A 72,089-nucleotide genomic window follows, 5' to 3' on the forward strand; every position below is an offset into this window, starting at 1 on the left:
TGTTGCTCAGCAGGGGCTCTATAACATTACAGCAACGTGTCATGATTTTATTTAGTTCTGCCTCGCCTGAAATTGAAGTAATCGGCGACGGAAATGTGGCCGGGAACCAGTAAACGTTTTATAGCTCGATCAAACGCTCTCCTTGTTCAGGAAATTCAGTTTCTTAAAAATTCGGCAGATCCCACGTACCGTGGGAGTCGATGTTATGCGAAGCATGCGGCGGGTAGGTGACTGTGGCGTAACTTTTTTTACTGAGCGACACGTTACAAAATGACGCTGAAGATTTGTATAAATTTTATACGCACACTTATATATGTTGAAGAGCCGCATATGTGTTATATAACCAGTTGTTTACGGTTGGCTAACGCTGCCAATGGCAACGTGGGTATTACCAACACCAGAAGCGGTAAGCTGATATGTAGTGCTTATACGTGTCCCGAGAACGCACGCACGTTTCACGAACACGTGTGCATGTGTGCAAGAAGTTCTTGACAGTTCTTGAACGAGGACATCATCACCGTGATCAGTGAGCACCAGCAGCTGGTCATGACTTGTTATAGGATCCGGTCGTGGTCGTGGTGACGAGGGGTCCATATGTAGTGAACGTTGTGGTATAGTAGAGCTGTTGGAATTCGTGGATGCCTCGGTCATTTCGTCGACAAATTGTCTGTCGACAGAGCCGGCGACACGCCGGAACCTGAAGCCACCCCTCGCGTTGGTGAGGTATAGGCCGTCGAGGCTGGTAGACCTGGATAGTGCTACGCAGACCAACATTAGTGGATGGTTTTTGTCGTATTCGTAGACTACCTGGGCGTATGTGGCATACGTAGCCTAGTCTACAAAGCGGCTGTCAATCAATCTGGCATCATCCTCGGTCAGCATGAGGCCATCGCCCAGCCTCGTAAGAAATGAAGAGGACACTGCGTCGTTCTGGCGGACTAAGCGCCCTTTACGATGTGGTGATGTAGATATCATATGTAACTTTCGTTAATGTATTCCTCCGGGGTCGAGCAATGCTTCAATATAGCTTGCTGAATCATAGGAATACAAACTTAATGTTTATTAGACTGCTATGAAAGCGGAGCCAACACTGGAACTACAGACGTTAATCTGATATGACGCCTGTATCGTAGGAGTAGACATCGTAGGAGTATCATGTAGTGTTCATTGCTTTCTTGTAAAATTAGATAGCCAGCACCACAACCACAATTGACGTTGCACCGCTATTACGCCTGCGTAGGCTGTTTTTCCAAACCAATTTATAGACCTGGCGTAGCTCAGTGGTAGAATACCTGATTGCCACGCAGAATGCTTGGGTTCGATTCCTGCTGGGATCCTAATTTTCATTCTTTCCATTCGTTGAGTCAACGCTGCCGACGTTAGTTTTCCTTAAGCGCGAATATACTAGCAAAGCGATACATTCCCCGCCAGTAGAAACGTTGCCTTAGCCGAGTATATGTTTTCAGAACGCCGGCGTGACCATGGTGAGGAGCAGCATGGAAGTAAGCGCAAAGGTCAGATCGCATGTGCCGTGGTATCACGAGCAGCCATTTGCGACCATCAGGCATGTAATTTCTGCGGTGAAGGATGTTGTCGCGCACAGTAAAGTGAGCGGCTTGGCGACGAAGCGTTCTAGAAGCTGTGGCCGATGGATCCTGCAGGAAGTTTAGGATAGTTGAAAGCAGGGGATCCTTTCGCTGTTCAACCAGCATATCCGTGACGTCGATGGTTGACATAGTTTCGAAGAGCGTTGATGGGGAAGCTACATCCGAAGGTTCCTGTCCGATCTGTAGACAACGCGAATGTTATACTCTTGTAAGCGAAGCGCCCATCAGCCGAGGCGACCTGACGGATCTTTCAGCGAAGAAAGCCAGCAAATGGCGTGGTGGTCGGTAACAACGTCGAAAGCACGACCATATATGTATGGACGGAAATTGCGGAGAGCCCAAATGATGGTCAAACACTGTTTTTCTGTCACAGAATAGTTCGCTTCGGCCTTTTTTCAAAGTGCGACTGGCATAGGCGACGACGTACTCGCCGTAGCCGTCTTTCCGCTGTTCTAAGACTGCACCAAGTCCGATGCCGCTAGCGTCGGCATGGATCTCCGTAGGTGCTGTGGGGTCGTAATGTCGAAGGATAGGCGGTGAGGTGAGTATACGACGTAGTTGCTTGAAGGCTTCGTCGCACGAGGTTGACCAAGCGGACATACCGTTACTAGCCGTAAGCAAATTCGTCAGTGGTGCTATGATGGTTGCAAAATTACGTACAAAGCGCCGGAAATACGAGCAGAGGCCTACAAAGCTGCGGAGTGCCTTAAGGGTTGTGGGCTTGGGAAACTCAGCGACGGCGCGAAGCTTGCCTGGGTCAGGAAGCACACCATTCTTCGATACAACGTGTCCCAATATTGTTAGCTTGCAGGCGGCGAACCGGCACTGTTTGATGTTGAGCTGGAAGCCGGCAGTGGTGAGGCAGGTCAGTATCTCACGCAAGCGAACAAGGTGCGTCGGAAAATCTGATGAAAACACGACGATGTCGTCAAGGTAGCACAGTGTTATGATCGCGCTAAGACCCACCACTGTAAAGGCTCCCACAGGCTGGACCCCGAGCACGACTACCTGGGCAGGTGCCTCAGAACGGAGCTGCATTAACGTGCAGAACACGCGACCCCTGTGCAGTGCTCTCTTCCTTGCTGGCGTCCCTCTCGGAGACACTGGATGAGTTCCTCGGAGACGCCGGACGCGTCCGAACAGCGGAGCTACGCCCTCCTCCTCTTAGCGTCTGAGGGCTCATAAAAGGCCGGCGCATCGAGCGTCGGGAGCTTCGGCTTCCTCATGCTTTGTGTGTGTTTTGTCCTCGTCACGTATTCAACGTCTTTTTTCGTTGGCTACCTTTTGCCTTGCCACTGCCTGGACATTCCCAGCCGCCCAGTCCTTTGGCCCTCGTGTCATGCTACCCACGAGACCCTGGTGCATCTCGTAACAACTGGTGGCAGCGGTGGGATTGCAGTGGACCTTGCAACTTGTGCCAACTGAACCGTGGACATCGCATCGAAGCCCGTGACTGCAGTCACATGAGTGTCGGACTTTTCCCCCTTGAAGATGTGCCAGGCTTTTAAGAATAGCTTTGAAGTTGAAGCTGGCAGGCTGTCTTTATCAGTACTGAGTCCCTTTGCGTTATCGCACTTGGCGGTAGCTGATAAGGAAAAGATGGGGAGAGAGGTTCAGTGTCTTAGCTGGTCATGGATCTCAATTCTCTACGCAAGCCAGAATTGTTATTTCTATGCGCAGAATTGGGAGTGGAAGCGGGAAACGCCATGCGGAAGCCGCAAATCATTCAGGCTTTGCTTGCCTTGGAAGCAGATGATAGCGAGCTTCTAGAATGTTGGGAAATTGTCAAAGAGCGCCAGGCAAACGAAGAGAAGAGCCGCCGGGCTGATGCGAAAGAGCGTCAGGCAAACGATGAAAAGAAGCGTGCTGATTAGAAAGAGAGACTATTGCTTGAGCTCGAATTAAAGCGCTTAGAGCTGGAACTGCAGAACGCGAAGGCGGCTAGCGTCGAAGCGCACCTGCCAGTCGCAGAAGCGCGAGAAAATTTTAGTATGAAGGATTTAATGCAGCCTTTGCAAGTAGGAGAGGACATCGGAATGTTTCTCGTGAACTTTGAACGGACTTGCCAAAGAATGAAGTTCTCTAAGGCGTCATGGGCACAGCGCCTGCTAACCGTTTTGCCCTGTCAGGTAGCGGACGCTATGGGGAGACTTAGCGCAGAGCAGTATGAGGACTACGATATTGTAAAATCCAGTCTTCTTAAGAGGCACCGCCTGTCTCCAGAAGCGTTTCGGCAGCGCTTTCGAAAAGCCCCTAAGTTGAAAAGCGAGTCGTACGTTGAGTTCGGATACAACTTAAAGCTCAACTTCGTTGAATGGCTAAGAAGTGCGGAAGTTTACGGAGACATGGCGAAGGTTGTCGAGTGCCTGTGCCTAGAGCAGTTTTACGACACAATTCCTGACCGAATGCGTTTATGGATCCTCGACAGGCCCGACGTGACCACAGTTGAAAAAGCGGCCGAGCTCGCGGAGGAATACGCGTCGCGTCATGCATCGCAGCAAAGTGAAGGGCGGACGCTCGACGCGTTTCCGAAGCAAGGCGCGGAGAATGGATCCCCAAAGCTTTTCAGACGCAACGGTAACGCGAAATGCCCAGATCCAGAGAAGGAAATTGAGCAGACGTTACCTAAACCTACTTTTAAAGACGAGAAGAACAGGCAGTTTGAAGCGCAGAAGCCGATAACATGCTATAAGTGCCATCAACCGGGGCACCTTGCCTCAGGTTGCCGAAATCAGAGTCTTGTATTCTCGTATGTCAGTGCCGACGATGAGAACTTAGAGCTACTTAAGCCGTTCATGAAAGAGTGTACGGTGAACGGAAAGCGCTGCAGGGTACTTAGAGATTCCGCAGCCACCATGGATGTCGTTCATCCATTATGTCAGCGCCAAGGACTTCACTGGCGAGTGTGCATGGATACGACAGGTGGTGCAGGAGCATAGCGTTTGTCTTCCACTCGCGCGCGTCCGTATCGAGGGGCTCTTTGGAACGTTTACTACTGAAGCTGCGGTTTCGGCTAGACTCCCGCCACAGTATTCCTACTTATTTTCGAATAAATCAGAAATGTTTCTGAGGAAAATGGGAACTTGTTTTGAACAGGGGGAGGTTTGCCCGCTTAACCGCTCAAAAGCACGAGAACTGTCTAGGCAGCCGGACTATGATCCGCCTGCCTTGATAGACGCATGCGAGGCGCCACAGCCGAACGCGGATGGCCCAACTCCAGAAAGCGTTGCCGATCTAGACGCTAGAACCGTTGCTAGAACAGATACCGCTTTTCCGCATGTGCAAGGGCAAGCTGTCATAAAAAATGGGGCTCTCCAGAAGAGCAATGACATTTTGTTCCACCCATTGAGGCGTCGTCTTCGGCAAAAAAAAGATGTGTCAGGCAAACAAGCTCTTCGCTTGAGTCTCGCATTTCAGGAATTCAATTTCAAAATGCGATGAAAAAAAAAGTAATGCATATGGCTTAAGTGGCTGCTTCGAATAACAAGTGTGCCTGAATGTATTGCAAACTCACGTCTGCAGTTTTTTGCAAAATGTAATTATTTGTTTTAAAAAAATTTATTCCTTTCTCTTTGAGAATTGAGGTACTGGCTAATGCGTTGGGCATTGGATTTTTGTTCCTGTCGCCAGCCAACATTATTGATTGTTTTAAACTGAGCCTGGTAGGTCTTTGGGTGAATTGTCTGGCGCTTGCGGGCTGCTTTCACCGAGGTACTTCTAGTGAAGCCACCATCAAGATCGCACTTCCGAAAACGTACAACAAGGCCAGAACTGTTTTGAGTTTTCACAGCCGACGCACCAAAGGGAAGCCATCAATACAGCGGTGTGTGTAATGGGTGTTGCTGTGTCGCCTTATCGTGGTGCACTTTCCAGGACGACAATTGTGCCGCGACCGACAGCGAGTCCAAGCGTCGCCAGCAAGGCGCACTTCAGATTTCCGCAAAGTATCCCTCTGGACAGTGGTTGCTGACCCTTGTCCATCGGGACAACGATACCCCGGCGGAGAAGCTGTTATGATCGCGCTACGACCCACCACTGGAAAGGCTCCCACAGGCTGGACCCCGAGCACGACTACCCGGGCAGGTGCCTCAGAACGGAGCTGCATTAACGTGCATAACGCGCGACCCCTGTGCAGTGCTCTCCTCCTTGCTGGCGTCCCTCTCAGAGACACTGGACGCGTTCCTCGGAGACGCCGGACGCGTCCGAACAGCGGAGCTACGCCCTCCTCCTCTTAGCGTCTGAGGGCTCATAAAAGGCCGGCGCATCGAGCGTCGGGAGCTTCGGCTTCCTCATGCTTTGTGTGTGTTTTGTCCTCGTCACGTATTAAACGTCTTTTTTCGTTGGCTACCTTTTGCCTTGCCACTGCCTGGACATTCCCAGCCCAGTCCTTTGGCCCTCGTGTCATGCTACCCACGAGACCCTGGTGCATCTCGTAACAACAGACATGTTTTCCACTTGTAGTTAGGAAGGATGGTGTCCATCATGCACTCGAAAGTAGCGGGCGCATTTCAGAGCCCAAAAGGCATTACGGTTATTTCGTATAAGCCATCGGGCGTCACAAAAGCTGTCTTCTCGCAGTCACCTTCAGCCATCGGCACTTGCCAATAGCCAGAGCGAAGATCTAAAGAAGAGTAGTACTCCGCTCCTTGCAAGGAGTCGAGTGCGTCATCTATACGAGGCAGCAGGCAGACGTCTTTACGAGTGATCTTATTTAGCCGACGGAAATCCACACAGAAGCGTATTGACCCGTCCTTCTTGCGTACTAGCACCACAGGTGACGCCCAAGGACTGTGGGAAGGGCGAATGACGCCACGCTGCAGCATTTCATCGACTTCCTCGTTAATCACCTTACGCTCGGCTGCCGACACACGGTATGGTCGCTGGCGTAATGGAGGATGAGAACCTGTGTGGACGCTGTGACTGACGTTCTCCGTACGGCCCAAGCGCGGTTGATCGCAATCAAACGATGAGCGAAAATTCTGCAAAAGCTCCAGTACTTGCATGCGGTACGGAGGTGGCAGGTCGGCATCCCAGACAGATTCAAAGACATCTGATGAAGGCGAAGTTGATGATGATGCAGAAGACGTGCGCTTAACGGGAGAAGTAAGGGCTCATAACAAGGCGTGTCATCCGAAGTTTCGATGATGTGAAACGGATCAACAGGAAGAACACGACCAAGAGACTCTACTCGAAGCAAGGTGACGGGGTGCTGAAACGGATTGCACACAACCATAACCGATGATCCAGATGCAGTAGTCAGGACGGCAAACGGGAGAGAGAGAGCCCTGCGACGCAGAAAAATAGGCGATGGCGTAAAAAAGACGGCAGCATCTGGCGCGGTGGAGCAAGCGACGGGCACAAGCACTGACAGTGCGGGTCGAGTACATTGCGTGGTGACTGTGCAGGCCTTGTAGAAGTCGCGAAGCTGGCAGTTCGTGCCTGCGGAACTGCAGCAACTGGTTTCCCTCGCTAGGTGACTGCCGAATACGTAAGGGTGAAGGCGAGGGACGACGGGGAGCGATGGTTGCTGAAAGGTCGTCGTGGAGGCGGCGAAAAGTCGGAGCTGAGACGCGTGGCATGGTCGCCAGTAGTGTGTGGGTAGCCGTATCCGGGCGTTGCGGCAGCTCGATGAGCAGGTGACATGCGACGGTTGCAGAAGCGCGCCACATGGCCGCCGAAACCGCAAGCGAAGCATATGGGCCGATTGTCGCGTGTGCGCCAGGGATTCTGAGCATATCGACTCCGAGGTGGCATTGGAGGAGGCGCAGGAGGCTGGGCTGTTCGCGGGTGCATTGCTTCAGAGAAGGCGAATGTCGGCGGCGGAGGTCGCGGCGCGGCATAGGTCAGAGGTGCAGCTACAGGCATGCATGGCTGGGTCAAAGGTACCGATTCGGCAAGCTGCTCGCGGATAGCCCTCCTGATGGGAGTAGCCAGTGATTCGTCAGCTGGTAGGGATCGATCGCCCAGAGGTAGCATAGAGAGCTGGCGCGCCACCTCCTCCCAAATAGTCTTTGATTTGGCTCGAAAGTGATGAAGAGGGTGACGGGTGGGAGGCTAGCGTGAGGCTCGAGAGTGGTTCGGCAGCTGCGACAGCACTGCGTGCAAGGACCCTTTGTCGAAGCAGCTCATCGAAACTCTGGCAAAGAGTAACGACGTCCGCTTCAGAAGCATCTGAAATGCGTCGTCCTCGATACCTTTGAGGATGTTTCACTTTCTCCTCTTCGCTCATGGAGGCATTGACGCGGGAGCAAATATTTACTACATCCTCGATGTAGCTCGTATACGTCTCATCGGGCTGTTGAGCACGCTGGTGTAGGCGTTGTTCAGCACGCAGCTTTCGTAAAGTTGGGCTGCCGAAGACTTCTGCGATCGCTGTCTTGAAATCAGACCAGGTATGGAGCTCACGCTCGTGATTGTGAAACCAGAGGTTGGCGACGTCAGAAAGACAGAAGATGACGACACGGAGTTTGACCGGGTCATCCCAGTTGTTGGTCTCACTGACGCGCTCATATGTGGAAAGCCAATATTCCACGTCAGCCTCACCTGTTCCGCTAAAGATAGGAGGGTCACGGTACCGCTGAATGGCGCCGCTGGAGCTGGAAGCCGCGGCGGTGTCGGGCTGACCGGTGGCAATGCCGGTCATTGCAGCGGTTGAAGCAGCGGGCAACGTTCGGTTACGAAGTTCCAGGTTGAGGTCAGGGATTGCAGCAACCTCCACCAGATGTCGTATGACGGCTTATTAACAAAGTACTGACGACTTGTGCAATCGAAGTAGCGCCGGTCCAACAGGAACGAAGATAACGCGTACAGCAACGCACGATCGAGTGTGGCTTCTTCCTCCTCTTCACTACACTGCGATCATGTCGGACACCATCGGCCCACTGCCACGGACAGGCTTACGTGCTGCCCTGCGTGGACAGATTCACCCGCTGGGCGGAGGCCATCCCTATCGCGGACATCACCGCCGAGACGGTTGCGAGTTCTTTCTGTACCACTGGGTAGCCCGCTTCGGGGTGCCCTCCACGATAACAATGGACCGTGGCCGACAGTTCGAATCCGCCCTTTTCGCTCTTATCAGTCAGCTCATGGGAACTTCGCGCATACGTACGACGGCGTCCCACCCCATGAGCAATCGCATGGTGGATCGCTTTCACCGTCAGCTGAAGGTCGCCCTCATGGCAACCGAGGAACACGACTGGGTGGAGGCCCTCCTGCTCGTCCTGTTGAGCAGGTCCACCTTTAAAAGAGGACAGCCCCGCCACGGTGGTCTAGTGGTTATGGCGCTCGACTGCTGAGCCGAAGGCCGCGGGATCGAATCCCGGCCGCGGCGGCTGCATTTTCGATGGAGGCGAAAATGTTTTGAGGCCCGTGTACTTCAGGTGCACGTTAGAAAACCCCAGGTGGTTGAAATTTCCGGAGCCCTCCACTACGGCGTCTCTCATAATCATATCGTGGTTTTGGGGCGTTAAACCCCAGATATTATTATTATTATTACTAAAAGAGGACATTGGCTGCAGCGCCGCTGAGTTGGTCTGCGCCAGGCTGCCGGAAGAGTTCTTCACGCACGGCTCAGAGGAGGCATCCATAGCTTGCAGCGACTACGCAACGTCATGAGGAAGCTGCGCGCGGTACCTCCACGGCCTCCAGGGTCGCGTGTCGTGCACGTTGACCCGCAGCTCACATGGTGCCCATATGTGTTCGTACGACACGACGCGGTTCGGCAACCTCTTCAGCCACCCTACGATGGGCCGTTTAAAGTCTGCCACGGGAACAAATATTTCACCATCAGTAGATGCGGTCGTGAGGATGTTGTGTCGATGGACAGCATGAAGCCAGCACACATGGACAGCGAAGACACAGTGGTGCCTCCGCCAACGGAATCCTCGCCAGGATCCCCAGCTTCAATACCAGCCCAAGCTAACGAGGTACCCACTCGGCTGTCTCCACCAAGGGCATCCTCGCCAGGACCCCCAGCTTCAACGCCAGCCCAAGCTAACGAGGTCCCCACTAGACTGTCTCCACCAAGAGAATCCTCGCCAGGACCAAGCGAAGGAGATGCCCACTCGGCTGACGCACAGCGGATGGCTATCAAGAGCGCCCACTCGTCTGGACCTTTAGCTCCGTTCAGCAACGCACTAAAGGCCTGAACACGTACGCGTTGCAGCGTGTCAACGCGTGACCTTTTGACGCGGCGCCGCGCCCTCTCCCTATGGGGAGAGAGGGCGCGCGGCTACGGAAAGCTGCGCGCCCTCTCTCCATAGGGAGAGGGCGCGGCGCCGCGTCAAAAAGTCACGCGCCGACGCGCTGCAACGCGTACGTGTGTTCCGGCTTTTAGGGGGGAGTGCTGTGGTGGCAACCGACAAAGCAAGCAGTGAAGATGCGGCAGTCCTCCTCTCCATAACCGGTTCTTCCCTCGCCTACTCAACTCCCTCACCACACGGGGAAGGGAAAGGCGAAGGGAGCGGAGAGACAAGAATAAAGTCAGTTGAGTTGGAATTCACACCGTTCGGTTTGTCTTTCTCAACATCGCGTACACGCTTTCCAAGCGTACCAAGGGGATCTCAGCATCTGTGAGGGACTGCTTCTGAAGGGGTCCCACATCGTCGTGCCGTGCGCCTTTCATCGCAGCACGCTCGAGCTCCTCTATGATGGCCATCAACCGGTGCAAAGCTTTAGCTCGGGAGTCAACCTGGTAGCCGGGCATCAACAACCAGATAGACAATGGTGTCTAACTGCGCCACGTGCGCCGAAACCGGGGTGCAGCGCTCGGAGCCCATGCTGCCGTCAATCACTCCAACTCGGCCCTGGGAAGAGCTGGGCATTGCTTTTTTTCACCTGAACGGCCAAGACTACGTACTTCTGGTGGATTACCGGTCACGCTTTCCGAAAGCCATCAGCCTACGCTCGACTACAGCACCTGTTGTCATTAACACCATCAAGAGCGTTTTCGCGCGCCATGGGATTCCGAGACTGGTGAGCAGCGATGACGGTCGTCAGTTTGCTGCAAGCAGGTTCTCCGCCTTCGCTGAGCCCTACGGCTTCCGCCACGTCACCAGCAGCCCCCATATTCCACAGTCGAACGAAGAGGTGGAACAGATGGTGAGGACTGTCAGAGACCTGCTTCGGAAGGCGGATGATCCCTACCTAAGGCTTCTGGCACACGGGGACACCCCTGGGGTATATGGAGCGAGACCTGCTCAGCTGCTCATGGGTAGGCGCCTGCAGACCTGGGTGACGAAGACTTCCGGAGGCGCCAAGCATCCGACTTCAACAGAAGACATGCCGCTCGCACACTGCGGCCCCTTAAGGCCGGCCAGCAGGTCTGGGTGCAGGATGTCAACTCCCCCGCGACATTCTCGTGGCCAGCTCAACGCCCGCGCTCCTACGTGGTGGAGACTCCGACGAGTGTACGCCAGCGCAACCAGATGCACCTGGTACCAACGACGGGACGTCCTGCGCAATGCACTAACAGGCCGCCTAGAACTCCCGTGGCGGCCCGGAACAGTACCGCGTCGCCTCACGAAAGCACCTCCACTGCAGAGGCACCTCCTGGTTTTACTTCTACGCCACTCGTCTCAAGGTTTGGCACAAAGATCCGCAGGCCGAAAAGGCTCGACCTATGAACGTTGTTTCCTTTCGGAATAAGAGTTTCTTTGTTTGGTTTGGTTTTACCCGCAGTGTACGGCAGTACCACTAGATGGCAGCAAAACATCCATGAAGTGTACAACAGTACCGCTGGATGGCAGTACAACATGCACTGATATATACATAGCTTGTACGTGACGTCACAGGCAGGTTCTCTGCGCTGGGGCCCAAACATGGCGGCCACCCAGCCGTTTTTATCTCATTAGAGTGCCAGTGGTGAGGAGGACACCCAGACGTTGGGTCCCCGCTTTCTTTTGTTCGCCAGCCGCGCAAAGGGGGAACACAAAGGAACGTGAGGGTTGGGTATGAAAAATGCCTGGGGGCGCCGGCACTAATCTGATGGTGAGCCCCTACGTTTCTTGCTCGCGTTCGAGCAAAAGTTCACGCAGCGTCTCAACCCGCTGGTACCCAAAGATGTCGGCCACGGTGACGTCAGTGCAAGCTTGAATAAGCATGCGGGCGCGCTGGTGCGCCCGGAGACTCGGCTGTCGTGTCACACACTCGCTCGACACTAAAGTAAACAGTGCTCAAATGAGAAGAAATTTTTGTGTTTGAAAAGAATGTTCCCAGGTGTTTCAACTAGGTGTTCAGTGGCATTTATAGAAAATAAACTAAACAATACACAACAAAACGCAGGACCAAAACCAAACGGCGTCGTCAATAATAACTTTAATTGCATATCAAAGCAACATATTTATTACATAGGAAACATCACGACCTTACTTTGGGCCATCAGATACTGGACCACACGCGTTACACATGAAAACTTTGTCCCATTTTTCAGTTTTTTGACACTCCGGTTTATATCAAGGCAAATTCCATATACTTGTTCCACTTTAATTAAATGAAGATTAATTACACAGACAAATTAATACTAACTGTTAGGTTTGTACGTCCCAAATCAACGATATGATTATGAGGGATGCCGTAGTGGAGTGCTTTGGAAATTTTGAGCACCCGGGGTTCGTTAACGTGCACATAAGTAAAAGTACACGGGCCTCTCGAATTTTTGCCTTCATCGAAAATAGGCTCACCACAGGCGGGATTCGATCTCGCGACCTTCGGAATTACAAAAAGAAATTGTGCACGCAAAAGGAGACACACAATGTACCGATGAAGCAATACCATACAAAACAGGTGAAGCCAATATTTCCCAAAATGTGTCTTCTCGGCTACAGCAGGCAGATGCAGACACATTTAGCCAAAGATTGATGTAACCCACCTGTTGTAGGAACTATTTCCAATGCAATGTTTTGCCAACATTTAGGTTCCGTAAGAATATGACATTGTGAAGGTAAATCCACCAAGTAAACACAAGTAAATAGAAAGCTGCACAGTAAGGAACACCTGCAACAAAATCGTCATATGCAAGGTACTGAGCTGGAATTGATGATGATGTCCCTCTAGTACAGCCCATACCAACTCCGGGTGATTGGCCAAGAATGTGGCATCTCAACATTTCGATACTATTTTTTAAGTGTACATGATAAAGGAATGGAGCTGGAACGTTTATATTTGTCACTCCAGGCTTACGTTCAGTTCAGCTTGCCACCTTCTCTTAAAGGTGTTGCCAGCTTCTGTTCGTGGGGACGAAGAAGACGTTACAGTTCTTTCTCTAATTGATAAAGCGTGTTTGTTTGTCGTTCTCCGTGTCCTCGTCGATCCCACGTCGTTACTATATGCAGTAACACCTATACAGTTGTGGCTTGGCCATGCTGCTGCATAGTTTTTAACCGTTTCAGTGATCTTTACTTGGGTAATGCATTTGTGAGCTGTGGTAAAGATGCCTTCTAAAATAAAGCAAACTGAATGCTGGTGCTTTGGTCCTGGCCGCAACCATGGATATAGTCGTCCACTGAAAAAATATGGCTCTTCCAAACACCAGCACGCAGAGATCAGTTTCAGAACATGGCTCATGCAATGGCGAGAGCCGACAGAATTCAGCAGTATGTGAGAATGCACGTCGATTCGAGATACACAGTACTGAAATGTCTGATAGGCTGTGTACATTTGCAAATTCTGTGTAAGGGACATTATAGTGCAAATACTACTCAGAAACTGTACTCAGCCTTCATATCACCGTTCGCATTTTCAAAGAGCTGGCAGCATTGATGTGTGAAGCATATTAGACTGCGTTTGAGCAAGTGACTTCACGAGTGCCAGACAGAAGTGTGTGCTGTTGCCCTAATCATGATCGTGACCACATAATGATGATTTTTACAACATTGCAGTGTACGTTTTGTAGGCCTTGACAGTTGATGTCCGTTGGCAAACGTTGTGTGACTGCTGTGTTTGTCTGCACCCGTGCATTTTTCATTTTGAATTGCTTATTTGTGGTGTGCTCAGAAGGTGCCGAAGTACTACAAGGGTATGTGGCTGCAAGAAAAGATTTGCTTGACTGATGAGGCCAGCAAGTCAACGGAGGAGAGAGAGCACGACCCAATGGTTTCTCTGATTAGTCAAATATTGAGAGCACAGTTCCAACATGCTACACTGACCTCAACAGCGTGATCGCTGCAAGAACAACAGACTCTGCCACCAACGTTGCATTGTAGAAGTCATCGATGCACTGACGTGCGCAGCTTCATTGAACACAGCGGCGCCTGGTTGACTGGCTTGAAGGCATGACTTTTAGTGCAGCAGAGTGCTGAACGTGCCAGTCTCACATCGAGAAACTTTTTTCCAAGTAGGTGGACATACGACAGTAAAGGTGTGCCACCCATGTATCAAGTTTTGAGGCTCATTTCTTCACTTTCGAGTTATTTCGGATATTTGGGAATTCCCATTAACCGAGATATTTTTCTCGGACCCTAGGCCTTGAAATTAACGAGGCTTTCCGTACGTCATTCTAAATGCATGCCTGTCTTTCATCTCTATTGGTTCACTTTACCTTCACCAGTTTTATCATTCCACTTTATACTTGCTCGTAACACTGTTTACTTGTTTACAGTTCTGATGTTGTCATACAACATTGGCAACAAAGCCCAAGGCTGCGACAAGCACCAATGTCAAACGGGGAATTAAAGGTAATGCTCCGCATTGAAATGTGCATACCTTCACCAAAAAAATTTCCCTACCTGAACATGGTCGTCAGAAAGCTAAAATTAAGTGTCAATAGGATTTCCTACGCACAAAAAGATAAGTAACACTAGTATGAAAATCATATTTATTACATGCCAACACAACAACACAATTATGAGGCACACTGTAGTGGAGGGCTCTGGAAATTTGCAGCACCTGGGGCACATTAACGTACACCTGAATCTAAGTACACAGGCTTCTAGCGCTCTGCCTTCGTTGAAATGTGACCGCCGCAGCTGGGATTGAACCTCCAACCTTCATGTCAGCAGCTGAGCGCCGTAACCACTTTACTACTGCGGCAGCTTGCTAGTATCAAAATAAGGCCCATAGAAAACTTCACGTAAATATCTAACTCACTCTGATATACCTTGACCAATAAAGCAATAGTAATAATGCGCTCTAATGAAAAATGTTTTAATGCTTGTACCGAAATCTTAAATATATCTTCGAAATATAAAGAAATATCAAAAACGAGAGTTATCACATCTCCGATACAATAGAACCAGAACGTCTATGCGGCAGATGAAGTTACTCCACTGCCTCCATGGTGATTGAGGCCTCAAAGGTCTGCTTTGGAGGCAGCTTCCTTGGCTCGGACACGTATCCAGGCTCGACACAGACCATCTGCAAATACTCGTCGTCGCCAAAGTCGGCCATGGAAGCCGCACCACTGGCCCACGGGTTCCAGACAACTGAAAGCGCAAGTTCACCGCGCATCACGACAGGCACAGAATGTTCTTCAAGTAGTACAAAGGCACGTAGAATGAAAACAGCACAAGCGGGAAAGGAAGGAGCTTTATGATATGTAAGCATTCTCGGGCGAGTACAATGGCAAAAACTGGTGCAATACAGTGTCTGTAGCGCAAGACCTTGCAATTGGAAAACAATTTAATAGCAATTTGCAACAATGATGCAACACTGATTTTACAATTTGCAACACTGATGAGTTAGAACAGTGGAAATGTGGGTAACTGGCAACATTACGACAATTCTTAAGCAAATATTAATGAAAGAAATTTACCGTAGGAGCACTACATTTTATTGACTACAGTGTCCAACTCATGTACTATGTACTGTTATCTGCAACAAGTGGTGGTAGCAGCCAGCTTTTTGAGATCCGGAAGTCGCCAGCTATCTCGATTTGTGTAGCTCTGCCATCTTGCACAGGAGGGCACATGGACCACCTATACGCTCAGCTCCAGCTAACTAGAGCACCAAAATTTAGAACCCATTCCACTCTGTGAAGGTAGATGACCAGCAAAGCTGTTTAGCACCAGGCATGCAGGTGACAGAGAATTTCGAACAAAGGTAAGAACACATTTATTCTCTTGATCGGCATTGGGTGGCTTAGGCATGGCGTGTTCTCCTTTGTTGCATGTCTGGCCTCAAATTTTCGCAAAGCCAGAATTTCTCTGATGTGTTGGTTTTGCATCTTGTCTTGATCAGGGCTGTTATTCCATCACCAAAAAACTGAACAAATATTTCATACAAAAGTTTTCTCTTTTAAAATTTGTTTTGCACTACGGGTACAATTTCATATAGTTCAGATATATCCACTTTCTGCAAGCATGGGTGTGCAACCCAGTGGTTAACCCTTTCACTGTCATTGACGTACCGGTACATTTTCGTGTTTTCACCCAGCAGTGTCACTGACGTACTAGTACGTTCCCCATTGTGCGTTAAAAAATTTGCACCATAGTGCAAAGCTGGCGTGACTCAATGTGATAATACTGGTTGTGCCATCTGTCGATTCTTTCTAGAAGCACGCATTTTTGCCCTTTGCTGTGTTGGTACGTATATTGAAGAGTTTGGAAGGATCCCATCTACGTTTCTTAGCAGGGGGGCGTGGTCACTCCATGCGTGCTACTCTCTCGGGCTGAGTGACCATGTGGTGCGCGTACGATTATGGGTACAAGGGTTGTTCTGCCATCTGCTGCAGGTTTGCAGGCATTTTTGTATTCTGTTGGCATGTCTGCTTTGGCATGTCAAGTTCAGGGGCGTGTGCCATTGCCTCTTCAATGGACTGAACCATGATTCAATCGCTGCCTCTAGCACGCTCGCTGTGGCGTTGCTCGCTGCTATCAGCAGCAAACGAGGTTGTTGCATGCCCTTTCCATGCTTATTTGTCGTCTTGACTTCAAGTGTCATTTCTCTGAGTTTCAAGCTTTCGTTGTATTGCTGAAACCGATCCGACACTGGGGGTACGTCATCGCCGGAAACACCCGACAACGAAAGGGTTAAGACACTTACCTTCTGAACGTGGGGGCCCAGGTTTCAATCCAGCCCCGACGAGGAAATTTATTTAGTATTATTCGTTTACTTCTGGGAGTTACTGTTGTCGTACACTAAAAATACATGGAACCCTTTACAATTACAGCTTCGCTGTTTAAGTGCAGCCCTCTCCTCGATTGTGCGCCATCGTCTCTATTTCTTCTCACTAAGAAATTGACGGAATATTTTTGAATTCACAGCTGATATTGCAAACAGGTTCAGTCTAATTGGCTCTTTTTCCCCGTTTTTTTGGCTTTTTTAACATTACTTCCTTGATATTTACTGCATAATATTTATCCTAGTTCATTGCATAGCTCCATCCTTTAGTTGCACAAATGCCAAAGCTTTACTGAATTAAGCCAACCATTAGCCACTTACCAGGGCTGATGCGACCAAGGAGGTTTAAAAAAAACTTCTGGAGTGGAGGTCCCCTATACGTGCCCACGCGAGCGGGTGAAGTTTGGGAAACCGGTTGGCGGCCATTTTGCTCCGGGCAAGAGAGAGCGCAGCTTGAGCGTGGCTAGGGTGGCTAGCGTGGCCAGCGTAATTGCGGGCTTCCGCGGGGGCGTTCCAGCATGAGTACGGGACGGTTAGTGTTACTTAGCTTTTTTTTCCTGCAAGATTGAAGAAAGCAGTTTCTTATGCCACAATACAGGGGCTGAAGCGTGCCTGATAACGCGCACAATATGCTTGCAGCATTCGCGAAATGAAGCACATGGTGGAGCTGATAAGTGGTACATAATATTTTATTCAGCCTCGGCATTTACACAATTTCAAAAGAAAAAAAAAGAAACATATACACTGTGGTTAAAACATGAATCGGAAAAGGAACCAATCTCACAAGAACTTCAAAACGCATCATAATGAAGACAATCACAGAACTAAACATATGAAATACACCTCCCTTAAAAATTAAAAAACACACAAAAGCAGACTAGTTGACCAGCTTGCTGCCGCTCTTGTTTATGAATAATGCAGAAAATCACGAAACTAAACATACGAAATGCGCGCCCTTATAAACAAAACACAGCAAAAGAAACGATACAAAAGTAGACTAGTTGGCCAGCTTGCTGCAGATCTTGTTTACGCTTGTTTACAGATTTTTTAAAATAACAGTCCTTGTCAGCCGTGTTCGTACTCCACTCTGGGAGTTCTTCCGGTTGATTTCTTTTGAGATGTGGTGTAACCTGATTTTTATGTATAGGTTGGCAATCTTCTTCGACAAATTATAAATGTGGTTGTCGAGTGGATCGCAGTCCAACAAATGAGGCTCGAGCTGAGCAAATAAGGCTTGTTCAAAAACCACTGTCAATACATCTACCATTATGCGCTCACTGTTTGCATGCAACGATTTTAAGTCCTTACAGTGAATCTGTAGAGCACGAAGCTCTTTCTCTACAATGTGACAAATCTTCAGCACATCCTTCGACGGCGCCACAAGGCCGCCGTTGGTTTTTACAGCTGTGAGTGCTGGCAGCTCATCGGACAGCAGCGCAGCGCAGCATTCATCGCAGGATGTGCAAGCATACACTTTTCGTGCCACAAAACCTGCTATATATGGCACTACTGCGCCGACAACAGGTGAAAGGCTTTTCGGGCAATCCACCCGATGGGTGTGATCGGTATCGTCGTCCAATGGCTGCAGCAAAGACTATCTTCTTAATGAAGCGAAAGATGTTGGTGACTCAACTAGGTTTACATCACTTGAGGGGCAGAGAACAGTCACAATATCGCGAGAGCTGTTTCCAGCCTCTGACGATGCAACTTCTGTCCTAATAAGAAGGCGCTTGTAAGAAGCTGTAAGTTGGCATGCAGTAGGGTTGTTGTTATATCCCCCCTTTCCTCTTACGCAACCAAAAAATGTTTCCAGGTGGTCTTGAGACATTTTGTGGGTGAGCAAATACTGCATCTTTCCTGTTGCCACAAGTCTATCAAAAAGTGCTGTGACACTGTGCATGCAGATGAGGAGCCCCACAAAGCCGGTTTTCTTGAGGCCCTCATTCAGCGGTCTTCCATTCGCATCCTTCAGCCCAGTTACATACAATTTAACCTTTTCAAAAAAAGACCTCATTGAGGCTTCATTCGCCTTTCTCATGGGCGCTTTATACGATCTGCCAAAGGGATTTCTTGAATTCAAGACATCAAAAAGGCGGTCAAAAATCCTTATGAATTCAGCTGTGGCATGTGCACCTTTAAATTGCGGAAGCTTTAAAGTGAATTCGCAGAAGTCGAGTGCGTCTGCCACAGACGAGCTGAGTGTCTGAACAGCAAAACGAACTTTCATCTTTTGCTTTGCCCACTGAATATGAGCCCTTGTCAGCCTGTTTACGAGGTGCAGTCCCTCATCCCGCTGCAACGTCTTTAATGCTTCAATAAAAGACCACCTGACTTCTGATCCATTCACGTCGACAAGGTGGCCGACAGATCCTAGGCACTTCCGGATAAGCTTTATCATATGACATGCATCAAGAATGACGAATACCTTGTTTGAACATTCTGTTTCGTCAGTTGTGAAGTTCAAGCTAGTGCTAAACGTAGGTGATGTATACTTAGAATCAGCACCGAGGCACTTAGCCATTGTAAAGTTCGAGGCGGCACCATCAAATGGCAGCGATGCTACTTCAACACCTATTGATGTGAGTTTCGACAGGCATTCTTGCGTTAATGCCGCTCTTTCAGCTCCAGAAAGAGAGTTATAAAGAAATACCTTAGAGGTATCTTTAGCCTCATATTCATGCCGACCAGCATAAAAACGCAGACATTAGTCGCTTCGGGCAGGCTATCATCAGACATTTCTGTACCAAGATCGATATAGCCGACTACTTTCTTACCAACAAGCTGAACATGTTTTTTGATCGCCATGTCATCCATCATGACTGCTGCAATCAAGGGCTTGTCCTGGCTTCTGGCTATATTCGTAAGAAAATCAAAGGCCTCAGAGGTAAAACCCGGATCACCGTTCACAGATTTGTACCATTCGCGCAACGTACATTGCGAAGGCAAAGCATTATTAAATTTAGACCGTACATACTCGTACGCTGCAGTGGAGTAGTAGTGCAGTGTGAGTGCGAATGCACGTAGCTCTGGGGGGGTACATCTTGTTCGTTTTTTCATGAGCTCGGGTAAGAAGCTGCTGAATTTAAGGAGAAAAGGAAGCTTCAAAAACCTCAAGGCCCTTTTCTGACAGCAGATTTTTCTCCTTCAGCTCCTTCATCAAATTTTCTGACGCATCACACCGCTTGCTTAGTCTTCTTTTGCACTGCTGGAGGGTCTTAACTTTTTTCTTCAGTTGGAGTACCTCTTCTGCTGACTTCTCTACCTTTTGTCGGTACCACTCTTTCGTTGGCGAAGAAGGCTCAGAGGGCATTTCAACAACTGGTTCAGCACTGACGGCAGGTGACAGCTTCGGCACTTAGGAGCGTCTCGCTTTCTTTTTGACTGCACGAAAAAAAACACCGACAAATAAATAAAATTGCAGGTGTTTTAAAGAAAGTGTTTAATGTCCCATGCTTAAGATATGTATCCCCACACGTACAGACCATGATCCCAATCATAGCACAGAATTAATTGCATGAACTTTTGACGCGTATGGAATTTTAGGCAGCAAGGAACAGCAACGACAGCGTGACATGAAAAGGTTAGTCATGATTACACCTTAATTAAATTACGCTGAGTTCACATAACCTTGGCTACACAGGAACAGAAAGTTGTTGCCCATGCGATATGTGACTGGGAAGAAACAATACAGGTCAGTTTGAGGAATTGTTTTTGTGGTTTTGGTGTGCAAATTTCGAGTGGCCATTTATATGCACGCATATGAAGAGTCAGTTAACGCCTGACAAGCAAGTGACACGTTCGCTATTTCAAACGGCGGTAATATTTTAGAAAGATACGAAAGAAGTGAGAAACTGCCTCCACGCATGCGTAACTTCATGAGCTGTTTAGAGTGGCAACGATAATACAAACGTTCAAACATTTCTTGTGGTACTCACTGGTTTCTGCAGATGCGCGGGAAACGCTGGAAAAACTGTGGGAATGCTGCCCTGTCGAAGCCTTGTAGTTTGGCCCGTCCTATCGAAGCAACCAGCTTCAAAACGCTCCGAGCAAAGAACGTCCGCATCCTTAGGCGTCCAGCCGTCTCGACGAACAGCGCGCTGCCACGCGTCACGCAGCGTCCTGTCTTTAGGGAAACTGTGGCACAAGGAAAAAAACTTGCTTCAACCCATATTCACCAGCTAAATAGGTAATTAATGAGACCTTTAGGTTGGAAACGCACTTGTCGAGTGAGAGTGCGCTGCAGCAGACGAGAAACTGAAGGATCTTTGATGCATACTTACACATGAAAAGTGATTCCTGGCTTTTTCTTCACACGATTCGTGCAGCCGAAGGCAGCGCATGAGCTCACCATCGCGTCCAGGAGCGTTTGACATGGGTCTAAACATCTGCAACACTCGCTTGTCGCCAGAGAAGAGGAGAAATTCGCCATCTGTGGAACTTCCACGCGGTCCCAAGCGACCACCCACACGTTTTCTGCCTGGAGCAATATGGCGGTCGTCGGCTTCAGCGGCGGCGCGCCGGCTCCACTCCAGAAGTTTTTTTTAAACCTCCTTGGGTGCGACCACCACTTTTAATGCAATTTTTGACAAAGATCACCTCACAGAAAATAAATAATATTTTGCACTATAAATGGCTGGGTAAGTTAAATAAGACATGCTTGTTTTGAAGAAAAAGTTATTTCAAAGCTGGCTGCTCCTAAAAATTTTTTTTTTGAGTGGCCTACCACCTTAAAACGAGTGTCATTAACAATGACTTTCACTGTACTTGTTCCTCTTTTTCAACAAGCACAAAAAAAAAAGGCGTATGCATATGTGACATGTTACGGTCACGGACAGTGGGAGTTGCAATACTAGGCAGAAAGACAAAAACTGACAGGGTCCTTTATGCATTTGCCTAAGGCAACATCATCATTTCATCATCGGAACTTGAGAGGTCTCACGTGATTAGCTGCACACTTTGTTGACGTTGTGGCTGATAATGATGACTTAGAGCACGGCCCTTTGTAATTGCTTGACAGCTACTAACCAGCTACTCGTTACACAATTCACATGGTATGATGCCTGGTGCGATATTTTGCTTCTGCCATGCAATATGCTGCTAACGTGGCTCCTTGCCCAACATAACGACTGTATAGGGTCATTTTGCGAAGGAATCACAAGTACTGGTGTGGCTCTGTGGTAGGATACTTGACTGTCACACATCTGCATTCTGTATTGAAATACACTCAAACCTCGCTATAACAAAGTCGCATCTGCCACGAAAATAACTTCAATATATCCGAAAATTCGTTATAAACGTTTATTTCTAACACTGTAGCTATGACAAGACTATTCTTCATTTACTTTGTTATAACCGATAATTCGTTATATCCGTGTTTGTTATAACGCTGTTTGAGCGTACTGTATCCCCCCCCCCCCTGTAATGCCCTCGGGCGCTGTGGGTACTCTGCTAAATAAATAAACAAATCTTGCATCCCCTGCCAACGACGCAAATCAGTCTCGCACCTCTCCAGCCACTTCCATGCCCAGCCCACCCGTTTGACCGCGTCGGCATCGATTCATACTGGCCTCTTCCATGCACTGGTGCTGGAAACCGATGGATCGTCGTTGCCGTGGATCATTTGACAAGGTATGCTGAAACCGCCGCCTTGCCTGCTTCAGCAGCAAAAGATGTTGCCTCGTTTATTCTACACAACTTCATTCTTCGCCATGGCACACCTCGTGAACTCCTGAGTGATCGGGGACGTGTATTCCTCTCGGACGTTCCGCACCTCCACCACTTGTTACGGGGGATTTATTGAGGATTCTACGAGAGCGACGATCATAGCAGCACACGCAGGGCGTAGCCAGAGTGCGAATTGTCGGTGTGCGCCAGCCGATGGCGATGGGCCTTCGTGCTTACCGATCTTCTTCCTCACAAAATAAATATACGTGGGTTCAACTCCTGCTCAAACCCCGATATTTATCTCATTTTTACGAAATTCACTAAGGTCACGTGCATTTTTTGCACTGCATACCACAATTTTCAAGGCCAGCATGTGATGAGGCGCTTACGGCTTTCACCTTAAAACCCTGCCTATTCTGAAACTGACCAGTGTCCGGGAAGTTGTTGGTCTTCTTCACGATGACCCAAGCCTTGCCCGCCACGCTACAAGTGTGGGTGTCACTTGTCCTGCTGTAGACCCTGTGCAGAAGAAAAGACATATTGTGAGAACACTTAGCGTAAATTTTTCGCAGTTGATTACACACTGAAGGTAAGATTTCTTTTTTTTTACTTTTGAGGCATTGCAAAGGAGTCCACAAAAAACGAATGCATTAACATGGCGAACCGAGCTAGTTGGTACGCACTCATCTTGTTGACCATGTAGCGCTCATAGGAACAAAGACTGAGGAAGAAATGCTCAAGACTTTTATAGGCCATGATGGAATTTCTACATCATGGGCAGCAATGCAAAAGGAAAAACTGAAGGTAAACATTAGACAGAAGTCTGTCTGGTTGGGTAAGTAAACTGAGATAACTGATATTTATTCTCCAACCAAAGTTACGAAGACACGTAAAAACCCGACGTTTCGGAACCAGCTCGGTTCCTTCCTCAGGGGGGACTGCGGCGGCTTGGCAGCGGCCTCTTTAAGGCACTCTCGCGGCGGTTAACGACCCCACGCATTACCGAGGAGCGTAGCCCATGCGCATACACCGGGGGGAGAGTTCCGAGTGAACGGTTGATATTTTGAGTGGTCCTCTGTATATGCCACGACTCCAGTAGTAACCTCCTCCTCCACTTGGTTTCACTTTCGAGGATGGCGGTTCCGTTGAAGTCTATTCTGTGGTCAAATGTCTCTGCGTGCTCGGCGACGGCGCTGCGTTCTTTGTTGAGTTTACGGACGTCGTTGACGTGTTGCCTAATCCGTTCGGGGAAGTTTTTGGTCTCGCCGATGTATGACGAGGGGCAGTCGGCACACGGTATTTTGTAAACGACGCCGGGCGCCCTGTCTTTTGTTGGTCGGTACTGGAGTCGTGGCATATACAGAGGACCACTCAAAATATCAACCGTTCACTCGGAACTCTCCCCCCGGTGTATGCGCATGGGCTACGCTCCTCGGTAATGCGTGGGGTCGTTAACCGCCGCGAGAGTGCCTTAAAGAGGCCGCTGCCAAGCCGCCGCAGTCCCCCCTGAGGAAGGAACCGAGCTGGTTCCGAAACGTCGGGTTTTTACGTGTCTTCGTAACTTTGGTTGGAGAATAAATATCAGCTATCTCAAAAGGAAAAACAAAAAACAACTTGCAGGGTGGCTTATGCAATCGCCTAAGATGACTCGAAGGCAAAAGCCATCTTCTCCTTCAAATCAGTTGATGTACTGATCCCACCAACAGCTCCCCTTCCAACAGCTTTCTGCAGCTCACGTGGTTTTGCACTGTCTCCATGATTGGTTGGTCCACCTTTGACCAAGCAGCGATGTCACGTAATGACGTCATCATGTGACGTCATGACGATGTCATCGTGTGATGATAATGTTTCACATCACCCGTGTTGATGCCGCCGACAGTCAATATTCGCGTTTGATGAAGCATCCGAGGTTTCTGCCTTTGTGATAGGTATTTTCCACATCACAACAAAAGCAGAGCAGTACGTCTCTCTGCCATCAATCGTCTTGAGTGACCTAGTGCAGGTTTCTCAGCCACGGATGTGTTGGGGCCCCTTGTGGACCAGTAGAAGTGATCGGAGACCCATTGCAGTGAGAGAGGGCAGGGAGTATAAATGAACACGACATGCAGTGTGAGAAATAGGTGCCTTTTACCGGTACCTGGCAGAGAACAATCAAGCAAATGTGCCACATCTATTCAATCTCGACAGCGTGTCAATAAATTGTGCGGTAGTCTGCAGCCACATTGAGCCTGTTTCTAGCAGTGTTTTCTTTTTAAGACTGATTTCCTTTACTGACTGCCAACGTCAATATCAAATTGGGCGAAAGCGTGCTGCTTTTGCTCAAGAACAAGAACCTACCTGTCTATGGCGCCCTTAATGTGCACTTCGTCTTCACATTCCATGCCCTTCTCTCCCTGCTTCACCTGCGAAAGATAGCAACATTGGGCTAGTTGCGGTTGCATATTAGGAAGTGAATACTAACACCACTTATGACGTTGACAGAGTGAGAGTGCGAAGCTCATGATGTCATTCTACATCTGTCCACGTTGCACGCGCTGTTAATCACCTCTCCACCTGGATCACACAAACACACTCTTAATCAGCGTATCCTGAAATACACCAAGCACTGTCGATTCATGCACTTATTGTGTTCACATTGTGAGAAGCAGCTTGGCACTACAGTCAGATGCTCTTCTTGTTCGAGACATGCCTTGACAGCGTTTAAGAGGGAAGTTAAAAGTTGCACCTCGACAGCTCCGCTGTCACTCCCTCTGAAGAAAGAATCGAGTTGATTCTGAAACGTCGAGAAATAACGCATCTTTTGGTTCGAGCCCTTTGAAAGTTTTTATTAATTAACCCAACTAGACAGGCAAATCTGTCAAAATCTTCAGCTTTAAGCCCACAGAACTTAACAACAGAACTTAAAGGGGTCATGAAGCACCCCTTGGGCTGATTGAAAAAACACATCCTGCGGAAAGCTGACACGGCTATGAACTGCTCTGCCAAATATTACAGTCGTGCGCGCCGCGTAATGGCCACAAGCGGAGCGCGAAGTTGCCGTTTCCCCAGGCACCCTCTTTTCAAAGAGAGGCCGGTTCTCACTCTCGTCGGTGGGCGGGGCGCCTGTCCGCTGTACGTCGCAGAGACATAGCACGCTTATTGGCCGATAGCCGACATAAATCGAGAGCGGCGTTCGGATCAGATGCGCTTCTTGCCGCGGGGTGCCGTCACTTGCCGGCGCCCTCCTCAGTACATGGTAGCCGCACTCGCGCAAGCGAATCACAGCGGGAGAGCGATCGCGTTTCATGACGCGCGCTGGCGTAACTTCTTTCCCCCATGCCATCCCTCCCTGTCTAGCTTCCAGTGCGCTCGTCGGCACGAGAAAAGAGAGAAAGCGCTGGGAGCGTGCGCCAAACCCCCGTAACTCCGCTGATTCTTGATGGATTCGAGAAATTTTTGCGGCAATCGATTCGGGAGGCAGTACACTCCGATACTGAGGCCATTAGATCATTACTTGGAAAAGTGGTTCATGACCCCTTTAAAAGAGGCTTAACATGCAGAAAGGTGTCTTGAAAGCACTTGGGTTGTTTGATTCTTACCCTTCCTCCAATTTTCGTGCTGTTTTCATCGCAGAATTAACATCACTAGAAGGAAAAACATGTTTGCAGTCCATAGCATGCTTTTCCCAACATGTGCCTCGTTCTTTTCTACGACATCACGTCCCATTTTCGGAACCTCAAAAACTTGCTGCTGCATTTATACGAGGTACTTGAACCACCTGCAGCCATTATTTCACACACCTCAGCCCTTTTCTGGGCGGCTGCTCTCACTGGAACCAATGGGTGGATAGCAAAACGGCGCGTCGTCTGCTACAGCACTTCCGGTTCTAGGAACCGTCAAGGCTCAGCTCGTCGCTGCTTCAAGTTGCGTGCGGTTCAGTGTAATCGGGGAGGAGGCTGAATACTAACACCACTTATGACGTTGACAGAGTGAGAGTGCGAAGCTCATGATGTCATTCTACATCTGTCCACGTTGCACGCGCTGTTAATCACCTCTCCACCTGGATCACACAAACACACTCTTAATCAGCGTATCCTGAAATACACCAAGCACTGTCGATTCATGCACTTATTGTGTTCACATTGTGAGAAGCAGCTTGGCACTACAGTCAGATGCTCTTCTTGTTCGAGACATGCCTTGACAGCGTTTAAGAGGGAAGTTAAAAGTTGCACCTCGACAGCTCCGCTGTCACTCCCTCTGAAGAAAGAATCGAGTTGATTCTGAAACGTCGAGAAATAACGCATCTTTTGGTTCGAGCCCTTTGAAAGTTTTTATTAATTAACCCAACTAGACAGGCAAATCTGTCAAAATCTTCAGCTTTAAGCCCACAGAACTTAACAACAGAACTTAAAAGAGGCTTAACATGCAGAAAGGTGTCTTGAAAGCACTTGGGTTGTTTGATTCTTACCCTTCCTCCAATTTTCGTGCTGTTTTCATCGCAGAATTAACATCACTAGAAGGAAAAACATGTTTGCAGTCCATAGCATGCTTTTCCCAACATGTGCCTCGTTCTTTTCTACGACATCACGTCCCATTTTCGGAACCTCAAAAACTTGCTGCTGCATTTATACGAGGTACTTGAACCACCTGCAGCCATTATTTCACACACCTCAGCCCTTTTCTGGGCGGCTGCTCTCACTGGAACCAATAGGTGGATAGCAAAACGGCGCGTCGTCTGCTACAGCACTTCCGGTTCTAGGAACCGTCAAGGCTCAGCTCGTCGCTGCTTCAAGTTGCGTGCGGTTCAGTGTAATCGGGGAGGAGGCAAAGTAACTGGTAACAACTGCGTCGCAGAAAGTACTCGTTTTCTCCCCGATTACACTGAACGGCACACACCTTGAAACAGCGAAGAGCTGGGCATCGAACCGGAAGACGTCATTTTGCTATCCACCTATTAGCTGACCACACCTCCTAAAAAAAGCCACAGATGCATGCAGCACTTGTGCATGGCTTTTATAATCAGCTCTCTCAGATAGCCCCTTCCTCACCTCCTTTTTACTATACTGTAAAATTCTGAGGAAGTTCCTCTTCCAATTTTACGGCTAATTTCAAATTTCTGTGTTGTTTCAAACCAAACACCTCGCAAAGCAGATGCCCCTGCGGACGATAGTCAGTGTTTTCGGTGCCATTTTAATTTCCTTATTTGATTTTCAGACATGTGTTGTGACACTATTAAAGAAACTCGGACACTGTTTATTCAGGTGTATTAACCTCTTAAGGGTGACAAAAAAAATTTAAGAACTTGCGGGAAAAAGAAAGCCTTCATTTCGGATGCAAACAATTATGTTCATCATAAAAATCCAGGCAGATTGCCATGTGAGATCAAATTAATTGACAACTCTAAGCAAGAACACTTAACGGTTGTTCTACCATCTGAGTTAACAAGGAGCTTGAAAATTTATTACAAAGAACAAGCTCATGAAAAAATAAAATGTGTTTTTTTTTACACTTTGACAAGGAGGGCTTGACTGCACACAAGCGAGCTCAAACCTGTCTTCCAAGGCCAGTTTAAAACCACTAACAGTCGGAGACGCTGAACTATCAAAGTAACGACATTTTCTTTTCTTCTGAGCACGAAAGTGCACACTTTTGCCACAGGGGATGGCATTTTGAAATGGACGGCTAGCAACACAACGAAAGGCTGCATCCTCTACCGCCACGTTCCCAACTTTATTCTTCAACAGCTCTTTGCACCATCTGGTGTTGTTACAACAGGCACCCAATCAACACATGAGCTTGAACTGACTTGAACTGTACGAAAAGCAATTATCAGTGTTGTAGGGTTCTTACGTCCCAAAACCACGACATGGTTACAAGAGACACCGTAGTGGAGGCCTCCGGAAATTTCGACCACCTGGGGTTCTTTAATGTGCACCTAAATCGAAGCACATGGGCCTGCAGCATTTCGCCTCCATCGAAATGCGGCCTTATGGCCAGGATTCGACCCCACGACCTCCGGATCAGCAGTCAAACATGATGACCATCAGACCACCGCGACGCGTTTTCTTTTCAAAATGAAGTGGAATATTGCAGTGTGTCCACTAGTCTAGCATGGCTTGACCCAGTACAAGTACCCTTTCTCAACATACTCCCAAGACAAGCGCTCACCTTGTCGACGTAAGGGGAACCTCGTAGGCCAGATAAGGAGAACTGGTTCACATCGTTCAGCCTCAGGTACGTGTGGAGAAGGACGGTGAAGGAAAACTCAGTATCGCCTGCAACAACAACCAAACAAATGTGCGCCACCTGTCATCATTGCTAAAAGAAGAAACCAGAGTGAAACTATATGGTGGGCCTTAAGGGCTGCACATCAAAATGAGTCGCATAAAGAATTCTGAGGCCCGGAGTTTGAAGAATGTTTACTTTCGCAACAGTGTGGGAAGGGGCAGGAAATAAAGGCTAAAAATGCAAATTGAAAAACACTTTGCACGCAACTTTTACAAAGCGTCGAAGCGTGCAGCACCTGTAGGTTTTTAGGAAAATACAGGAAACATGTCAACTTGCAAAAACGCAACACAAGACAGAAAAAGAAGTTTACAAGGTTCTACAATGTTGAGCAATTTTATATACTGCAAAGCTGAGCATAAAAAACAAAAAAAAAAGATATTAGAATAATGCTTAGTAAAACAAACAGGGAAAGACACAAGATGCCGAAATTTGTATGGCTTCCAGAATCCAGTGCTATGATGGGCGTAATAATAATTTGGGGGGTTTGACGTGCCAAAACCATGATTATGAGGCACGCCGTAGTGGAGGGCTGCGGAAATATGACCGTCTGGTGTTCTTTAACATGCACTGACATTGCACAGTACATGGGCCAGTAGCCTTTCGCCTCCATCAAAATGCGATCACCATGGCTTGGATCGAACCCGCGAATTTAGGCTATCGTGAGAAATATGAGGAGGAACACAGGAGCACATGTCAGACAACCTCAATTGCAGCTATGTGTGGTATACGCAACAGCCACTGTCAAAAAACAAAGTAGAAAGGAGGATGCTGTTCCAATAACTGTCGGCACTCCCGCCATGCATGTGTTTTTACAAAGTGCATAACTTCGCATTGCGAGCAGCCCACACCCGAGAAGTCAACGAGATGGAGAATGGCTTCACAAGCAACCTGTGAAGACAAGCCATCAGAAATAACTCCCCTGCAGTCAGTTGAACTGCAACTGACATTTGAGGCGCGTGAAAGTGGAAACCCATGCAACCACAACAAGACATGCGAACTTGGAGACATCCTTTGGCCAAATGAGCACTGAGCTAGCAATCAATAAGTTTTGTAACTACGATGGAATTGCTTATGTTTCAGCCTCCCCAGGTCGTGACATAAACTAGAGTGTTGAAAAAACCGTGATCATGAATTAGGGAGACTGACTGCAGTGAGGTCATTTGTCAGACATATGTTTGGGAGACACTGGTCTCTCAAATGACCTCCTACAATCCTGACCATACAAAGCAAGTCCTCGGCGGCACTGCAGTTACTTTGCACCTTTGCAGAGGGGAAGGCAGATCAAGCGACTTCACTTATAAGGTCCTTACAAAGAAACCTAAGCAGCAAATCTCACACTATGATAGCATTGATTTTAACAAGACTGTTTGTTGGCCTAGTTGGTACTTGCTTAGTGACATCTTTTAGCCGCGAAAGAGCACAACACAAAGGAAAGAAACACACAACGACAGGACGGGCGGCACTTCCAACTGAATTAGACTGAGAACGAGCCAGGGAGCATGAACTGAATTTAATGAAGGACGGCGTGGCGCATTTGCCTATGCATTGCAAAACCTGCAAGTGTCAGCCACGTTTTAAAGAGATGAAGATTTTAGGCAGAAGCAAGAATCAGACTGCGCGTGAGTTGATGGAAGCCTACTACATTAGAAAGAAAGCAGAAAGGTGTGTCAGTGATACGTCGGTGACGTTGTATGGATCGGAAAAGAGATTGTTTGATAGCTGGATAGTCTAAGGTGGTGTGGAGACTGCGCATGTGTGTATGTTGTATATTTATTTCTGGGTTTGCGCTCAGTCTAATTCAGTTGGAAGTGCCGCCCGTCCTGTCGTTGTGTGTTTCTTTCCTTTGTGTTGTGCTCTTTCGCGGCTAAAAGATGTCACTAAACTATATGATAGCATTGACGGTAGTACCAAGCACAAGGGAGCCATCAATCAAGGAGGTGAGGGTGCACAAACGAGACATTGCTTATATTTCGAAACTTTCTAATCAGCACCAAGCTGTATGCAAGAAAAGTGCATGTGGCGCCTGAGGCGAGCAGTGAGGAATAATATATTACAGCTTAAGTTGCCTACAGAATGTGAAAGTGAATGAGTAATTGCGTAATGAGCACATACTGATTAGGAAAACAAATGCTTTTCGTGTTTTCATCCTCTAATTACAGGTTCTTCAAGCATTTCATGCAAGTATATGAGGAAGATAACGTGGCAGTTCGTGCAGTTCTGCACCACAAGTAGTGCCACTGTCTAATAGCGCCACCTACCGCAGCAAGCAAAATTGGTGTCAGGAGAGCAGGGCTAGGCAGTTTTGGATTTCAAGGAATAAATAAGTAATAGTGTGTTCGCTGCTGAGCTTGAGTTCTGGCTCCATCTCCTTTGGGCCACATATGTGGCAGATTACACTAAGCAGGAAAAGCTACCTCAAATGCAAGGAACAAAGAAGCACAGCTTCTGGCAAATTGTGGGTCCTGAGACAAAAAAGCAAGCGAATGGTGGCGAGGCTGCTTGATATTACAGGTGGTCTTGAAGAAATGGGGGCCAGGAACATGAACATCGTGGATGAAGCATTAGAGGAAAGAGTATCAGTAGCGCCATGAAAGCAGCAGGCAAATATCTGCACAAGCTTCCAACCTGCCAAATGAAGCTGGAGGAAGGGAATGCTCTGCAATCAGGAGTAGACTCTCAAATGTTTAATTATGAAACTAAAAAGCCCCCAGCTTTATCGGCACATCAGAAAGAACGAGATGCTCGTTATGCCTAGCAAACTACTTTGAAAAGACACTTAAAGTCATACCAAATGACATTCGCTTTTAATACAGCAGCATGGATACCGTAAAGAAAAAACCACAGACATGACAGACCTTAAACGATATGGTGGACTGTTGGTGGATGAGGTGAAGATGTCAGAGCACTTCAGAGTGATGGCGTCTGGCCCAATTCAAGGCTTCGTTGACCTTCGAAATTCACAATGCTAGAGACCAAGTACCACCAATGTGATCACGGCATGATCGTTATTAACTACCTTTTGCTGGAAAATGGAGCCAAATTGTTGGCGTTTTTGCGACTAAAGGAAATGTAAAGGGGGACCTGTTTTTGAAAATTTTAACTGAAGCAACGATCGTCGTCGAACAGGCAAGCTTTTTCGTCGATCTCATCAGGTGCGACGGGTCCCCTTGGAACCGAAGGATGTGCAACATGGCTGTAGTGTTGGCATCATTGAGAGAATTAAACTGTATGATGCCGCTTCCCGTTGACAAGAAGCGGAAGTTGCACTTCATCTCAGATTTCCCACAGCTGCTTAAATGCCTTATGAACGAGCCCCTCTAGAATGGCTTTGCAACATCAGAGAGAGTGGTATGTATACATTCGTGGTTTACGTTTTACGAAGAAATATTTGTCACATACTCGTGAAATAATTGCACTGTTCGAAATTTATATTTCTACGTGTCCCCGCATCCAGTTCGGGAAGTGTACCTATGGGACTGCAATGTTTGGACACAAGTTTATGCCCAATTTGGCCGAGACGCAAACCCTTTTGAGAAGAAGTGAGTCACCCGCACCTTTCAACTTATCGGACCATACATCCTAAGGGACCTGAACTTTTACAACGAAGAAATTGAGAAAAAATATGTCAGCACTGAGGCAACGTAGCTGTTTTTCGCATAAGTTGCATGCAAGATTCAAATGAAGTACATCTGTAAACATCTCAAATGCAAAATGATTGCCCTTCTGATGTTCATTTCCTGGATTTTTTTTTCAGAAAAACCCACAGACTGATCACTGTGATAACAACAAGGTTTTGTGATGAAGCACACAGGCCAGCTTCCTCTGATGCTGCATTTCTGTCTGAATTTCAGGATTACCTGAACTGCGAAGCATGCCCCGCCACGGTGGTCTAGTGGTTATGGCGCTCGGCTGCTGACCCGAAGGTCGCGGGATCGAATCCCGGCTGCGGCGGCTGCATTTTCGATAGAGGCGAAAATGTTTGAGGCCCGTGTACTTAGATTTAGGTGCACGTTAAAGAACCCCAGGTGGTCGAAATTTCCGGAGCCCTCCACTACGGCGTCTCTCATAATCATATCGTGGTTTTGGGACGTTAAACCCCAGATATTATTATTAACTGCGAAGCATGTAGAAATAACAACTGGTACTTCCTCAGTGAATGCACTGCCACAGAGTTAGGGGTCTCTATTGCAAGTATCCTTTCATTGTTGAACTACCTGACACAAAGCCTTGGTTTCGAGTACTGGATGACATCGTGACTCAGGACCAATCCTGTGGAACACTTGTTCGGCATCGTTTGCCCACCAAGGTTGCGCACCCTTCTCTGTACAAGTTTCTCATCATGGTCAATTGCCTGTTTTCTAACTTGGCTCCCAGTGTGAACAGTGCCAATGCTAATCCTGATGTGATAGACGCTCTTGTCACCATGCATGACGGACAGGGTTCGAAAGTATCACCCTCAAAGAACTGAGGACCTTATAGCACAGGCAAAGCTAGATGAAGTTTAAAGCACAATTGGCTCTATACCAGTTAAGCATGCTGACCATGTTTTCGTGGCTTCGGTTAAAAGCAACGCGATACTTATTCATTACACAGCAGAGTATGTGGCTAGAAAGTGCGTCTCAAAGTTCGCATGAGTACAAGGCGAAGTGCTTCAGTTTTGAGAAAACTGTTGCAGCTGCTGCGCAGCTTCCCTCGTAATTTATGGGGCACTGCGACTGGGGTGGACTTTTGTATAACTCCTGACACCTGTACAATTGCATTGCCGCAATTGAGATCTTGTTTGCCGAATGTTTCAGCGTTTTGAAGCTGTACAAGGAGAGCATCCCCGTCATCCTCCCATTGGTAAAAACTAATATTCTGAACTCAAGATCTGTCAGCTGTCCAGACCAAAAAGAAGTAGTGAGCATCTAGCTCGTTTCATTCTACATGCTCACTCGCCTTCACTTCCTAGTGAAGGGAATCAATGGTGAGAATGCCTTGAAGAGAGTGCGAGTGAAGCACTTAAAGCTAAGCAGGACTACACAATAGAGCATCACTGGCATGTGCGTCCCATTAGTACAATTATGCTATCCAGTTAATTTTCTACCATTAGGGGTGTGTTGGGGCCAGTGTCAGTTTATTCATCATTGTTCAAATACTGCATCCAGCAGCTATGCGGCTCCCTGACAAATGAATTTGCTATTGCGAGTAATGGCGGCTTCAATATCTTTCACAACATTTTTGTTCTGGGGCAGCCAGAACCATAGATATCGATCCGCTCTTACAATGTAGCCCATTTCTTAAATGACAGTGTCGAAGACTTTTCCAAGAAATTTAACCCTTTCCAGTCTGTTGCCAGCCCCTGTCCCACCCACGCAACACGGCCATAGAGGTCCACTGTAGAGCTCCCATGCACAATATGCCACTTCTTAAAGGGACTGTCTACCGCTCTGAAAAATTTTTCTGATTGTGGTGAAAATGAGAAGATAGTTCGTCACTTCGGCGGCAACGAGCATGCTTTTGTCCCATAAAAAAGGAACGTATTTTTAATTTGATGTTGAAAATCGTGAAAGAATGGCCGCTAGTGTCACCCAACGGCGATGTGGTTCAATCTACTGGTAGGACAAGAAATCCTCGCAGGTAGAATCATTTTGCTTAAAAACAAACATGTATAACTTAAAATTGTTTTTTTACGCACTTGAGGCAGCTTTCAGTTGCGTCAGAGAGTAATTTTTTGCCTTTTTTTCCTCAGGCGTCTGAAAAGGCGCCCGATGGCGCTGCTTGCGGCGCCGCCTTCGATTTCGTCTGCTTCAACTAATGCGATATGCCATGCGGCCCTCCGCGCTGGTCATACCGTGCCGCTGTGTTGCTGTTAGGATCTCACCTGTGCTGCGCAGTGAAGGCGTGCCTTTATAGTCCCCTTTTGATGAATCAACTTGGCTTGGATTGCAGCAGCATTGCCAAAATAAACGCACAGACTGCGATTACAGCAGAAGTGTTCTGCAGTGTACAGCAGAAGTGTTGCAAAAGAAGTGTTCTGTAATCGTATAATAAGGCTTCATTTAACCACTAGAGCGCTGAAAACGACTGTTACATTCATTACATTAGTGTTCAGCGAAAATAATGTAATCCTACAGAAATCACATGTGCTTTCGGTTTTAATTTTTACCGGCACTGCAATCATCATCGCGTCCACCAACCAGTGTTGTGGGCATGTTTCACGCCAATGGAAGAAGACCGAACGCAGATCGAAAAATTCTGTCTTAAAAATTTGTACTTACTTTCCAGAGAAACCGCTGCAGGGTGTATGTTTTCGATTGCGGTACAAAACAGAAAAGCGATGAAGAACAGTAGACAGTCCCTTTAAGGAGTAAATGAACTTCATTCTGTCAATGTTTATTTTATTTTGCACAAGGACATCGCACAATATTCAGCTCGGGCCTTCTGGACATGCGAGTGCTCTCACAGGTGCGCTGTTCGCTGCAAAGCATTGCCGCTTTTTCACCACACAACTTTTACAGCAGTAATGAAGCATTTCATGAAAGCTGTAATTATTTAGTGATGAAGAGAATTGTGCGCCTCTGTGAGATTATGATTACAGTGATTCGACAGAAGGGAGTGACGAAGACAAACGAGAGCACTGCAGCTGACCATGTGGATGCCTACTTTGCGATCTACGCATTTTCTCGCAAGTGAAATGGTGGCAAAAGCACTTTTGCTGGCTTCTCAAAGTTTCAATTGTCAATAGTTTCATTTTGATGCCAACGCAGAAGCTGAACCATGGAAAAAGAGCAGCGACGCCTGCTGTGCCACCGTAACCTCATCCATCGGCTGGTGGGTTGAGTAGGGATTTGCACCAAAAAGTGGGGCCCCCGCGCACATTTCAAGTGTGAGGAATGACTGGATGAGAAGAACCATTTCATTAACAATTTCCCAGGCCAAACCAGCAAGGGCCGCACTGTTTGTAGTCATCAAAAAACAAAAGCGGATGAAAGGGAAACCGCGTTTTTGTGCAACACTTGCAGTAACAATTCCTGGGTCGTACACAGGAAGATGTTGCAAGTGGTGTCACACCTCTTAAGGAGTTACAAAGAAACAGTGGTAAGCCACTGTTTTGTAGAAATGCTAGCGCAGTGAGAGTGTTCACAGTTGATGGAAGATCTCCCCCTTATCCCCACTGTTTTCGACAGCGCCATCCACTTATCGCTAAAAGCCAGTTTCGAAGCTATTTGTCATATCTTCCCTTATTCCCACTCACCTTGCTCATGAAAGTACATTGTGGAGAAAACCGCGCTTCGGCGTCTAAAGGTACCAGAGAAAAGAGACGCAAAACCCAGCATCCATGTTTCGTAACGTGTTCTCTTTCACTCACATTAACTTCTTCGTCGTCATTACCGAAAGTCCTTCCATGCGCGTGACATTCCCGCGGGAGGTTTAAACAATTTGCAACATACATCACAGCAGCACCAGGTAATAATTCCAGAATATATATATAGGTTCTTTGCTACTACATGGCATCATAAAACTTTTGGAACATACTGTTATGATGTACTGCCAGAAGTGAAGCCCAGGATAGGACACAACACTTGCTGAAATTGTCACGGGCTGTTCTGTGATGAGAAAGTTGGAGAAGAAAGGCCTGTGGTCAAGCTGCGGTGAACTTGTGGAGAACTTGTGACTGCCACGGATGTTTTTGGCAAGCTTGGATGCCCCTTTGCACCTCGCATTAGTACACGACCTAAGTGCTCAAATTCATGGTCGGTTACATATACCTCTGACAGTTGCCGTGAGAGCTGCGAACATGTGCAATTCACACGCTCCTTTCTTGACGTGTTTCTAGACCCGAGACTTCAGAATTGAGGACATGGAGTGGTGTGGTGGAGTGCTACTTTCTGTGTACCCAAGTAAGTCTGAAGGGGCAACCTACACTGCAGCACGATGTCAGCATGTGTGGTCTCTCTCTAAGAACAAAGGTGGGTGCATTATTTCATGGCCAAAATACTCGCTTTAAGCAGCCAGACGACTGTACTTCTCTATGTCAGCACTAAGTGCATGTGTCTAATCAGGATGCCCAAAGGCAGCACTATTTAACATGAAATAGTAATATTAAACATTTATGCACGTCATATTTTTCTGGTTAGCAGGTACCGCTGAGGTATGTTTCTTCAGGACTGACGATTCCATTTAAAGAAACAATATGAGGCCACAGCTATCTACAATGTAGCCAGAGGTCATCCTTTCTCTTTTCTTCACTGAACTTCCACCATGCTCTTTGGCGGAAAACGGGTGCGCGTTGCAATCGAGGGCGCGGTAGAATCGAGTAAATACGGTAAATGTGGACATTTGAGCAACCTACCCGACGGTGGTCTAGTGCTTTTCTAGAGCAGACAAATTACTGCCCTGGATCGTCAATGATCAGTTTGGCATCCATGGATCTGCATCCCTCTCAAAGTCTTGTACCAGGGCAACAACTCTGCCACAGCTGCATTCATCAGTGCTTTAAACCAAGAGTGGAAGCACTATGCAGACAGCACACCCAGAGACTAATTTTGAAGAGGAAGAGTCAAAGGTCGCAGAGGGCTCGGGGGCCATGAATGCTGAAGGTATGAATGAGGCACTCACTAAGTACAGTGGAGGGAGAGAGACCACTTAAACACGAGAGAAAGGAAAATGAAAGGCACCTTTGTTTTAAAAAGACTTGGCAGTGTCCAGAAGAACATAGAGAAAAGGACGTCTTTGAATCTTGGTCTCCCTCAGTGATTGACCTCTACTGGGCAACAAGATGGGCATTTTGCATTCGATGGCAAATAAATAATAAATAATTTAAATTCAAATGACTACATGCCTCTAATGGAAAGGTTAAAAAGGAATTTGTCAATGCAGCTAGTAAGCAGAAGAAATCACAAATCCTGACCGTGGCACCCAATCTTGCTCCAGAGAAGAGATCGCAAGTTTCTTTGGGGCTTCGAAATGGCAAGTGCGCAGAAGCTGAGGTCAGACTTGGCAACTCGGAATCACACTGAGAAGACAGGGCCCTTCTACAAATGATGAAGTCATGAGTGAAACAATTTATGAGGACGATTCAATTTCCGTCTTCCTGGAAGAAAGGGTGTGCTATGTGGCCAACAAAAGTGCCTGCTTCTGTTGAACATAAAGGAAGTACAATGTGAGTAGGGAGAGATTTCTGGATGTCGATTTCCCACATTCACAAATTTGAGGTCTGTGCCGGACGTTTTAGCAGGTGGAAGCGGAACACATACTCTCAGTCTGCATGAATCACCAGAGCGTCAAGATCTTCATGCAGGCAGCTTGAAGAAACACAGTGAAGAATTACTTGCCACCATATCATGTGCACTAGACAATCAAAGCTGCATATTCAATACGTCTAAAAGCTGCCCAGGAATGCACAGCACAGACGCTGTGCTGTGGCACTCATCAGCTCTTGAGAAGGATGTGGCCCATTTACAAGTGCAGCATTGCTTGCTTGAAACAGCTCTGTTGACACTGGATGAGTTTTATGATAAGATTCTGCAAATGCTAAAGCGCATAAAAGACACATCACTACACTGGCAAATGGGAGGCACCATACTAGCGTGAACTCAAGAGCAGCCCTACAGAACACGAAGTAATCGTTGCGACAAGTTTCGCCTTAAATTGCAGCTTCATAGTACAAGGTGCTCGATAGTCTTGTAACTGGGTGAGCATGCCAGCCATAATCTGCCCCTTTGCGATTTATTTTTGCCCACAAGGAAGCACTTGTGGGCGAAAAAATTCAGGACATTCTGTGGAAATTTGGAAATTGCTGTGAAGTCAATCACTGTGATCATGGAATGTTTGAACCATGATTCTGTTGTCGCAAACGCACTCTTAGCACAGCTACTCAAGACAGTGAAGAATGAAATCCCTAAAAATTACAAAAAATTCACTAGTTGTATGATGGTGCACCCTTCACAATATAAAAACAAATAACATTGCGAACGTTTGACACCATGATAAGGACTTTGGTATCTGGGTTGCATGGAACCTTTTCACTACTTCCAAAGATAGAGTGAATATGCCTGCATCAGATGGACAGTACATTATATGGAAACACCAGGAAGGATCAAATTATGATGCCAGCTCAGCTCTTCACACAGCTGGACAGTAAAATCAGAAACATCACACCTGTGACAGCAACAACTCGTTGATTTGTGTGAGTTGGTTCATCTTGCGAACCCCTTTGACTTTTGATCATTGATGACGTTTTTCAACATGGTATATTGGTGTTCTTTCAATAAAATTTTCAGTTGGCAGTTCAGCACTCATCTTATCGACATTCATTCTCCATTCTTTTCCTAGCTTTTTTCACACTGCTTCAAGTTAAAATCATTGCATCCCTTTGTGTGTTGAGCAGCACTGTTCAAGGAAAAAGAGCTGACTTGCACAAGGATTCAGTGAAGTGAATCCCATTAAATGCACATGGAAGTTTCACTTCTTCGAGCCCATTTCAGCCTACACTGCTCTGCCAGGAATTACTTCATGCTTAATGAAATCACTTATCAAAGTGTTGAGGTAGTTTGTGACCACATATAACCCAACATTGAAGGCAGAAACGTCACATAAATTCAAAGTGCTTGCTGGGAAATCCTTATGTTGTATACATTTAATGTTCTCTCAAGCACGCTACGCAATGGCAGTCTAAGCGTACTTGTCCCCACAACTTTATGCTTTGAGGAGTCGCATATGCTCCCTTTGATAATTCGGTATGTAACAGTAAACTATCGTGAAGACGAACTCACTTAAGGTGAATTAGCGCTCATGGGAACGCTTGTTTCATTCTCCATAGACTCAATGCAAAAAAAAAATATGCTTCAGACGAACCACCGAACAGGCACTCTTCCGTTAAAACCAAATTTTGCTCTGACAAACAAGGCTGGCATTCTGCGCAACGAACATTGCACTCTTGGTGGGGCATTCAGGCGACCGAGGCAAAGCAAAAAAAATGCTTCCTGGTGCAAAGACGCGAAGGAAATCGCGACGCCGAGGGAAGGGAGGGAGTGAGATAAGCGTAAGAGATAGGTCGGCGGATAAAACCCTCCAGCTCCAGCCTGTGGGAGGTGCCAGCTTTATCAACAAAGAAAGCACCAAAAAGAGTTTGGGAACCCCAAGCCATTGCGTCCTTTTCTATTTTCCCCACATGCTTCGGTTCCCTGATGGAGTACAGCAGAGAACTGAAGAACCTGGGGCCCCTATGGGGCCATCTCATCTGGAAACGCAAGAGCAGTGGAAAAAAAAAAGCACAACAAAAGCGACAAAGGGAACAAAAATTGCCTGCACGTTAGAATAGAGTACGAAATTGAAACCAGTTTGCGCTAACACTCACGTCAGAGGGGTCAGATACATTGACATGGCCCTCACACAATAGCGACCGAGCACATTTTGTCGTCGGTTCGCGTTGGTTTGTGTGGGAGCTGTGCACGTCATATCTGCTCCCAGTGAAGTGTAAATTGTTGTGTGGCATTTTCATTACAAAAGTGCACAACAAAGGAACGTTATTTTGCACACTGAATATAGCTGCGTCGTGTCATTTTACTGTGCTTGAGGCTTGTGAACGTGAGTACCGTGAAGGGAGATCTTCAGCTGGCCTCCGATCAGGAAGAGTTACTACGGGCCGAAAAGTGGAAAATATCCGGACCTCGCAGAAAAGCTTGCAGACTTTCTTAAGAGACTCGGCGTATATTGACTTCGTCAAGGCAACAGCATGTGCTGTTGCCTTGACTTGTTGCCTTGCTGTTGCCTGGGTATGCCTCGACTGCGTCGAGGCATACCCAGGCAACAGCAAGGCAACAAGTTGCTGGTTCTAAGATCACTTCTGGGTATGCCTCGACTGCGTACGCAGTCGAGGCATAACCAGAAGTGATCTTAGAACCAGCAAAACAGGCTCACAGAAGAAAATGAACTGCCAGGAGAATAAATATTCCATTCTTTGATGACAAATTGTGCTAGTCTCTCTCTTTTTTTCTCTAACCATCAACATAGAGGTGCGTCACAGTTTTATCGTCAAGATGTGGTAGCAATATCTTCATCAGCATTTTTATTCATTAACACACGAAATTGTGTGCACGTTACGAAATTGAGTGCACGTTAGATTCATGTAAGTACGACACTTGAAGGCATAGCTTTTTATCGAGTTGATCTAAATAGATGGTTTTTCTTATTTCCAAAGCATTGTAAGCCTACTCCATTCGGTGTCTTCAAGTAACATGTATTTAGATGGCATGCTAGCATGTCTACTTTTCGGGGGAACCTCTGATAAGACGAACAAATGACGGCTGTCCGTTCGAGTTTGTCTTAATGGGAATTTACTGTATGCACATTTTCCTGTGCATACCACTGCTTGTACATGTGGTCCTGTCACACAATAAGCCAACAATGTCAGAAGCTGTTCTTGGGCACCTGTATTTCTTGTTGGGCATCCCAAGCATGCTATAATTGTAACGCAAATGAGTACCTATAACCATAGAGTTTCCTACAATACTTACTAGAGGGAACTCTGGCGCTAGTGTCTATGGGAGCTGCAATGCATCGCGCTTCAGCCAGCATGGGAATCATGGGTAGTACACGGATTTGTCTAAACTTCGTTCTTTCGGCTCCGTTTGGCTCCGCGTCGCCTGCATCCGCTTTGTCGCAAAACGAAGTTCAGCGAAAATCAGCAGTTTCACTTCACCACTTTAACTTCTTTAGGCTCACCGATTCAAATCTGGTCACGAAGTTCACAACGATCCATTCTTTTATCCGAAAGAAAACCAAAACATAGCAATAAACAAAGCCACAAGTGCGTTCGAAGCCCACAAGCACGAAGACTAGGCAAATCCGTGTACTACCCATCATTCCCATGGTGGCTGAACGATCGCAGCGCCAGAGTTCCCTCTAGGTCATTTTAGGAAACTCTATGCCTATAACCAGGCCATCAAGGCCGCACGACTTTTGAGCCCTCACAAGCTGCTGACATACACCTTGCAACTTTCGTCGCCTGTGCCCAGAGTTTGCTGCAAGAGTAACCGCATGCTGTGCGGCAAAATAGGGACAAGAAACGCCAAGTGCATTCGGAGGGTCAACTTGAGAGAGATTTAACTTCAAAATTTCAGCTTGAACAGAGTACAATAGCGAGGTCATTCTTTGATCATTTAAAAGATGTTGCAGGGCCATTTTAATGTGATGTCAAGGTACAGCACCATATTAAAGGAAAACCAAACCAGGTTGTATGCGACATAAGAAACCAAAACTGAGTCTTGTATACAACTCCTAACGTACCAGTCAAGCGAGATCTTAGTTGCCTACACTGCACAGATAAAACAGGAAGAAAAAGAAAGGCCGTGGAAGCATTTCACAACCTGCAGTCGTTTAGACATCCAACAGCACCTCCACCAGATGTAAAGTGGTAGTGACGGTGAAGAAACAATGCAGCTAGTAAAAACGAAATGCCTCATTGGGCAAACTTGTGCCCAGAAAAAGACGTAACACTCAAAATGCAGCAAGAGCGGCAAGCACAGACGTCGGTCATCGGTAATCTGTTCAGCTGTAGGGCGCGTCGGCATCGAAGATTCCAGCGTTATTGCTGGTGGCCGCGTCAGTTTCAGAATGAACTCCAGCGTTCGCGTTGTGAATGTAATCTAATCAGAAGAGTATAAAATAATCGAGAAGCTTCCCAGACATTCTAGCTTGGCCGGCACAAGGCAGTGGTTACACGTGCAATGGGTCAGATACATAAAAGCAGAAAAAGAAGCGCATAGCAATGTTCAGAGAGCTATCACCTGTGTTGATCACGTTGATGTCGAGGACCAAGTTATTCTTCCTGAGGATGACTGTGTACAGCACCCGGAACCTGAAACAGAAAGTGGATGGGTGCAGTGCGAACACAGACTGCTTATTTCACATGGAAGACACAAAAAAGTGCAGGCAAGTGCCAACCATCCAAATAACTTTAATGATGTTACTTGCAGAAACCGACTTACAGTCATCACGGCAAGAGTACTGTTCCTTTTACCCGCTGGATGATACTAGCTGCCCAGGCACAATTAAAACCTCGGAAATTACAATTTTAAACTGTCAATAGCAGGCTATTGATGGGAATAGGCAGGCATATGTTAAACAGACAAAGAAAAAAAGCTGATTGCGTTTTTCAGTTTTACACAACAGGAGTGGCCCAAGTACGCAATGTTCTTTTACTGCACAGTATTTGCTTGTACTGGCGAACCCGGATATATCAAACCTGAACGGGATCACAGAAAAGTTCTATATATATAGGTACTTCAATATATCAAATATTTTACATTTCCTAAGTACATTCAAGGAGATTTTACAACTGTTCGATATATACAATAATTCGTTAAATGTAGGTGTGATATATGTGGGTCCGACTGTAACGCGTTGTGAACATAATCTAGCTATCGCACAGATTTAGTGTTGTTGTTACCAGAAACATTTCCATCACAAGTACAAATCGTTAAAATTCATTTTCATTTAGATCCTGCACTTAAGAGGACTCCAATGCGAGTTAGTTAATTCACGATGTCAGCACTTGTTTGCGTCTTGTTGTGTCTCTGTCTTTCGTCCTCGGATGTTTTGCGCTGTAAAAGACTTGCTCTAGATCCTGCACGTTTGTTCAGCTTTAAATGTTTCCGTTTGCTTAGCGGTGAGTGTGTCTCCAACAAATGTGACGCTTAGTGTCACAATCATCAGTGTCACTTTGTTTATTCTGTAAGCCAGTGCCATGGGACGGCCCTGTCTGGCATATTCGTTGTTCCCTCGTGAATCTATTTGTGCTCTGTGCTGCTTTTTTTTTTGCTCTGCTTCTCCGTGGAACTGAGCGAAATACGACAGTTCACTGTAGCAGTGAAGAAAAAGGCGACAGTGTTTGCGGACACACGCGTTAAGTCTGGCAGCACGGTGCGAGTTCAGAGTTCCTCCGAAAATTATTCGCTACTGGCGGATGCAGAAGGACCGCATCCCAACATGCAGCAGCCAGAAGAAAATCTTGTTTCAGGGTCGGACCACAGCTTATCCAGAGCTGAAGACGAAGATTGCGGAGCTTATCCAAAAGCTGCATCTAATATAGTCACCAGTGACCTACTAGTGCACCCGAAGGAAAGCTGTCATGGCAGCACTTACGAAGGCACAGTCAAGGACTTTCTATCATGGCAGTGACATTTTATGAAGATAACGCCTGCACCTTTTTTTCTTTAACAGCGAAGCTGTTTAGCAAGTCGTTCCTTGTCCGACGAACGAAAAAAACCATCATCATCTTAAACGAGTATGCGCCACAGAAATTGGGTAAATCCCAATACAGTAAAACCTCGGTGATACGAATCTCGCGGGGTTACCAAAAATATTCGTATCATCCGAAATTCGTATCACCAGAAAGCATTAAAAATTAGTATGCGACAAAATAAAGTTGGCATATGTTTTTATTTAGTGTTTCTCAGGATCGCAGCGACGTCATGAACAGCTCTGAATGATTTTCAGTAAAGTTTTTAGACGTCAACAATCAAACTTGTACTCGTAATCATACTTGTACCAGATGTGTTGTGCCCTGTGACCGCTGGTAGCCCGTTCCTAATCTTTCTACGCTTTTCTACATGACACCAGAGTACTGCGGTGAAAGTGACTTATAAGAAGCGCTTTGCACACGACAGATAGAGGCCAAGCTCCTTCGCCAAGACCATCCGCTTCGTCTCTTGCGGTCTTCATCCACGTTTCATGAGACTTCATGATGGACCCGCAGCCCAAGTTTCAGTCTTGTTTCATAGAACGTCTGATTGCGGGGACAAGGCTTGTATTGACGTGGCAGGCACGTGTTAACACACTACAATGACGCTGCTGCATCGAGCACAGGAGCACGCGTCAACCCGTCGAAAAAGAAAAAAGAAAGTGCGACGTCAACGTCATCTGTAATATAAACGCGAAGGTGCATAAAGGCCTCCAAGATTCGCGTGCACTATCTCGGAGGCTATGACGCACCGTTGATGGTCGCGCAGCGCGCATGCCCACACCCGCGCGTGACTGCCACGTCTTCCACGACAGCGCGTGCGGCCCCTGTTCGTACCTGTGCTCCAGCCTACATTCGTATAAAACATCAGGGGTGCAAATCGGTTCGCAACAACCGTACTCCAATACATTGCAGGTTAATGGGCCTTGTCCGGGACCACAGAAAAATTCGCACACCCCGAAATTCGTACGAGCCGTGATCGTATCACTGAGGTTTTACTGCACTCACCACTGATCCACAAAAAATGAAGGCAAAAACTATCATCATCATAAACGGGTATGTGCCACTGCGAAGCTACAGCGGAGAGACGAAGACCCCGGGTACTACAACGAGAGAATACTAGGTAATGGGAAAGGCAACGGCGGTTGCGAGAAGACCCCCAAGTGATGGAAGGCCTACGCCAATGACGTGCCCGTAGCTCTATGAGAGGTGCAAACGCTTGGTTTCAGCACGAGTTTGTCTGTGCTCTGGAGTTTGTACATCCGTGTCGTGTCTGTGACTGTCCGTGGTTTAACTCGAGCCTCTCTGCGCTGAGAATCACCGTAGAAACAACCTACCATCACCTAGCTAAAGCCTAGCAATGACCTAGAAGCAACCTAGAAACAACCTGCATCAACTAGCTAAGGCCAAGAAACAACCTAGAAGCAACCAGATTAGTCTTCAGAATCATCCAGCTTCGCTGTTTCAAGCCTTGTGTGGCTTAGTACAAACTTCGCCATTTTGACATCTAGCATGTGAAACCAGCGTGTAAACAAACATGCGAATAAATGTCGTTAGTGCATGGAATTTGATGCTTTTGATACAGTCGAACTCCGCTACAACAAACTCCGCTTCAACGAAATTTCCGGTACAACGAAAAATTCTCGGTTCCCCGTCAACAGTCCATAGGAGTCAATGCATAAATACGAAATTTATAGCGCGGAACTTCTACACAGGGGACAAAGGAACACGACGAGCACAAGCGCTAACTTCCAACAGACGGAAAGATGCCTCAACAACCGTTTAAGGGAGCACAGCGGCAACGTGGCAAAAGGAAGAGAAGGGCACCTGGGGCAACATTGCCAGGAGTGTGGGTGCATACCGTACTTTGACAATACGGCAGTGTTGTTTAGAGACAAAGACCGGTGCACGCGCGAAATAATAGAAGCCGCAGCAATGAACTGCGGTGATTACGAGTGTGTCAGCGCACCATCCCTTCTCTTATCCCAAAGAGAAATGGGATATCTTGATGGCAGCTGGTAAAAGTGCAATGCAACGAACACGTGTGGTGCTAATCAGATGAGTGGCTGTAGCTGTTTCTTCTTTTATTTTATATTTTTTTTCTTTCACTGTATATATTTGCGAGCGCAGATATTAAACGTTAGTTGGAAGTTAGCGCTTGTGCTCGTCGTGTTCCTTTGTCCCCTGTGTAGAAGTTCCGCGCTATAAATTTCGTAATTATGGATTACCAACTAGCCCGAAGCAACGCCTTGCATAAATATGCTCGCCACAACGAACACTTTTTCTGCTGCCGTTCCGCTTCAACGAAATTTGACGATGCCATTCGGGGCTCAAAAATTTAATTTACTGTGCAATAAACACAATCTCGGGACATTTTGATTCATTTTAGACCATAAAAATACGAATTCAAAGTCTGAATCGCGTGTTGGAACCGCCAGAAACCGCCGCTGTTGACTGAGCATGGGGGCCGCCATTGCTTGATAGCGACGGTGATCAGACTGCCCTGCTTTCGCAACTGGCTTGAGTTGCTTCTGAGTCGCAGACAATCCGAAGCCAAAGCTCAGTTGTCGACACAGGGGTGCAATCGCGAAACGATAGCTTTTCCGATGCCTTTGCAATACTTTTCGTGCTTTTCGCGCTTCGCTAGTGGTCAGAGCCACGGTACATCCGCCACATCCGCGTTATCAACAGGAGCAGCCCTGGGGTGCAGTCGTGGAATGGTGCCTTTTCCAATGCCAATGCTTTTCGTGCTTTTCGCGCTTGGCCAGTGCAACCGGTGGTCGGAGCAACAATTCATCCGCGTTATCAACGGGATCAGCCAGCCGCGAGTGGTAAATAAGAATAGCATAGAATAAGGCGTAAGTCATCGCTCCGCGATAGCACGCCTGCATGTCGCCTTTGTCGGCGAATAGCTAGTGTTAGCGTGTTGGTGCAACTGTGCAGTTCGTGTTGCGCGTCCATGCTTGTTTGATTCGTTCGCGGAAGCCGTTGTTTCTGCGTGCTTCTCAACGTGGCGTCGCTATGCATATACGAGAATCGCGCCGTAACGCTGCTGGGTATGCAAAGGAAGCAGCAGACACTATTTGAATATTGGAAATAAAAGTTTCACTGTTCTACTAGCTCAGGTCAGCCATATTTTTTTCGATTTCACTACAACGAAATGTTCACTTCAACGAACATTTTTCCGAGCACCGTCAATTTCGTTGTAGCGGTGTTTGACTGTACTTGGATTTTGGCTTTTGATACTTTGGCCATTTCATAGACTCATTTTTCGATTTTCAGTACTTTCAGGTCGGTGAGTTAACATACATTCTGGTTCTTACGGCAGTGCATATCCACTCCATTGATTCTTTTGCAACATTCATCGTGATGCCATGCATAATATTGATGAAGCATGACGTTAGGTGGACGGGCACCTCAGCATTCTGTAGGGCGGCATCGGTTGTTCTCACGTGCATTCAATCCACATACACAGAAGGCAGGGCACACGAGAAATGCAACATAATCTTCTGGCAAAATGTGTGCTGCACACTACAACACTGCTATCGCTATCAGTTGCTAACAGACTCCTTCAGACAACCGATTAAGTGGGCATAGCGTCTTGTGAATGCCACACCAAGACGAATGCGGTGAATCATACATGTGATGTTTCGCTTTAGCTTGTGAGGCATACAGAACTTCACAGGTCCCGATTGTGGTCACTGTCAGTTACCAGAAACCAACGCCTCATATAAAAAAACTATGCCTGGGATGTGAGCCGCAGAAGCGCTGCCCTACCCTTTCCATTGTCCTCCCTTCCATTCGGTACAGTCTCTAGAGCCTCTCGCGGCGAATTCTTGGAACCTGCAGTGGCGCGTCGTCGCGCCGCCGGTAACTCGAGCAGACGACGCGACGCGACATCGTGTCCACTCTTTTTCGTCTGTCTCTGTTGTTTAGCGCTTTGAAGTTGTGTCATGATCCACTCACCCTTGCCTGTCCTTGCCCTTGCACGAGCGGACGAGATTCATGCTACATATTGCAACGTTGAGACGCTCTTGGACGAGGTGACTTGAGAAAACACTAGCCGTAATGTGGACGAACATGTGGCCATAAACATACTTCCGGCGAAATTTCTTGAGTGGTCACGAAAGCAGTATGTGCACGGTCGAGCGTCGGCGGAAAGAATGCCAGCGTTAGTGAAACTAACGGAGGAGTTAATAAAACTAGAGCGCGAAGAAACGCATCTCGAACGCACTAGCAACGCGACGCCGTAAACGAGCTGCAAACGATGCTGCGCAAATAAACAGACATCGACAAAAATAAACGCATGAGGCAAATGCTATACAACGCCCGTTCTTGGGGAGCTTTTTTTCGTGCGTTTATAAAAAAACGACAGGCGCTACGAAAGACAAACACATGAGAGAAGAGACGGGACAGGCGCTGTTCTCTCACATGTTCGTCTTTCGTAGCGCAAAAGTCAAGATGTTAAGTACTCACCAACTCTCCCAACAACAAGTTCTTACTAAATAAAAAAAAAAAGAGTTGCGGGCTTGACTTTCCACGAGATACCATCGGACAGCAGTTTGTGTGACCAGTGGCTCAAGGCGATTTCGAGAGAAGACTGGGTGCCAACAAGTAACGTTGTAGTGTGCAGTCTTCACTTTCGCACTACGCCCTGTTTTATCCATAGCTGCTTGTAGGCCTTCGCAGATTCGTGGACTGTGTGCTTCCTCATCGGAGGTCGGTCGCGAAACCCCTTGAACTTCGCGTTCACAGGATTGTGGAAGAGCTCGTGGGCTTACCGGTGTTGAACTGTGCAAACACAGACTCCGATCACCGCAAAGAGCTGCTGCTGCTAATTGCCAGAAAGTTTATGAGGCCGCTTTAAGGAGTAAGCGAGAAGAACGCTGCCGCCAAGTGACTTGAAAGAACATCCCTGTCGCGAAAAGTTCCTAAGGTCTAGCCAAGCTTTATGCAAGGAAATGACTGACGCTCCTCCAGCGCATGTCAGGAACGCGCGATCAACCGCCCGCACAATGCAGCCAGCTGCTGCCGCTGCACCGGCACAATGTTGCCGACACCATCGCTCTCGCTGGCTCCGGCGGTACAGTCGCTGGCACCACCACACGGCGCCCGCTCGAAATGTGTGGCAGCGTTCCTCCAATGGCAAAGCTAGCGACGTCCCAGGCATAGTTTTTTTTATAGGAGGCGTTGCCAGAAACACATGAACATTTATTTTGCGCCTGTCCAGCATACGCACGAGAGCGTCAGAAATTGATATCCTTGATTGGGCAATATCACAGTAGACCACTAACTGATGAGGTTGTGTTAGGTCCTTGGCCAGACGTCAGCAGCACAAGTGTGGTTATAGAAGCAGTCGTAGCTTTCTTACAAGCCACTGGACTGGATGCACATCTTTAGATTTGCCCCAGCGTAACAGAACTATATTCTCATCTCCCTACCTCGCCATCGTCATTCATCACTCTTTCGCTCCCCCGTCCCCCTTCCCCAGCGTAGAGTAGCAGGCCAGAGCAAACTATAGCTCAGGCCGACCTCTCTGCCCATCTGTAAATAAAGTCTCTCTCTCTCTCTCTCCTTCAGACAACCAATTGCGTAACTGGGGCCATGTTTAGTTGACCATGTCACAGCCCAACCGATATTGAAACTATAGATGTGAACCGTACCCTTCCAGAGGCAGCAAGGAGCACTCACTTGAAGTTCCACATCTTTCTGGTCTCCTCGGTGTCTTCAAGTGCCAGGGTCACGGCGAAGCCACCATCTGCGACCTAAAAATAATAATAATATAATAATAATAATTGCAGGGGTTTTACATCCCGAAGCCATACGATATGATTATGAGGGGCACCATAGTGGCGGGCTCTGGAAACTTCGACCACCTGGGGTTCCTAACGTGCACTTAAATCTAAGCACATGAGCCTCTATAGCATCTTGCCTACGTCTAAATGCGGCCACCACATCTGGGATTCGATCCCGTGACTTTCGGGTCAGCAGTCGAGCACCGTAACTAACAGACCACTGCGGTGGGTCGCCATTTGTGACTCGTGAGCAAGAGTACAATTGATCTGACACCATTGCTTCATGGCAGAAAAGGAGATTAAATGCCAGTAGATGTGATCCCTAAAAGCCAGCAAGCAAACAATGGTAGGCTATTGACATGCCTAGATGGCTTGTTTTTGCCAGTGCCAATGTTTTAATGGATTACCACTCACTAATCACCAATCGGCTCAAGCCACACATCTTTGAAGTGCCACGAATGTTGCAACGTAACTCGTAGGAAAATGGTCTTGCGCAATAAGATTATGCACACATCAAAAATCAATGTTTTACATTCTCAAATGTATGCGAGACCAAATAGAATGGTGAGACATCATGAATTCAAAATTGCTTTCCTGCCATTCAAACCTTATTTTAGAGTGCACCTTCACTATAATTTTTTCCCAGTAAAATTCAATTCTAAGCTGTGAGAAAAAAGAGGGGAAAAAGTATGTTCTCGATAATATATGCCGTTGGCTTCGCTGGTGTTAATGTGCGCATGTGCCACACGATGTATATAATTCGAGCATTCGTGCGATCAATAAATAGCTGGAAGTGAGCGCTGTTCATGTTTAGTGCCTATATGCGGGGGTGTATGCGTGTGTGAATGTGCCGTGTGTTTGCGCTCCAATTATTTTTGAAATGTTCTACCAACTAATAATAATAATAATAATATCTGGGGTTTAACGTCCCAAAACCACGCTATGATTATGAGAGACGCCGTAGTGGAGGGCTCCGGAAATTTCGACCACCTGGGGTTCTTTAACGTGCACCTAAATCTAAGTACACGGGCCTCAAACATTTTCGCCTCCATCGAAAATGCAGCCGCCGCGGCCGGGATTCGATCCCGCGACCTTCGGGTCAGCAGTCGAGCGCCATAACCACTAGACCACCGTGGCGGGGCATGTTCTACCAACTAGCCTAACAACAAGTTGCATCAAATGTCATGATGAGATTTGGCTATGGCTGATTTGGGATAGCCCAGTGTGCACGGATAACACAACAAAGGAGCTGACAGTGTTTTGCAATGGTGGGTCTGTCAGTTATCTTAGACTTGTCAGTGTTAAACCAGCAAGCTAGAGATGCACAGAAAGAGCGTAGTTAGTGCTTACAATAAACTCACACACAAAGCCATATAAGCCTTGTAAGTGGCAGTGGAAAGTTATTTTGCGTGCTAGTCCCACACTTTAGGCAATGCTCAAAGCAGGGTGTCAGAACAAAATGCTTTTTTTTTTGTTCTAGTATTAGTTTCATTCCATTTATGTTCTGGAACTAAAAGAAAAATGGTCTGTAACAATTCGTAACAGTTTTTATTTGCATGCAAAAACTTTGATGCAAAGTAATCATAAAAACATAGTACCATATTTACTCGATTCTACCACGCCCTCGATTGTAACGCGCACCCGTTTTCCGCGACCAAAAAAAAAAAGTAATACATCGATTGTAACGCGCACCCATTTTTCCTGAGAGAAGAGAACAAAAAAAGTCCGTAGGAGTCAAACTTCGCACATTCAGAAGAACAAGTATTTGGGTTTTAAAGAACTGAAGTTTCAAAAAAGTAAAACACAAAGTCAAAAAGCGGGCCTTGCCGCTACAACTGTCACCACTACGGCGGCGATACGAGTCGCGTAATGGATCAGTCCTCGTCGCTGTCGGACAACTCCTTGTCGCTGTCAACACTCTTCGATTTCGGGAAACCGGCCCTGCTTTGGTCCACTGAAACCTTTTCGTGAAGCTTTGTTGTAAAAAATCTTCTGCTGTTCGCGCCAGTCTCGCACGCACGTTTCGGGAACTCCGAACTATATCCGAACGACCGCGATGCGGCCAGATTTCCTTCCGTCTCTCTGCACATGTAATAACTATTCTTTTAAACGCGGCATTGTGGTACACTCGTCGAGTATTTGGAGTCAGCACTTCCATGCCGTCGATGCGAACGCAGAACGGGATGACAATCTCCTCAGCACACGTACGAACTGAACAAATGGCAGAAACCATGGCAGAAACGGCCAAAGCGCGTAGGAGGCGGCCATTTTGAAATGTCGATGGCAATACGATAACCGAGTTTCTTTTTTTTTTTTTTCGGTACTCGATTCTAACGCGCATGCGATTTTTGGACTCGTTTTTCCGGAAAAAAGGTGCGCGTTAGATTCGAGTAAATATGGTATTTATTTGTGTTCATAAGTGAATTATGAATTCTCTGAGCAAGCTGAATGCTTTGTGTTAAAGAAGTGAGCATTTTCTTTCCGTTCTGACACACTGGTGCAGAGTACGCGGCCCCTAAGACAACGACACGAATGCAAAAGACTAATTTTTCTTAAGTTTATGCGGTCCTAGGCCAACAGAATTTGATCAGTTGCAGGGTTAAGCTACCGTCACCTATGGATGAGTTGAAATGAATGTGACTACCGCATGCGGCTGCTCGTGCACAGTCCATCTGGAAATTCTTGCGAAGCCGTGTTGAGGCCCCAGGCTCCATGGTCCGAAATTGGCTACATGCATGGAAAACGAAACGCACTTCCAATCATAGAGACAGTTTGGGCAACACGAATTCTTGCACAATGTGCACTGCAAAACAAACATGCACACGTAAAGAACTATTAAGATTAAGCGAATAAATATAAGCCAATTTTTAGAATTATTAGATACAATCAGTAGAAGAAAGAACGACGTCCTTTCACACTTTTTCAGCAAAATCGAGTCGCATTAAAATAATCTCGGTTAAAGTGAAATTTTAGGTATGCTTAGGAAATGCACAAGTACTTTGTTCACAAAAGAAACACGCACAAAACTTCACAAAAGAAACAGTTCTTTTTTTTTTTAATTATGGGCACATCCAATACAATGGCAGAATCTAAGTTACACAGTTTATTTGAGTATTCTACATAGCAGTAGCAGGGGATAATAGGAGCATAGACTCGTGTCCTCTACCTACGTCATGTGCACAAAGGCAGTGACCAATACCCTTCAGAAGGAATATCGCTAAGAAGCAGAGGCACAGATAAGTCTAGAGCATTTATATAAATCCATCCATATAGTATATGCTTTGAGTCATATGGGTGCATGTGTTATAGGGGACCATCCAAGAATGTACACATACCCATTGATGTATAAGACCGGCTGTAGTCGTCATTTTGTAGTGCTACTTGAGGAGAAACACAGCGACATTATTTATTATGTACTTACGAGAGTCTACCAATTGTGTTTATGGACACCATGATTAGTTGTCATATAACGGACACTTTGCTTGTGAGGTAGAATAAACGCTCTAGTTTTACCGGCCTGAATGCTAATGAGGTGTTTACCTTATATGTGGTCGACCCTGTACATGGCTAGGGCAGATCCGTAGTACACGAGCCCATAGAGTTTCCTACAATACTTACTAGAGGGAACTCTGGCGCTAGTGTCTATGGGAGTTGCAACGCATGGCCTTTCAGCCAGCATGGGAATGATGGGTAGTACACAGATTTGTCTAAACTTCGTACTTTCGGCTCCGTTTGGCTCGGCGTCACTTGCATCCGCTTTGTCACAAGACGAAGTTCAGCAAACGTTCAGCAGTTCCACTTCACCGCCTAACTTTTTTAGCCTCACCAACTCAAGTCTCGTCATGAAGTTCACAACGATCCATTCTTTTATCCGAAAGAAAACCAAAACACAGCAATAAACAAAGCCAAAAGTAGGTTTGAAGCCGCAAGCACGAAGACAAGGCAAATTTGTGCACTACCCATCATTCCCATGGTAGCTGAACGATTGCAGCGCCAAAGTCCGCTCTAGTTAATTTTAGGAAACTCTATGCACGAGCCCAGGAACCGCTCTCCACAAGAGAGAGTGAACGAGCGCAAGAACCACAAAAAGAGAAATGAAACATCCACTTCCCTCGCATCTAGGTGCACTTTAGCTGCCACCTGCATCCTTGCAATGAGATCTGCTCAAACATATGACATGCGCGAATGCTACAAGGGGAGAGAGGTGAAGTTGCGGTCTCATTTTAGCTCCGCCATTGCCATGGGCAAGCTGCGAGTGGTCCGTATGCCCAAAGAACAGCGAAATTACGACGAACTACGCTGACAGCAGCGGCGGGAATGTGAGCGGCGGCGTCGTGCCGCCCACTCACTGTCACAAAAAGAATGCGCCTGCAACATGGCATGCAAGTGTGTACGTCGCGCCGCCAGTCACGAAAAGTATTCATCAGTGATAGAACAAATTTGTGTGTGTGTGTGTGCGCTTTTCGAAACGATGACTGCCACCACCGCTGAAGACCATAAAGAACGTAATTTTCATCAAAATTCTGTGTTGCCTCTATGTCGTGTGCCACACAGCTTCGCTGGTCAACCACCTTTTTAGGGTGCGACAGCTCATGAACGTTTTCAGATGATTCACAAGAACCAATAGCAGAAATTGCGGTCACACCACTCTGTGTGGGCTGCTTGCCGCCATTTTCTTTTGTTTGCCCGAGCCACGTAAGTTGACTTTCGCTCCTCACTCTCGTAGCATGGCCAAAGGGCACTTTGGGCGAAAAAGGCGTAAGTTTTCAATGTCATTGAGCAATTTGTTGTTGTGTAGTTTGCTTAAGAAGTGATGTCCGCAAACATGGACACTAGCAGCGAGGAGGTGGAAATGAATATTCCTTCTCCTGGATGTTTCACCCCACCGTATGGTTCACAGAGGCTGAACTCTAGTAGTACTCTAGCCAACTCTGGTACTCTAGTAGTACACTAGTAGAACTCTAGTAATACTAGTAGTACATATGCAAAAGTTTTACTGTCAACCAATGAAGACTTTGGCCCTTTGTATTCCCTCATATGGGATGTATTTTACAAGTGTTAATGCATGCATTTAGACAACTCACATGAGACTCAAGTTTTATGATTTACATAAATCTATGGGAGAGCTATTACAGTCATGGTTGCACAAGGAGGGACAATAAACAGGAGATAAAGTCCTGATAGACAAAGAACTACATAATACTGAAAAAGAATACAAAAAAAAAACCCAGAAGACTCAATGGCACCCTATGCATTCGCCTTAAATGACTCGAAGGCAAAAGCCATCTGGTGTGGCTATTTTACCGGGCACTTTATATAACGGGAATGTTACTTTGTAAGACACATTCTGTGTCACATGAACCCCACAAAGATGAAGTGAAGGCACAGCCCACTCGATCAAGCGATGTTGCTGCTTTTTAAAAAATTTTTTACTCATGAAAGTGCCACGAAGATCAAGTGGACATGCAGCTTGCACACTCATGTGATATTTTCCACACCTCACAACACGACTGTTAAGCCTAGAGATTTAGAGCTTTCACATGAAAAAGAAACTTGAAAGAGGGAAAAATATGTAGACAACAGGACTTACGAAAAACGAAGGGAATCCCCCCTCTGATAGCCTTCTTGTTGTCGAAGATGGCCTTGTCGCTGTAGACAGAATGAAGAACTCTTTTAAGAAGGGCACACCTACGAACTTGATGACATATGACATCAGCAAAAGGAGAGCATTGAAGCAACAATGAAAACTTCGTAATAAGCTATATTCTGCATTACAATTCGTTTTGGAAATCAGTTCTGCGGAATCCAACAAGGCAGCGGAAGGGTTAAAAAAAAACGGGTCGTTGTCAATTTACCATTCTTAATATCTGTTTTCTTTGATATGAATCACATGGCAAGAGGGACAGAATGTGAGAAGCGAAACAGGCACCCGCAGGCATACAAATGAATTTACTGAAAAAAATGAAAACCTTTTATGTAATGCAATCTTAGCGCACGAAAATCAGTTACTTCTTTTAAATGTAACGCCGGCCACACAAAGAACCCTGAAGAGGCGCATCTTGCCGTGCAATCCTTAAAACACTTCTTTTTGTTTTTAGAAGAAATGTGGATATCAAAATCGTGCAATGCCTGCTTTTTATGGAGGACGATATCCTTAAAAAAGCAGCCGCATGGACTCGGGGAACAAATAATACTTTTTTAATGTGTAGTATCTACAATCACAAACTGATAAATCAGGTGACTCCGATTTTTGGGATACTATTTGATGTCTAGCCTTTGTGAACATAATGTTGAAAGATGAAATGACATACAGCGCTGAGCCCCTGTACTCTATAACACTGTATCAATGACAAGGCTATTTTTTCATACACTTCGTTATAACCCATAAGTCGTTAAATCCATGTTCGTTTATCGAGGTTTGAGTGTACATCTCTGTCAGTAAATGAAATCCCTGTTAAACGGATCATATTTTGCCAGCCCCTTCATCTACTTCTGAGCGGGCCTCTGCATTGTAACACATCCAGCCAGTATCCGGTCATCAGCATACCTACAAAGATTTAAAAAATTAGGAGCCCTTCCCTTATTGGGAAAATGGGGGCAAGTGAAGTTTGGCGTGTGCGCGCCTGACCTATTTTCCTTTCTTTCATTCCATCGCATTGTGCAATGCTCTCTCCTAACTTTTCCTTCCTCCATGCCGAGTACTGGACTTTCCATCCACACGTTTAACAGAGTAACACTTCTGTTGCTTCCGGCAACAATGAAGGTCACATGTGAAACAATTAAATGCAACAATGAAATGTGGCAACACGAACTGACAAGTGACCTCGATAAAAGATCAGATTGCCATGGCTCACAAGCCCACGATCAAGAGTGCATCAGTTATTTGAAAACTGCACATACAAATGGGCATGTCACCGGGGCACCATCGGGGGCCTCATTTGTGTACACCTGCACCTCCGTACACTGGCCAGCATCGGGTTTTTCGGGAACTATGCTGCTGCCACGGAAATCTGTAACACGTAGAAGCTTCACTTAAAAGCTAAAAACGGTGTTGCTCATCTTTGTTTACAGATGGAGCCTAAAGCTACTCTTTGTAACTACTCGTCCGACAGATCAATCAATAGGTTGCTAATGCACACCTCTTCTCTGTTCTTGAGATGGAATGTTTTCGAGATTCTGAGCCCTTTGGACCCTCGTCACCATGCAATTCTTCGTAACACCTTTTCTTCCCAAGTAGTAACAATAATAATAATAATATCCGGGGTTTAACGTCCCAAAACCGCGATATGATTATGAGAGACGCCGTAGTGGAGGGCTCCGGAAATTTCGACCAGCTGGGGTTCTTTAACGTGCACCTAAATCTAAGTACACGGGCCTCAGACATTTTCGCCTCCACCGAAAATGCAGCCGCCACGGCAGATTCGATCCCGCGACCTTCGGGTCAGCAGTCGAGCACCATAACTACTAGACCACCGTGGCGGGGCTTTCTTCCCAAGTAACAAAGCCAGGCTTTACAATGTTCTCCTATGCTGTATCCATGTCTGTGTACATCACCTTTCATCATTTTTCGTGCAAAAGCAGAAATGACGAGCTAAAAGTGTGGTACTATATGTGTGGTAAAAATGTGGTCAGATGCAGGCGAGAGCGACATCAAGATTGTGATAAGGTCATTACTAGAGCTTTTTGAGAAAATTTGCACTTTGCACTCAATGTACTTATTCCCATAGGAAAAGCAGCGCATTGTACAAGTTCCAAATAAGGTAAGATGACACAGCAACTGAGCACACAGTGCGAACGCAAGGAACCTCTCCGTTGTGGCGCTAGATTGGTACCTGTACTTTTACGAAACCAAATGACATTTTTATGTGAAATGACGTTTTTATGCGAACAAGCTATAAAGACGAACTCCCTGTACACACACATGGAGGCGCTAGTCCGAGCACGTGCCCATGCATTCAGATGAATTACATTTCTAGTTGTAACGTACCAGTTGACAGTAACAACTCGCCATTAAAAGGTTTTGTGCGACTGGGAAATTTTGTTGGGTCTGAGCAGAATGAGGCACCAGCCACTTTGTGTGGAATTCAAGCAATTCATTGCTTCCTTGTGCGAGCTTGGGCTCGTTCTCTCCAATATTAGATTTTTCGGTGGCTGCTTGACTTGCGTGCCTCAGTCACAAGTCCATAATACACAATAGATGTCATGAGTGTGTTAAATTAAAACTGGGGGATATCCATTGGCCACAAATTTACTTTTGTACATGAAAATAGTTTTCAAATAGAAGCATAGTTACAGCACAGTTACAAGAAAAACAATCCAACGATCTGCTGTGGGGCCGCATATCGACAAGCAGGAAAACACGACGTTGTTAATGCTAGTCCAGCACAGAGCGATATTGCGCTTGCTTTCGAGCCACTAAAAAATAATAATTCAAGGTGCACTGCTACGCTGTGTCTCGCGCGCGTCACTGGCAATAAGTTCGTTTTTAATTAGAAGCAATTATTTCTGCGCGGGACTAAAACAGTCTTCGTTAATTTTAGCTCTCACTGACCAAGTGATCAGGCTTATTTTTCAGTGCGAAAGTTCTTTCTTTCGTTCCCGCCACCCACACATTTGTCTTTCGTTCGCATTTGTTCTCTATTTCCGGGACACAGCTAACGTAAAACGATCAAGCGACCCTTTCGTTTCTAAACGCAAAGTCCAAGAATACCTTGACACAAATTGGCAGAGTACACACCCGTTCCGCTATCTGCGGCCAGTTTATACCTGGGCGCGCTCAGTCAAGGATACGCGAAACACCCATTGGAATCATCGAGCAGTGTTACGGAAATCATGCCACGCCTCAAAATATCGTTCGTGAAACCGTCGTTCTCTTACGTACCTGACGAATATGCGCTCCTTGCCGTTGAAAACCCAGGATATCAGCGTAGCGCCTGCGGCGACAGCAGAAAAGAAAAGAACGGGATATGTCCCGTAAACATAGACACAGCAATTCCGGCTGCAAGCGCAACATGACATACCATGAAGATGAATGCACGCGCTTGCCTCGGCGGTTTTCAGCCTAATCAGGTCCTTCTCTTCAGCCTTGTTCATTCTGAAGTGGTGATCGCGAAGACGCCGAGTGGTGACCTTTTATCGACTAAGCAACAACAGCAGCTTTCGAACTTCGTCGGCGCGTATTTTCGTTTCCGCTGACAGCATTCGCGTGCTGCGAGCGGCAACTTGCCAAGAGAAACAAGATCAGTGAGTACTAGACAAATGAAGTCTAGAACGAGTAACCCAGCGATCGAAGCGCCCGTCCGAAACGGGAAAAATTTTCGGGTGAGAGCGCTCAGCACTCCTGAGCACTGTCACAACATAACGTTACCCATAGTTGATCTTGCAAAACTATTGAAAGCACATACATCTTCAGCCCGCACCGTGATCACGTCTTGATAGGTGTGTAACTTTACAGGTAACGAAAACAATGAAAATGCATTGGTGCGGTATTGCCTGTCATCTACCGAATGACTTGAGAAGCTTGCTGCTGCCCCGAAAGGCGGGAATATCAAAACTGGTGTTTTCCCTCATTCTGTTTGGGCGCGTGGGGAATCGTATTCCCCCTGCAACTGCGGTCATTAGTTTATTGAGGTGTTGAAGAAACCATCCCATCACGGTGCGCCACGAAAGGACCTGCGCAAGAATTTGGAAATATCGTAACCGGCACAAGAAGTGCTGTACAGAGCTGAAGCTTTGGTATGGCAAACACGCCCGGTCGACACTCAGATTTAGATGCAACATACATGTCAGAAAGATACTGAACATACAAATATCATGCGGAGCATACTGCTATAGGGATAGTAAAACATGCTCACAACAGTGTCACAGGGTCACTTTTGATCGCAATCGAGCCAGAACAGGATCGAATTTTCCGATTGTGGTTGGCTCCTCTACGCAAGCTACGGAAGGAAGCCAATCACTTCAATCACTGCTGCGAAGTTTGATACCAATCGAGCTTAATCACGATAAGCGATGCACTGGGTGACACTGGTATTAGCTGAAAAAATAATAATAATAACGCCAGGTCTGCGCGGAAGACGCAGCACAGTCATAGCGCAAGTCGGATGAGCGGCCTTCAAGCCCGTTGTGAACTCTCTTAGGGCGCCTACCGCAAGTACACTTGCACAGTACCCATTATGCCGTAATTCATGCTCCTTTTGGGATGTAGCGATGTACCCACTACATATATGTAAGACAATGTGTGCACCTACGTCGCTGCCACAGGCGTAGTGTTTTCATTTTCCCGGGGGGCAGCTAGGGCGTAGCCAGAAATTTTTTTCGGGGGGGGGGGGGGGGCACCTCCTTGATCTGAAGTGGGGGTCGGGCAGGCAAATGTGACGGTGTCATTTTGAGCTGTGTATGCCATGGCAAAAAAAAATTCCGGGGGGGGGGGGAAGCACGGGCCAATTGACCCCCCCCCCCTGGCTACGCCACTGCGGGGGGGGGGGGGCATTCTCTCACGCCTTTCGCTCTCTCCATATATATATATTTATATATACAGAATTGGTATGTTACTTTTATTCCGCCCTAATTTACAGGCCGAGCATTTCGACCACCTGTGCAACAAGTCGGCGCTGTTCTTCTTCCCCTTCAGCGCCAATCTAATCGAGCCAGGTGGCGATGGAAAGGGAAGGAGGAGGATAGAAAGCCGATTGCCGAGCAGCCTGACCGTGGAACTGGGAATCTAATACAAAAGAATCACAGGGTCCCTTGTGTATTTACCTAAGACGACTGGAAGGCGAAAGCCATCTTCTTTTTCTTCCCAGTCGATGTATTGGTCCTGTCCTGCCACCCTCCGAAAGCTTTGTGCACCTACCGTGCCACGTTACATCACGTGACGTCACGCTAGAATTTGTGACGTCAGTAATCGATCTGTGACGTCGTGATGGCGTCATATGGTGACGTCATCACGTGATGGTCTTTTACACCACTCGAGCTGTGCCCGACACCGCGGAACGCCGACACCGACAGTCAATTTGCATGTTTGATGAGGCATTTAAGGCTTTCGCCTTAAAATTTGTGGAAAGTCAAAAATCCAAATTCAAAGTTTTAGCCAAACTTTAGTCTCTTACGTGCCAGCACCTCGTTATGACGCGCTCTAGCGGGAGACTCCAGACTTATATTTGTCCCCTGGAGGTTACTTGTTTTGCGCACGAAGCGTGGCGCACAGGAGTAGCGCATCATCCGGAGAGCCAGCCGCTGTCTTCCCCACGGGCTTTTGTTTCAAAGCAGCGTCCCTTTGTTTTCGTTGTTTTGCGATGCTGCTATTTGGCTTCTTGGGTTTTTTTTTTTGTCATGTTTTATTTTTTTTTATTCTCATGCTTTTTTAATTTGTTAAAACGTGCGCCAGGCAGGTGAGAGAGCGATAACGCTGGCACAGGAAGCTTCAATTATACGAATGAAATCAACTTCATATGGGCAAAACTAATTCATAGATGGTAGCAATGAACGTTTGGTACCACACACTTGTGCGAAGCCGGGGTACGAATTTTTCCGCCAAAAGATTTCTGGTTGGGTTTTCGTGTCGCTGTTGTGTGACAGAGCTGGTAGTAAAACCCTTCACTGACCAATCGAAAATGAGTACCATCTTCTTTTCTCGGCACTTCTATGGGCAGATCGAAAGGGTACGCATTTGTGTAGACATCCAAGAAAGTACACTGTTCTCTTCGTGAGCAACTCTCTGCGAAAGCATTCACAGATTCACTCTGTCCGGGGAGCATTCTTTGTTTTCGTAGGACCACGACGTCGTTACGCGAATGAATATATTTTTTAGCCTGTAAAAGCTGAAGCGGGGACTTCAGTTGTTCATCCAAACAGCATATTCCGCAGATATAAATCCGTTTGAGGGGCACTTTCCACTGAATGTTTGACCTGTCCAATGGCCCAAAATCCAAATTTTAAAAGCCTCAAAAGAAAAGAAGCGGGAATAAACAGGCCCTGAGAAATAGCTGCAAGATATCCAAGTCGATGGTGTGCGGACCCAAGCCAAGCTTTTAAACAAGTCCCGGCCGGGCCAGGGGCGGCTTCATGTCGCGTGGTTTTGGTACAAACCACTCAAAATATTGTCGTATGTTTTTCTCCTGGTTCGTATCTTCATTTTTCGCCCTGATTTGTTAGCTGAATACAGCCACGAATTAGTGAAAACGTGAGCAGCAGTCAACATGAGGCGCCACTGCTGCATAATCCTCAGAGGAAGAACTTTCAACAGCCAGTACACTATGCAATACGTCATTTATCATTACGAGGATCTTCCATAACTCATGTGCCAAGGAAGCTGTCGCTGCAGAGAAAGCAAATGTTGTGTTATGCCACAATATTCACATGATTTTTTTATCACTGCGCAATGAGCACTGAGTTCACCAAACACCAAAAGGTTATCTACACAAATCGGCAAGACCGCTGAAGCAGTCAAGGCGAAATTATGGCGATAACAAGTGTTGTCAGGCGAGACGGAAGTTTAGAGTTTGCTCAGCCGATTTCGAAGCTCGCTTGCTGTCACAGCATTGTCACTACAGTAGTGCATCATGACAATGAATAATATTGATGCAACGAACAGAAAAAAAAGTGGCTCGTGCACAGTTTTAGAGGTGCAGATCAACGTTCATCAATATTGTTTCGATCTGTGTTGCTGAAGTCTCTGTACAAGTAGCTGAAATAGCGTCATTGCTGTACTGACAAAGGAAGGAGCGAAATCGCGTTTCCAAAAGCCTCTGAATTCCACGACACCAATCGCTTATATAGAAACTGTGAGGAAGAAAGTTCACAAAGCTAAAGTAATTAAATAACGCTCGGAACACCGCGCACCACGCGATTCACGCCACTGAACACCGGTTGACCTGGTTCATGGGAGTGCCGACCCGCGCAATCGAACGCCCGAACAAACTGCGGCGAGTACATGAGCGGCAAGTTACAGGCTGACGGTGGCGTCTTGCGGGCGCTGCTGCCGCGGCACTTGGCGAAGCACAGCGCCATGAAAGGAGCTGGAGGTCGGTGTACGCCTCGAGTACGGGGAGCTTCGCGGTGTCCAGGTCAGCTCGGACATGCTCGTACGCGTCGACCACGGCCCCGAGGAAAAGCGTCTCGGCCACGTCGACGCCGACGTCATCCGCAAAACGGGCTGGTGCTGAGACAACGGGTGAAATCGTCGAGCCAGATACGCGACGGCGGCTGAGAGTGGTAGGCATCCTCAACGAGCACGCCCAGCGCCCTGGCGACTTCGGCCCCGAGTCCTCCGTAGTTGACCGCCGCCGGAAGCTGGACGTCGAAGTGCGGGAATGAGAGGGCGTAAGGCATTAGCGTGAAGTCATGGTGCGCCCTGGACAAAGCTAGCAGGCGCATGCCACTGACGGAGGCCGAGAAGGCGTTCTCTTCCGCGTCACCAAGGCCGTCGTCGTCCCGTATTCCCATGGTAACAGACGACACTTTCCGGAGGTTGGCGACAAGGGAGTCCTCGGTCAGCGGCGGCACCGTGCCGCCGATGGTCGCATCTTCAGGGGCACGACTCTCGCTATGTCCGGAACCACCAACAGCGTCACCACTCCTGATGCGGTCGTTGCCGCACAACTCCCCGGAACGCAACGTCCAACGACGACCACTGGCCGACCACTGTCGCGTTCGCGTGTAGCCTCCCCAGCGGACCATGTCTCTTCCAGAAGAAATCGCGCATGCCGAGCACCAGGCGGCCCAGGTCCTTGTCGCACTCGACTCTGAGCGACTGGCGGTTTGTAGCGGGAAATAGCTGACGGGACCGGACACGGCGTACGCCAGCCCCAAGCAAAAAGCCACGTGGAGCGACAGAGCTCGCCGGGAGGGCCGCCATAGAAGTTGACGATTAGGTTCTGATGGCCAGCAGTGCTGCTACCTGCATCGAAAGCGCAGATGCTTTCTTTGTTTTGTTTTGATTCACGAACTAACTCTCTGTACGCTTGGGCGCAACAGCAAAGGCCGGTGAGGAACGAGGGCCAGCGCCTGCCCTCGTCGTCTTGTCTCGTCCTTTTACGATGCAAAGTATCTCTTGCTCGGGGGATATGTCCACGCGGTCGTGGTAATACGCGCGCGGCGTAGTAGTCCGCAATCACACTACGCATGCGCAACTCCCTCCTTCGCTCTCTCCAACAGCTGCGCGTTACTCTCTCCACTTCTCTACCAGCTGCTAGAGTGACCTAGAATAGGGGGAGTGTCCAAAGCGCCGCGCGAATACATGGGAGAAGCGAGGGCCTTTTGCGGTGAACTCCCGCGCCGCGGCGCTGCCGTGCCGGACCCGTGGGCTTTCTCCGCTGCGGAAGCCGCGTCAAAGCGGCGAGCGTCTGCTACGCGCCTGGTATTTTGGGCGCTATCAGCCAAAATTGCAGGAATTCGGGCGAGATTTATTACTGCGTCACTGCAACATAATACTGCAGCGACTCATCACACAGACAGCGCGTTTGTGTGTTGTGAAACGGGGATTTTGTATATTTCCTTCCAGCCGGTTTGTCACCGCAATGGTCCACACTTACGCGGCTCTTTGAGCAACGCATTCTGCGCGCACTTCAGCGTGAGAGAAGGCGCTCAATTTACTTTCGTATGGAATGACGAACGTAAACTTGCTGCAGGGGAGAATAAAGTGGAGATAACCAGGAGAACGTAGAAGATATGCACGTAGTAAATGGCTAGCTTATGCTAACGCGTTTGCACCCTTCATATATAACAGCCATACTTTATAGCCACTGTATTAGTGTATTATACAAAGTGTGTTATGTGCGTAGCCATACTGTACTAAAAGGGGTGAGGTTTCCCTCAAGCCGCGTTTGTGCGGCTTTTTCCCTCATCCACTTCCATTTAGCGCTATGTTGTACATGTGTGTGTAAATGTAAATCAATAATCAATCAAATATCATTCCTTTTATTTCGTACGTTCGATTTGTTTTACAAGGCTGCCTCCCGCGTTCTGCTCTTTCAAGCCTTTTCATGCGAAGCCGAATGTGTCCGTCGGCGTGGCCGCAGTACCGAAAGTAAAAAATTACTCGCGTAACTCGCGTCTCGTTTTCACTTGGTATACATGAAAATTGGTATGGAGGGGCACGAATGTATGCCTAACATGACCGATAGGTCATGGCATCACTGACTTGACATCTTGCCATTTGTGTAACGACTAACAATTAATATGGCGTGTGGCGCGCAAACCCGCTTTCTTCAGCCAGAAATAATTCTGACGATGTGTGGTCTGACGATTTGTCTCTGTCAGATGATAAAAACGTGCTGGTCACCAATATCGGTGTCAACATGTAAGACTTAGGCATACATTTTGAAGAACTGACCGGATAGGTGAAATATATGCGAAAAAATTACATAAAAAATATATTAAAAAACACGGTCTTTTATGCATTCGCCCGAGACGACTCGCAAACTTCTTATTTTTCGTCAGTCGATGCATTGATTCTCCCCCGTCCCTCTCCGAAAGCTTTCTGCAGATAACGTGGTTTCGGACTGCCCACAGGATCGAAGGCATTGCGAGCTTTTTGCACCTCACATCCTTTTACACCTTTTTTTGCACCTCACCTCCGTGATCGGCCCCAGATAAGCGATCATATGTCATGTGATAGCGTCGTCATATCACGTCACGTTGAATGACATTACGATGACGTCATAGTGACGTCACAAGTATTGCCGATCTGTGATGTCATGGTGACGTCATCACGTGATGATTGTTGTGCATCACTCGTGTTGGCGACGCGGGACGCCGACGGTCAACTTCTGTGTTTGCATGATGAGGCACCTAAGGTTTTAACCTAAAAAAAAAAAACAAGACAACCCAACTAAATGAAACGATAACAGTGCAGCATCGTGTAGGCCTCACTTCATGTTACGAGCGATCGCCCGAAAACAAACGTGTTGATCAGCTCAGAGCAGCTGATTACACGCGTCTCGTCATCTCTTTATATTTATTTAAAAAATGACCAGACACGCTGTTTAAGTACCCCGGTGCTTTAACACGAAAGCATGGTGGACGATATATTGAGCTCATCAGGAAAAAAAAGGGGGGGGGGGAATCGCGGTCGGGTGCCCTGTTGACGCGCACTCGTCCGCATCTTTTTGTAATGTCTCTGAACCGCGCGAATGTTCACCTCCGAGAACCGTGAAAGCATATGAAGTTGAGAATGAGCTGTTTGAAACTGTTTTCATTTCGTTTGGTGAAGGCTTGAAGCAATGCACGTACCTCGCGCGAACTATTCATACTGACGTTCAGCGAACCGTTGTAGCTAGAACAGACCGACGCGATGAGTGACCACAGTTGGCTCGAAACATCTAATATATCTATATATATATATATATATACTATATATATATATATATATATATATATATATAATGTGTATATATGTATTATCGCATGTTGTATTTTTTTTTCAGGCTATGTACATAACAGATCTCTGTATTTGAACAACTTTTCTAATGTGATTGAGATAACACTTTCATATTTTGTCAATTTCTTACCGTATTTTTCGTTAAGGCAGCTATTTAACTTGTACAGCAAGAATGGGGATATTTGTAACTATATTTTCATGATATCTGGATATTGTAAAGCATTTCTTATATTAAACCTTTCATGCAAAAACTTGTGGAATAAGGTTAGTTTACCTGACATTGCTTTTCTTTAAATGTTTGCGCACGGTTACAGAGACGCCATACGACCGCAGTGCACGGCAATAAGCCAACAGCACTGCGGTCGTATGGCCGTCTCTACTCTTTCTTTTGTTTGCCTTACGTCTTCCCGGTGTGCTCCGTCCATAATAAAGTGCGAGGTGGAGGCTAACAATTGTCGAATAAAGCGGTGTGCATATGGCTAGCAAACCACTAGCGACCATGAGTAAAAAGCTTGTAGTGTGAAGCGGTCACTACGCGTAAGCATTTCAGATGACTGCGCGTTGCAATTTATTTTTTTTTTACTCTTAATTCTTGCATGCGTGATGCTATGCCCGATTAACTATGCGAACAAGCTTTTTTCGTTTTTTTCCTTGTGCGTGTTCGTTTTGCACGTTTTTACGCACGCACCAACGTTCTCGAACTTTATCACCGGAACTAGGCCACGCTGATGCCACTTGACAAATGATTTTTTGCATTCTCTTGTTGCCCCAGCACCAACACAACGCCTAAATATGGATAAGCTCCATTCCGGACCGCTATATAGAAGTTAAGGTGACTTCAAGTGCCATGTGTGGAAACTCAGCGCAAAAAACTACAGCGCGTAGCAGACGCCTCTCGCTTTCCGCGCGCTTCCCGAGCGCGCAACGCCCACGGGTCCGGCGCAGCAGCGGCGCGGCGCGGGAGTTCACCGCAAAAGGCCCACGCTGGAGCCGGCGCTTTGGACACTCCCCCTATTCTAGGTCACTCTACCAGCGCCTGCTCGCGCTTCTCCTGCGTTCTCGCTTCTGCCTTCACGGCGCATACGCTACTCTCCCCCTCTAGTCTCCTTCCTTCAAGTGGTAGAGCGCTGCGCGCGTTCAGTCCCGCGCTTGCAGTTGGCTCCTCTGAAATGCGGGCTCGATATGCCGAAATTCTCTCCTGCGCAGCGCCGCGATGAGGGCCAGCCAGTTTGGCCAGCGCAGCATGCACGTCCCATCCCCCTCTCTCCTCTCCTACGCTGCCTCTCGCGCGCCTGTCGACCGCGTTCCCCGCACGCCCTGTGAGAATTAACGGCCAGGCTAGAGGGAAGACACGACGCGCGTAGTGTTCCTCTTCGCGTTCCACGACGCGAGGTCGGTAGCATGCCCAGCGAACGCCAACGGAACGCGATCGTGCAAGTACTCCGGCTTCGCATCGCGTCAAGGTCCCCATTAGCGGGAGATGGTGTAATTTTTTTCTGCTTATGAGGCTGCAGTATTTTGAAGCTATTTTATATTTAAACGGGAAAAGTGCGAAAAACAGGCAAGCCCTTGTCTGTGCCCTCTTTTTCGCGCCCAAATACGAAAGCATGGAATACGAACCAGCCCGATCCGCCACCTATTGATAAGCTATTTTATGCCGAGCATTTCCATGCGATCACAGTGAGTGTTTCGGCGTATAGCGTCATGTGGTATTGCTTCCAAGAGGGAGAGATAATCTGCTTGGGAGGCACGAACGCGCCCGCGTACCAGAGAAAGTTGTGCGGGTGTTCGAGACGTTCAAATGAAAAGCTGAATCTCCTGCTGTATGCATCGTTTGCGCCACGAAAAGTACAGACTTACTTAAAATTTAGGATATGCTTCATAGCATTCAGTTATATTTTGCTTAGTTTCCGCTAGCTTGTTAAAAATGAACACCCCCGTATACGGGTTGGAAAAGAGTTCCTTGACTGAAATGCCGGAAGAGTATGTTGTTGAAAGCAGGTGCACATTACGAAACGGGTAGCCAACACAGCAATGGTAGATTACATTGAAATACAAAGAACGCTGTGTAGCTGAACAACTAATAATATTTCCTACAGAGGTATTCTTGATGGACAACATGCCTTTGTTTGCAAAGCACTGATCAACAAGCTGAAACGTAAGTTACGCATTCATTCAGGGCTGTATGTGGATCACTTTAGTGGTTTGTATTACAGCCATATTCAAAGTCCTCTTTGTCCCGCGCATATCAGTGATGACGAGTCTCCCAGATGACAATTTTCACAAGTTTGACAATATTGACAATTTTCCTCGTGTGAGTCATTTCTTCTTTACGTCATTCTTATCCGCAATTCACTGCGTAATCAGTACCTGGACAGTGTACCAGGAGACGAAGACGTGTGTTCTGTTCTCTCCCAGGCTGGTCCACAACTCCAAGAAAGCCAGCAGGTACTCTTGGTTGGCCGTTACCAACTCTGTCACGTCATCCAGGCCGAATTTGCGAACTGCCGCCGCCCACCTCGCGCGGGACAGTCCGATCTCCGGATTGTCCATCATGTGATCGGCGCTTTCGGGTACTGCGGTGGGTACGTGGTAGGCTGCGCTCAGCAGCGGCAGCGTCAGGTCTTCGATTGCGGCGACTTCCTGGAAGCTGATCTCATCCTTAACCGCGGCCATGGTCTCGTTCCTCTGGTTCACATTGGGTGGCAGCATGCTGCTTCGGAGCAGGGAGAAGTACTCCCGTCCCCTGCGAGTGAAGTGCAGCGCCATTTTCCTCTTGAAGACGATGACGATCGTCCTTCCGGGGTTGACGGCGAGCCGCGGGCGGGGAGACCGGAGCGGAACGAAGCGAAACAGCACGTCCCAGCCGAGGCGCAACGAAGTCGCCAGGACGGTGTGCAGCACGTCCGCCTCGGCGGGACGTCTCGGCCACGTGATGCCGGCTTCCCCGAGGGCTTCTCTGACAGCGGCCAGGTCGTCGCGGTGGCCGTGCAGCAGATCTTCGCAGCTGTGGTAGAGGGCGACTCCGCGCTGCGTGACGCTTTGTCCAGTCTTGCGAAAAGAAAATTACGATTGCAGCAGAAACAAGCTGTCGATATACGTAAATAAAGATCCTGTGCGAGAGCTATTGTAAATCGAACCACGAGGGATAGTTCCGTTGGAACACCAAACAATCTCGCTTGGCCTTCGCCAGTGAAGCTAGACAATTTTTCATTTGTGCTTCCGTATGATAGACATTGGCAACGAAGGCTCTGCGCATCACCCCCATGAACCGCTTTGGGGTTGACTATCTGGACATCTGTCTGAACGCATTGGTTACAGCTACAACAGCTGCGTTTTCAGACCCACTATACGGTACATTGAGCATGGAAATACGAGCGCTTAACTACACAAGGGCTACGTGAAGGCTTGGGCTTGTTGGAGTGTAGAGGCTTGGGCTTGTTGGAAATCCATTACAGTATAGACTTACAGGACACAACGGCAAAAAAGAAGACACACTGCGCTGTGTCGTCTTCTGTCTTGTCACTGTGTCCTCGCGTCTACTGTGAGTCTGTGACAATACGCTGGTAACCTGGTATTCCATACACTACACTACGGCGCCATGCATAATCATATCGTGATTTTGGGACGTAAAAGCCCAACAATTATTATGTGATGTCTAATATTCTAACAGGAAGTCTTGAGACACCGTACATGATGTCTATTATTTGCAACATGCATTTGGTTTAATAAATAGTGGAGCGTACGCAGGCACGGTTATGCCGTCCAGCGTGCGAGCCACCGTGTCCAGTCCCTGGCATGACGAGCAGCTCGTAGGTGCCGAGCTCATTGTCGCGCGTCCAACCGTCGCACACGAACTGTGTGAAGCTGTCGCAGGGCCGCACCGACGAGTTCAGCGAGCTGCTGAGCCGTCGACCGTACTCGTGACCACTCGTGCGTGTGGCACACCCGCACGACGGCAGTACCGCTGGGGCCTCCCGTCAGAAGACCGACGACGAAGGCGAGCGCAACCGCGGGTGAGCGAGAAGACGAGAACCACTATGAGAAAGCAGAGCCAGCGGGGAGGCTGTCGACTGCAAAGCCTTCCGGCGCTGGATTTCTATAAAGTAGAGAAAATTCGCACGTCGGTCAGCTCATGTATTTACGAATAGATCATTATTCTTGTACCCACTGCAGGGCAAATGTGTCTTCCATGTTCCGCAATCGACCTTGTCCTGTGCTTCCTGCAGTCACGTTTATCCCGCAGACTTCTAATCTCATCTGCCCACCTAACTTTGTCTCGCCCTCGCGGGCTTGTCTTCTCCTGGTATCCAGCTCTTAATGACCAGCGGTTATCCTGGCTTCGCGCCACATTCCCTGCCCATGCCCATTTCTTCTTGATTTCGACTAAGATGTCCTTAACACCCGTTTCTTGCCTGACCCACTCTGTTCTTGTCCCTTAAAGTTACACATATCATTTTCCTTTCCATGGGCGGCCCGCTCCTTCGTCCCGAATTGAAGTGAACCCTCTTCGTTAGCCTCCAGGTTTCTGCTGCGTAAGTAAGTACCGGTAAGATGCAGCTGCTCTAACTTCCCTCTTGAGGGATAGTGGTAAACAACCATTCGTGACATGAGAAGGCCTGCCTAATGCACTCTTCCCCATTCTTATTTTTGTAGTTACTCCAGTCTCGTGGTTCGGGTCTGCGGTCACCACCCTGTCCTAAGTGCAGGTATTTCTTTACAAATTCCAGTACCTCGCTATCGCATGTGTCTGCTTCACATACGCTGCAGTTGCATGTGAAATAGGATACAACTAGCCCGTACCCAGTTCTTGATTTTAAAGCCATCGAAGAATTTCGAGGACAATGACGACGTGAAACACGCTCTTCTACTGAGGTAGATGACGTTACCTTTTCTTGCTCTATAGCTTAATTGCCAGGTAACGGGCGAGTACCGCTTAGGGTTACGAACCGTGCCGGATTTTGCGGTACTCTGTCCCCGACTTTTCATACAGCGTCCCGAGTCCCTCACCATCCCTATCGGGACAGTTATATGTCACAGATTTGTCCCTGTCCGTCCAGCTAGAAATTTTATTGATCCAACGCACGCGTAACAACGCGCATAACGCTACGGAACGCGAAGTTCGCACGAATCGCAAGCACGAAGCAATGCTGCGGTGGCTAGCGGTGGCTTTATCCACTTTAGCTGAACTTCCGCGTGAAGTGCGGTAACTTTACGAGTACATTCTCCAGCAAGAGGAAGAGTTGCTAGCAGCACGTAGCCAGCTGAAGTACCGCTTCAAGAGGCCGAAACGATGAAGAAACAATGCATTTGTCTGGAAGATACCGCAATTAAGAAAACTGATCGCGCTCCCTCCCCCCCCCCCCTGCCCCGTCCCGACTTTCTTCATTGGAGAGTTGGTAAACCTATAGTATCGCTATGTATACGCAGGTTCTCGGCAGGTACTATGAGGATGGAAAATGCCGTCTGGTCATGAGGCCTTTTGCATGAGAAAAAAAAAATGTCGCAAAAAGAAACAGATTGTCATCTTGAAAGCTTATCTACTGTGAATTACTGGAGTGGCATCATGCTTGCGCGACATCATTTGTTGCTGCTTCTGTCGGTGCATGTTAACTCTGTATGTAAAAATCCGTTCCTTCGGTGAAATAAATTAGCTGAAGGACTAGCGTTCTTGGTGTTCCTTTTTCTTTCAGTGCCTGGATTTTTTTTTTGCCTATTTCGCTTAAGTGTTGGAAATGCATCATACTTCAGTATTTCATCTAGCCCAGCAAACTGGTATATGTCTCGATACACCGTGGGCATAGCAGCGCCACAGGCCTCGGTCTTGGCGGCTTCGTATCGCTCGCGCACCTTCCTCCAGTAGCCCGAACTTCAGGAACCATTGCGCGCCAAACGAACACGAGACATAATGGACAGGACAAAAAGCTTACTTTCACCTAAGGTTTTATTGCAGATCCGGAGCATGCATAAACACGCATCGGAAACTGTAAGAGGAATCAGCTGGCAGAACAAAGAAGGTAAATGGACACGTGTCGTCTAAGCCAACAAACTCTTCCTAGATAAAACAACACATGGCATGCTGATGCATTCATTTC

At 47.3% G+C, this 72,089-nt stretch overlaps 2 protein-coding genes across 2 annotated transcripts; one reads left to right on the forward strand and one right to left on the reverse strand.

Annotated features, from left to right (window-relative positions):
• Positions 1–10,328: 10,328 nt before the first annotated feature.
• On the forward strand, positions 10,329–11,230 carry LOC119374319 (uncharacterized). The gene is made up of 2 exons (XM_037644397.1): positions 10,329–10,706; positions 10,823–11,230. The coding sequence occupies exons 1-2, from the start codon at positions 10,329–10,331 to the stop codon at positions 11,228–11,230; spliced, it is 786 nt and encodes a 261-aa protein (XP_037500325.1).
• A 3,169-nt stretch (positions 11,231–14,399) lies between these two features.
• Positions 14,400–58,880, reverse strand: LOC119374831 (uncharacterized). Its single transcript, XM_037645036.2, has 10 exons — positions 58,634–58,880; positions 58,495–58,546; positions 55,204–55,262; positions 52,258–52,340; positions 49,510–49,583; positions 42,365–42,435; positions 28,473–28,579; positions 24,663–24,727; positions 22,753–22,844; positions 14,400–15,025 (listed from the first exon to the last, which is right to left on the reverse strand). Exons 1-10 carry the CDS (start codon positions 58,704–58,706, stop codon positions 14,862–14,864), a joined length of 840 nt encoding a protein of 279 aa, XP_037500964.1. The 5' UTR covers positions 58,707–58,880; the 3' UTR covers positions 14,400–14,861.
• Between the last annotated feature and the right edge of the window lie 13,209 nt (positions 58,881–72,089).

Source organism: Rhipicephalus sanguineus, chromosome 11 (genome assembly GCF_013339695.2).
Source record: "Rhipicephalus sanguineus isolate Rsan-2018 chromosome 11, BIME_Rsan_1.4, whole genome shotgun sequence".
Taxonomy (NCBI): domain Eukaryota; kingdom Metazoa; phylum Arthropoda; class Arachnida; order Ixodida; family Ixodidae; genus Rhipicephalus; species Rhipicephalus sanguineus.

What these genes read in the sequence shown, in the direction of transcription:
- LOC119374831 (XM_037645036.2), bottom strand. Translation starts at nt 58,706, where the DNA reads ATGAACAAGGCTGAAGAGAAGGACCTGATTAGGCTGAAAACCGCCGAG. An exon ending in CGCGTGCATTCATCTTCATG is followed by an intron (nt 58,547 to 58,633) that starts GTATGTCATGTT and finishes CTGTCGCCGCAG; the next exon opens with GCGCTACGCTGATATCCTGG. An exon ending in ATTAAGGGCGCCATAGACAG is followed by an intron (nt 22,845 to 24,662) that starts GTAGGTTCTTGT and finishes TCTTCTGCACAG; the next exon opens with GGTCTACAGCAGGACAAGTG.
- LOC119374319 (XM_037644397.1), top strand. Translation starts at nt 10,329, where the DNA reads ATGGTGTCTAACTGCGCCACGTGCGCCGAAACCGGGGTGCAGCGCTCG. An exon ending in ACGAAGAGGTGGAACAGATG is followed by an intron (nt 10,707 to 10,822) that starts GTGAGGACTGTC and finishes GCTCATGGGTAG; the next exon opens with GCGCCTGCAGACCTGGGTGA.